The sequence below is a fragment of the Ornithorhynchus anatinus genome, chromosome X5 (genome assembly GCF_004115215.2).
Source record: "Ornithorhynchus anatinus isolate Pmale09 chromosome X5, mOrnAna1.pri.v4, whole genome shotgun sequence".
Taxonomy (NCBI): domain Eukaryota; kingdom Metazoa; phylum Chordata; class Mammalia; order Monotremata; family Ornithorhynchidae; genus Ornithorhynchus; species Ornithorhynchus anatinus.
The window spans coordinates 64,155,479-64,227,567 of record NC_041753.1 but is presented as its reverse complement, the minus strand read 5'-3'; the positions used below and the strand labels follow the sequence as shown (position 1 = coordinate 64,227,567).

Sequence of the window (72,089 nt, the reverse complement as noted above, 5' to 3'; positions counted from 1 at the left end):
ATACAGATTATTGATGGATTGATTGAATATGCTCTCTAACTTTCAAAGAAGCTCCTCACATGAAGCCTCTTCAGGGGACCCAGAGTGCAAATAAATGCACAACCTTAATTACCTGGCATTATTATTAATGACATTATTAATAATTATTAGTGGATGGTTCCTATCGGTTCATAAAGAACATATTTCAGCGGGGTTTGTCTCTTTGAATGGAATTATCATCCTAGTCCAAGCTATTTTGGGTAGTGGTACATGGTAGATTTTCAAGTAAAGCATACAGTGAAAATGACATCCCTTCATTTCACCACAAGTATCGTCCCACAAAAGCAAACAAATGTAACCTAAATCAGTGCTCCCAATGGTACCTGTTAGTAGAGAACCAAAATGGTACCTACAGCCATCATCTTAGTTATTCACGTAATAAGAACGGTTCTTACTGATGATTTTGATGGTATTCGTAGAGAAGCAGCGTAGAGAAGAGCCGTTCTAACCCCAGCTCTGCCACTTGACTGCTGGGTGACCTTGGGTAAGTTACTTAACTCCTCTGGGCCTCATTTTCCCTTCTGTATAATGGGGATTAAGACTGTGAGCCAGGGACTGTGTGCAACCCGACTATCTTGTATCTACCCCAGTGCTTAGAAAATACCACACTTATTGTTATTACATACCGCATACCAAGGATGGGGAAGATACAATATAATCAGATGAGACAGAGTTCCTGCCTAACACTGCTTGCCTTATGGTATTTGTTAAGTGCTTACTACATGCCAGGCACTGTATTAAGGGCTGGGGTAGATGCAGGGTATTAGGTTTGACCAAATCAGTCCCTGCCCCACAGGACGATCAGAGTCTTCATCCTCATTTTACAGATGAGGTCACTGAAACACAGAGAAGTTAAGTGCCTTGACCACACAGCAGGCAAGGGGCTCACAATCTAAGTAGTAGTAATAATAGTATTTTTAAGTTCCTACCATGTGTCCAGCACCGTGCTAAGCCATGGGAGGGAATACACAGGTGGGAAGGGGGAGGGAGAACAGGTATCATATCCCCATTTTACAGATGAGGGAACTGAGATGCAGAGGACCTAAGTGACTTGCCCAAGGTCCAGTCACTTTTCAGTAGGCCACTCTAGTTGTCTGCTGTTCTCTTTTCATTCTCTACTCATCTTCCTTTTCTCTCCCTACCCTCCACCCCAATAGCTCTGCAGCCCCCACCCCCTGCCCACCAATACAATTTTTTTGCCCCTACACTAAGCTGTCTGTGAGCTGTATTTCTAGGGCTTGGTTTGACATCACACAAGGGAAAAGGAAGAGGCAGAAACATCAGCTGCGATCAGATGACACATTTGCACGGCCTCGGCCTGAAGGGAAGCCCAGTGAGAGGTTTCATTGCACAATCAATAAAGTGATCATATTTACTGAGCACTTAATGGGGTTCAGATCACTGTACTAAGCACTTGGGAGAGTTGTCACATAATTCACTTTCTGAGGAGTCATGCGCTGTACACATCTCTGCTTTCAGGACTGATAAACACAATCTTTGGTGCAAACAGCTTCGGAAAGGACTGAGTGAAGCTGCTGACTGGACACATTCAAAGATTTTTTTCACCAACGATTGATCAATCACTGGTGTTTACTGAACGCTTACTGTGTTCAGAGCACTGTACTAAGCATTTGGAAGAGTATAATACAGCAGACTTGGTAGACACTTTCCCTGCCCACAACCAACTTAGCATCTAGAGGGAGCAACATGACACCCAGAATACATTTGATGAAAGTGGGACTGGAGTATGTGTTACATCTAGCAGCAGTGTGGTATAATGGATAGACCACAGGGTTGGGAGTCAGAAGGACCTAGGTTCTAATCCCGGCTCCTCTGCATGTCTTCTGTGTGACCTTGGGTAACTCACTTCACTTCTCTGTGACCCAGTTACCTCATCTGTAAAATGGGGATTAAGAGTGTGAACCCCATTGGGACAGAGACTGTGTTCAACCTGATTAACCTGTATCTACTCCAGTGCTTAGAACAGTGCTTGTGCTTAACAAGTACCATAATTATTATTGTCCAACTGGCTACATCCTTGGAAAACTTTGCTTTTTCCCTCTGTCTCACTGTAAGCAACTTTGCCCACCCTCAACTTTTACAGTAGGATTTGCTGCAGTTTAATTTCCTGATACCTAAATTGAGGTAAGAGTTCTAAAAATTGTATGAATAATGCATGCAGTAATTAATAGAAATTACTTTTCCAGCATGCATTATTAAAAGATGTGTTCTAGCATGCATTTTATGTATCCCAATTTACTTGCTTTTAAACATGTTCCTGTAACATCCCTTTCTATACAACTCAAGGGTATCTCTAACCTATAACTCTTTAAGCACAGTATTACAAGAAAAGGATCACAGGAGAGCACAACTTCAGACTAGGGCAGTGTTCTAGTCAACCACATTCGAAGTTTAGAAAACTGTAAGTGCCTGGAAGAAATAAGTGTGCTGAGCCAGATTTCCCAGTACCTGAATCATTTGGGGGTTTATCAGGTAAATACAGCTACAAGCACCTACACCGTACTTGATCAGTCATACTAATTATTTAGTGCTTAATGTGTGCAGCACACTCTACTAAGGGCTTTGGAGCGGATAGCCTCTCTCCACTGAAACTTTTCATTTTGCTGGGCAGGTGGGGGTGGGAGGGTGGTCAAGGGAGAAGAACGCTGAATAAGAATTCCCAAAGAGCGTTTCCATTGGAAGGTAGTAATTTAGTCCCTTTTTGTTTGGTTGGGGGGTTTTTAATGGTATGTGTTAGGTGCTTATTATGTTCCAGGCACTGTACTAAATGCTGGAGTAGATACAAGCAAATCAAGTTGGATACAGTCCATATCCCACATGGGGCTCACAGTTTTCATCCCTATTCTACAGATGAGGCAGCTCAAGCAGAGACAAGTTAAGTGATTTGCCCAAGGTGAAACAGTAGACAAGTCGCAGAGCTGGGATTAGAACACAGGTCCTTCTGACTCCCAGGCCTGTGCTCTAGCCACTAGGCCAGGCTGCTTCTCTACTCCTACCAGAAAGCCAAAGAACTGGGCAATCCTATCTGATTCCATGTACTTTTCATAGCAGGGATTGGGTCTGTTACTCTTACTGTATGCTCCCCAGAGCTTAGTACAGGGCTCTCTAATAATAATTGCGGTATTTGTTAAGCACTTACTATATGCCACGTACTGTAGTAAGTTCTGGGGTAGATACAAGATAATCAGGTCCCATACAGGGCTCACAGTCTAAGTAGGAGGGAAAATAGGTATTGAATCCCCATACAGATGAGGGGACTGAGAGACAGAGAAGTTAAGTGACTTTCCCAAGGTCACACAGCAGGTTCCCTTATAGACTGTGAGCTCCTTCTAGACTATGAGCTCGTTGTAGGCAGGAATGTGCCTGTTATATTGTACTCTCCCAAGCACTTAGTATAGTGCTTTACATGCAGTAAGTGCTCAAATACAATTGAAAGAATGAATGAATGAGTTTAAGAGGCAGAGCCTGGCTCCCAAACTCATGGTCTTTCCACTAAGCCATGCTGCTTCCTTACTGTACTCAGTAGGTGCTCAATAAATGTGATGAAGGAATAAATTAATGAAAGAAAGTATCCTAAATCTGGAAGATGGGAATCCCCACGATTCCATCGTACTTCTGGATAACCGCCAGGCAGGGGTATACTCCTTCCCTTCTCTGAAGAACCCTGTCCCATATCCCTCGCCTTTTGAGTCCAAGTGTGATTTATGTCCATCTCCTCACTGAGTATCAGTGCTGACCCTGGAGACCCCCATGATCTCTGGGCTAAAAGGAGCCCACCTAACAATGGTGGCCAGGCAGGGCAGGTCCTGTAGGTGAAGAGTTAAACCCCCTGCTCGACCCATGGAGAGATGTAGCTAACTTGACATTCAGAGGCACACACTGGTCCTCATCTAATCCTCCCTCTATCAGTTCTGTTCAGTCTGTCTCCAGCCCTGACAGTTCACTGGTGAATGCCTTGTTCACAGAGAATCTAATCTGAGATGCAGAATGACTGCCATAGTTTTATAGTATCAGGGTAGTAATTCAAGCCCCAAGTAATAAAGAAACGCCAGCAATGCTCTGCCTGCTTTGTTCTTCGACCTCCCAGCAGTTTAAGTTATGCGCAAGGAGTCTAAATACTTTCAGAGAAAATATAAAAATTATCTACCCTTCTTTTATATCTGAAATTGTTCATTTGTTTTCTTTCACTACATGGCTAACATAACCAGGAAACAATATATTACCCTAATTACATGTTATTTATTAGACAGGAAGGAAATAACTCATTCAAAGACAAATCCTTGTAGTTATTCATGAAACTGCTTTAGATGACAGAGATAGAGTAAACCAAGCGGGCTTTCATTATATTTATTACAAACTCTTTGTGCTAATGAACAATAACAGCCTCCGTTCAAATAGCGGCTCTGACTCCAAGTTGGACGGAAGGTTGTGGAGGCCATATTTATCAGGGCACGTCACAGCTTTGGATGGTTCTTTGTGTCTTTGCCTGCTATGGCTCAGAGCATCTTAATAAAGACCGGGAAAACTATTGGTCGGCTTTAGAGCCCACTTGTGTGAAATGCTCTGCTCTGGAAATGGGAAAGGAGGAATCTTCCCTGAGCCACTGAGAGGATAGATCTTTACAGAATGTTACTCTGTCACTAAATGGTGAGCGCTCAGATGCTCTAAATATTTCTCCCAGGTGTCTTTGCTTCTTTTTCTCTCATTGGATATTTGCCTGATCAACCAATTTGGGGACAGAGACCAGTAGTTGAATTTGAGGATTGAACCCCAGATGAGAAAAGAGCCTAGCAAATGCCTTGGAGGGAAGGAAGTTAAAAAAACTCAGCTGGCACCATTTTCTCTGGTGGATAGGAAGATTTCCCCTTCTGCTGCTTTTAATTCCAACATTTGTCTAGATGCTCTTCCAAACTGTCTCTTGAATGGCTCATGTCAAGGAATAGCCCACGGGCTTTGCTGAACCATATCAGGCCATTTGTACGTGGAGTGTTTTCAGAAATAAGATTGTAGTACAATGTCAGTAGCCCTGCACCGTGGAAGTCAATCAGTGATATTTATCGAGTGCTTACTGTCTGCAGAGCACTGGACTAAGCACTTGGGAGAGTCCAATTCAATAGAGTTTGTAGACATCTTCCCTGCCCACAATGAGGAAATGGATGTGCTTGTATGTGATGGGGAGGGGAGTTCTTCTGGAGAACCAAGTTTCCCATCCCAGATCTAAATCCTGTCTAAATGCTTACCGGAGGTCAAGCGAAGTTAGTTTGAAACAGCGTGACCTAGTGGAAAGAGCACAGGTCTGGGAGTCAGAAGACCCGTGTTTTAATCCCGGCTCCACCACATGCCTGCTGTGTGACCTTGGGCAAATCACTTCACTTCTCTGGGCCTCAGTTACTTCATCTGTAAAATGGAGATTAAGATTGTGGGTGCCACATGGGATATAGACTGTGTCCAACCTTGAATCTACCCCAGAACTTAGTACTGTGCCTGGCACATAGTAAGCACTTAAACACCAATAAAATACATCTAATATACACATAGAGTAGTAAAATCCTGTTTCTCACTTGAGAGCTAAGTGAGAAACGAGTGATCCTGAATCCACTTCTGTTAGAAGGATAAGCCCTATCAAATCTTCCCATCTTTCTTCTCAGTCTCCAGTTCCACAGCAATGTCTTTGCACTATCATGAGGTGGTGGAGGCCCTTTTTGGGTCTACATAAAGATGCCTACTCAGGAATTCTCCTTTGACATGACCCTTTGGGGGGTAAAAAAGCAAGGTAAAAAAGCCAATTTAGTTTTCTGGCATCAGGGAAAGAGCACTTGCCTGGGAGTCAGGGGCCTTGGGTTCTAATCCCAGATCAGCTTGCCATGTGACCTGGGGCAAGTTGCTTCATTTCTCTGGGACTCGGCTTCCTCATCTGTAAAATGGGGATTCAATAGGTGTTTCCCCTTAGACTGTGAGCCCTATGAGGGACAGGGATGCATCCACCCTGATTGATTTGCATCTACCCCAGTATGTAGCACAGTGCTTGGCAAGTAGTATGAACTTAAATTCCACGATCACTCTTATTATTACTAAAATTAGTTAAAGCAGGCCAGGCCCAGTGGTTTCATCAAATGATTAATGGCCTGGATGTTGTTCCAAGCAAACTGAATAGGCTCAACCCCTGCTCCTTTGGTACTTATGATCAAATTCAATTAATTAATTCATTAAGGGAATTGTTAAATGCTTACTATGTGCCAAGTACTGTTCTAAGCACTGGAGTAGATACAAGTTAATCAGGTTGGATACAGTCCCTGTCCCACATGGCAGAGGCCTTCCCTTTGTTTTCCATCACAGAGGAGTGGGTTTCTGGTTAGCTGAGCCCATGACCCTCCCCTTTCTGGAGTTTGCCCCAGAAGACAATGGAAGATGGAAGACAATCAGGTTTGACACGGTCCCTGTACCATGGGGCCTAAATCAAGTTTAAAAGACCAGAGCACTCCTTTTCTCGCTCCTCCCCATTCCCCTGCTTCCTCTCTCTGACCAATCTTTCCCATCTGTCGATCCTTTGATCGAGGCCACACTGCCGGGTACATCTCTCCCCACCCCCCACGCCTCCTCACCCCATACACGACCTGGTTTCTGAGTTGAACAGACAGGCTCGTTCCCCTCTAACCCTCTAAGTCAGGGCTGAGATCCTTGGCAGAGAAGGATACAAGCTCACAGGGTGATGGATAGTGTCCAGCCCTGCCAGTGATTTATATCTGCCGAATAGGAGTTACTGCCGAATCTAAAAATAAAACGGGGGACGGGGAAGAGGGGTTGAAATCCCAAGGCCCGGCAAGTGCCATTGGTTCCTGTTCACTCCGCTGAGCTAACCCCAACCATTTATGTCACAACATGACATAATAACAATGTTATTTGATAAGCTCATACTTGGTGCCCAGCAATGTAGCAAGGACTGGGGTAAATGCAAGATCATCATGGAAGACAAGAGTCCCTGTCCCATGTGGGGCTCACAGTCTGGTGGGGGAAGAGAACAGATCTTTCATCCTCATTTTACAGACAAGGAAACTAATTTGCACAAAGAAGCAAAGTGACTTGCCTAAGGTCACCTAGCAGGCAATTGGCAGAGGTGGAATGAGAACCCAAGTCTTTTTTTTTTTTAATGGTACTTGTTAAATGCTTACTCTATGCCAGGCACTGTACTAAGCACTGGGGTAGATTCAAAGTAATCAGTTTGGACCCAATCCCTGTCCCACATGGGGCTCACAGTCTAAGTAGGAAGGAGGAGGATTTCATCCCCATTTTAGATATGAAGTAACTGAGGTACAGAGAAATAAAGTGACTTGCCCAAGGTTACACAGGACACAGGTGATGGAGACAGTATTAGAAGCCAGGTTGTCTGAATCCCAGGCCCAGGCTCTTTCCAGGAGGCCATGCTGCTTCCCTGATGCTGATGATGCACTAACCCCATCACTTCCAAGGCGGAGCCTCAGGTTCCATATAGTTCCTTCCAGAGCTAGGCCTTAGAAGTCTGTTCTTATGGCTGTAGGCCCAGGGCAAATCCTGCAGATTCCCATCTCAGGGGAGCTAACTCATGAAGTGACGATCAATGTCAAGCTGTCCTCTGAATTTTTCTCTCTCTTTTTTCCACTTGGAGCCATCTTTTCAATCAATCGGTGGTATTTATTAAGCACTTGCCATGTGCAGGGTACTGTACTAAGCACTTGGGAGAGTACAATATTGCAGAATTAACAGACATGTTCCCTGCCCAGAACAAGCTTACAGTTACAGTTATTATTGTAGAGGCTGCTAAAGAAGGAAATGGAAGACACTGGATGCTGATCACTGGAGCTGAATGAAAACCTCCCGGCTCTAAAGGGCCTTTGACATTTATTTTATGTCTGACTTCGGCCGGGCAAGTGCAGGGGTCTAGCGAAGAATGAACCTTCCTCCTTAAGGAACCTTTGCTACTTAGCCTGGAAGATCCAGAAGAGCTTAAAAATCAGTCAGTCAGCAGTATTTATTGAGCACTTAATGTGGAACGAGCACCGTATTAAATTTTGGGGAGAGGACGAAGGAGTAGTTAGTTTCCATTTGACAACTAGTTAGTGGTCTTACAGTGTTATTTGGAAAGTCTGCTGTCACCTGAAGTGGATGGTGAGCTAAATGATTTCTGAGAGCTTATGACTCCTTGGGAAAGGGAGTCTAGACCTGTTGAAATCCTTTGTAGGATACCTAAGTGGGATGGGGGATATTTCCAAAGAAAAGGAGAATGTGGGGGAGGGGGGGCCATTGAAGAAAGGGGTTAGAAAGCTATGTTTGATGCAGGAAATGCAAGGTCAGGTACTTCATAAATGAAGCAGTGTAGGCTAGAAGCAGTATGGCATAATGGATAGAGTACAGGCCTGTGAGTCAGAAGGTCATGGGTTCTGTGTACAGAGCACTATACTAAGGGCTGAGCCCAACAGAAGCAAGGAGCTTACAATCTAGCCAGGGGACAGACACAAAATTATTTTCTACAAGGAGGAAAAGGAGAATAGAAAGATGGATCGGTGAATAAAGTGCTGAAATAGTATTCATTCATTCATTCAATAGTATTTATTGAGCGCTTACTATGTGCAGAGCACTGTACTAAGCGCTTGGAATGAACAAGTCGGCAACAGATAGAGACAGTCCCTGCCATTTGTCGGGCTTACAGTCTAATCGGGGGAGACAGACAGACAAGAACAGTAGCATCAGGTAAGTCGATACGTACAGAAATCAGGGCAGGTGACTGAGTGCATGAGTGCTGAGGTAGTATGGAGAGGAAATGACTTGGGGAGAAGGAAATTAATGGAAGAAAGCCTCCTGGAAAAGGTGAAATTTCAGGAGGGCTATGAAGAAGGGAAGAGCTGCAGCCTGGCAGTTTGAAGTGGGAGGGAGTTCTAGGCTGCAGGGAGGACAGTGAGACAGGGGCCAGAGGAAGTAGGATCAAAAACGTGGCATAATGAAAAGGTGAGCTTCACAGCAACTAAAAGTGATGGCTGGGTTGTGGCAATAATAATAATGTTGGTATTTTTGTTAAGCGCTTTCTATGTGCCAAGCACTGTTCTAAGCGCTGGGGTAGATACAGGTATTCAGGTTGTCCTACGTGGGGCTCACAGTCTTAATCCCCATTTTACAGATGAGGTAACTGAGGCCCAGAGAAGTTAATTTACCAGCTCAAAGTCACACAGCTGACAAGTGGCAGAGTGGGGATTAGAACCCACAAACTCTGATCCCAAGCCCAGGCTCTTTCCATAAGCCACACTGAAGATACAAGGTAATCAGTTGTCCCATGTGGAGCTCACAGTCTTAATCCCCATTTTACAAATGAGGTGACTGAGATCCAGAGAAGTGAAGTTTTGCCTACGGTCACACAGCAGACAAGTGGCGGAGCCAGGATTAGAACCCACAACCTCTGACTCCCAAGCCCGTGCTCTTTCCATTGAGCCAGGCTGCTGCTCAAGAAGAGGTGAGAGGAGTGAGGAGAAGTAGCAGGGAGGGAGCTCAGGAGTGTTTGCTTGTGGCTCTAGAATGTAAGCTCTTTGTGAGCGGGGAACATGTCTACCTACTCTCTCAAGGGCTTAGTACGGTGCTCTGCACAAAGTAAGCACTCAAAAAATACCAATGATTGACGATTGAGATGAAGAGGGATGGGCGATCATAGAAGGGTATGGTGGAGTGGGGAGGCGGTGCATCGAACAGTGTACTAGAAAAATGATCCGGGAGGTGGAGTGAAGTCTGAAGAGGCCGGAGTCAGGGAGACCGATAAAGTAGTCTTGCTGGAATATTAAGAGTAACTCAACCGGGGAGGTGGCCACCTAAGGACATAGAACAGAAGTGGAGGAGAATGCCATCTTGTGGCCTTGTGGAAAGAGCACAGGCCTGGGAGTCAGAGGACTTAATAATAATAATAATAATTGTAGTATTTGTTAAGCCCTTACTATGTGCCGAGCACTGTTCTAAGCGCTGGGGTAGATACAGGGTAATCAGATTGTCCCACGTGGGGCTCACATTTTTTAATCCCCATTTTTACAGATGAGGTAACTGAGGCAAAGAGAAGTTAATTAACCTGCCCAAGGTCACACAGCAGACAAGTGGCAGAGCTGGGACTTGGGTTCTGATCCCTGCTCCACCACTTGCCTGCCATGGGACCTTGGGCAAGACACTTCACTTCTTTGGGCCGCCGTTTCCTCATCTGTAAAATGGGGATTTAATATCTGTTCTCCCTACTCCTTAGACTCTGAGCCCCACCTAGAATAGGGACTGTGTCTGACCTGACGATTGCATTTCCCCCAGGGCATAGTACAGTGCTTGGCACATAGTGCTTCCCAAATACCACCATTATTATTCTTTTCTTTGTACCCAGACCCAGCCATACTAATCCAGCTCAACTGCAGGAAGTGTTTAGCTGAGCATGGGGGTTGGCTTAAACCTTAGATCTCCCAGTTTCTATCTCACTTCACTACCTAGACAGTATCCATCGGGCTATCTTTGGGGCAGGGTCCAGAGATGGCCACCTCCAAATCAGACCAATAAAGATTTACTGAGTGACCGATCAGAAATCCCTAGAGTCCTGATTGGGATAAGTACTGGGCTGAGGAGAGGGGGGGTGGGGGGGGAGGGTGTGTGTGTGTGTGCGTGTGTGCATGTAGGGGGCTGAGGGGGAAGGGGAGGGAGGCACATTCCAGCTCAACAATGGAATAGACTTTCACTTTCACCCCTGAAAGCCTGTCAATCAGCCCTATATTCAAACACAGGAACCCACTGCTGCACAAATATCCAGGTAATCATTTCCCTTTGAAAACCTAGAGAGCACACTGTTATTTCAGAAAGCATTAGTCCACTGGATTGATTAAAATCTGAATTATCAGGTGCACATGACTGTTCACTGAACAATTACTGGACATAACATGGCCGGAGCTTCCACTTCCCTAGGAGCTGTTTGGTTCCTGCTAGGTTGGTGTTGTGATGTGACAGGACACTCAAGCAGCTGCTGTATGCAATAAACTGGAGAGGGGTGGGGCACCCACAAGGCCAGAGGGCAGAAGAGAGAGTTTCAAGGTCTCCAACAGCATAGTGAAGCAGTGGACAGTTGGGAGAGCACTGTAGCACTGTACCAGAAGAGGGTTTGCTCTATGTCCTTTCCACCCTTAACTTTAGGGGAGCAGCACAGCCTAGTGGATAGAACACGGGCTTGGGAGTCAGAAGGATCTGGGTTCTAATCCCAGCTCTGCCACTTGTCTACTGTGTGACTTTGGGCAAGTCACTTAACTTCCCTATGCCTCAGTTACCTCATCTGTAAAATGGGGATTAAGACTGTAAGCCCCAGGTGGGACAACCTGATCACCGTGTATCTACCCCAGGGCTTAGAGCAGCACTTGACACATAGTGTTTAACAAATACCATCATCATTATTATTAGTTTGCACTTCCACAGTGTTTGACATGCAGTAAGCGCTCAACAAATACCATCAGTATTATTTAGCTTTTCTCTCACATTCCTCAAACCCCCAGTCACCTAAGTGGCCCCCCTTTCTCATCATGACTCCTCAATTCTCTAATTGTTCACCCCACAATCAGGCCAGGATACCCCATCATCCTTTGTCTCTCTCAAATGCCATCTGGACTCCCAACAGCCCCTTCCCCAGAGCTACTGGAAAATCTGTGGCTACATTTATTGCCATTGTTCTTGTCTGTCTGTCTTCCCTGATTAGACTGTAAGCCCGTCAAACGGCAGGGACTGTCTCTATCTGTTGCTGACTTGTTCATTCCAAGTGCTTAGTACAGTGCTCTGCACATAGTAAGCGCTCAATAAATACTATTGAATGAATGAATGAAAAGCAAGTGCAGCATGGCTTATGGGGGGAGGCCAGGGACTGAGTCACCTGAAGGGGGTTCTGAGGTAGGACACCCCAAAGCACAGCACTGGACGAAAGCTGAGCTGCTAGATTTATAACTCAGAACTGTTTACCAGGATAGATTGGGAATCTGTCACCTCAAACTTCATTCTTTCACTTGCCTCTATATTGTCTTGGCTGGTGATTTTACTGCTCATTGTTTGAAATCCCATAGTTATTGTTGCCCTTAACTGTTTACTCTCACCTAGGTTACTTGTCCCATTGGGGTGGTGGGGCAGGGACTATATCTGATTGGTTGGGTTTGCGGCTCCCCAGCACTCAGCACAGTGTTTGACACACATCACAAGCACTCAGCGCCATAACTAACTGACTCTGGGTGTTCTTCCAGCATCAATCATTGTTGAGGAAAATGCTTTCATCAGCTCTATGGGGCTGCTGAAATAACTGAACCCCAAACTGCCGTTTGCCGCATTCGCCATAAATGGGTGTGGGAATCTGGGGAAGGTGACAGGGAGAGAGAGAGACAAAAGAGGGGGAGAGGCACGGTGACCCTGTTGTCGTCGCTGCTGCCAAAGCTGCGACCGGTGACCGTTTCCATTCCGTGAGGAGATTTTAATAGATCATTTTTTATCTGTGATCAGTCAAGGGGAGAAGAGGCAGAGCCTTTGAATTTTATGCACAGCAGAAGAGAGAGAGAAAAAAAAACACTAGCCCCCTTTAAGTGCTTTCTTTCCTTGAAGACTGACTTTTCTTCTCTTCTTAACAAAGACCCAGACTTTCAAGAGGTTAAAACCCTTGGGTAAAATAGATTTAGATTTTATGAAATCGGGGGAGGAACGTGGGGAGGATTTGATCCTGAGCACTGGAGCAGACTGAAAACAGCCCATCTCTTAAATGGGTTTTGACAGGTATTTTCAGTCTACCACCATCCAGGGGTAAAATGACCAATGCTTTTCAGGACCCAAGGGGGGTAGTGAATGATTAGAGCAGAACTGGGAAAGCTTAACGGGACTCCTCCGCACTGCACGTGTGATCGATCTAGATATTAGGTTTTCGGTTTTCCAATATGTGGCTGCCCAATTCTGTCACGATTTATGGAGCTTTGGGGGATGGCAAGAGATGCCAAGGCCCTGGTTTTTAAGCTGTGAGCCAGGAGATGAGTTCACAGTGGCTCAAGATAGGAAACACCTTGTTGTTGTCATTGGCCTGTCTGAGTGGTCAGGGGACATAGAGGCTGTGAGCTCCTTGTGGGCACGGAATGTGTCTATCATCTCTGTTGTACTGGACCCTCCCAAGCACTGAGGACAATGCTCTGCACACAGTAAAGCACTCAATATCAGAGGAAGCAGAATGCTGGTAATTGTGTGGTACTCTCCCAAGTGCTTAGTACTGTGCACACAGTAAGCACTCAATGAGTATGTTTGACTGACTGACTAGTAGAAAGGCATCGAGAGGTTAAGTGACTTGTCTAAGGTCTCACACAGCAGACTAATGGTAGAGCTGAGACTGGAACTTGGGTCCCCTAACTCTGAGTCCTTTGTTCTTTCCACTAGTCCAAACTGCCAATGGTCCGTCTCTGATAGTAGCACAGGGATGCTTAAAGGAATCATGTGATGGTGACTCTCTTGGGCATCCATCATAATCGTTAGGGAAGGACCAAGTCTACATTGCTAACTTTCCCTACAGTAACTTATTATGGGCTCTCCTCCATTAGACTGTAAGCCTTTTGAAGGCAGGAATCATGTTTACCCACTCTTTCATATTATACTCCCCCCAGTGCTCAGCACATAGTTCTGCACACAGCTCTAAACACCACTGATTAATTGACTGACTCTTTGTCCATGAATTGATCCAAATCCCTCTTGAACCTACTGATCTTTCCTTCCTGTAAAATAACAATAATAATAATTGCAATTGTCACGTACCCGTGCTCAGCACTGAGGTAGATACAAGAGTGACAATATAATAAATTATTTATTTATATTAATGTCTGTCTCTGCCTCTAGGCTGAAAACTTATCAGCAGGGAACATGTCTACCAACACTGTTGTACTGTAACTCTCCCAAGCTCTTAGTACAGTGCTCTGCATACAGTAAGCACTAAATAAATACAGTGATTGACTGATTATCAGATGAGACACACTCACTGTCCCACAGGGGGCTGGCTCAAAGTCTAACTAGGGGGAAGAAACAAATATTGAATCCCCATTGTACAGATGAGGAATCTGAAGCACAGAAGTGAAGTCACTTACCCAAGATCACAGAGCAGGTAAGTGACAGAGCTGTGATTACAATGCAAGTCCCCTCACACCCAGGCACATGTGTTTTTTTTTTTGTTTTTTTTTTTAGGAGGCCATACTGCTTCTCAATAGCTTGCAGTAACACATTTCATGTTTATTCCCTGCTTGGTGAAGAAATGTTTCCTTTCTGTGGGGCTCAGGACCTTTTATTAGGTCATGTGAAGTTGAATTTCCCTGTGCTCCTCAAACAACATGGTGGACTATCCAAAATGCAGTCACATCTCACTCAAAATAAGACTCATCACAGGTTCGTATCTCAGATAATCAGGAAATAGGATAATAATGATGATAATAATAACAAAGGTACTTGTTTAGCACTTACTATGTGCCAAGCACTGTGGTAGGCACAAGTTATTCAGGTCACACATAGGTCCTGTCCACCTGGGGTTCACAGTTTTAGTAGGCGGGAACAAGGTATTGAACCCCCATTTTACAGGTGAGGTAACTGAGGCACTGAGAAATTAAATGATTTGACCAAAATCATACAGCAGACAGGTGGTGGAGCCAGGATTAGAACCCAGATCTTTCTAACTCCCAGGCCTGTTTTCTTTCTGCTAAGTGATACTGCTTCTCTTTGTTGCTCTGTTCCTGGCTATTGGTGGGCTGATAAGGAAGGCACTTGATCTCTCCTTCCATATAATGTTTCATCTTTGAAATGGGATGACCCAAGAGAAAGATTCCCCTCAGGAAATGTGATGTGGTATTCCATAGGACTTATTGAGCTCACTGGGAGACAATGCAGTACACTATAACAGAGTCGGTAGACACATTCCCTGCCCACAACGAACTCCCAATATAGAAGGGGAGACAGACATGGAAATAAATTACAGATAAGGGAAATAGTAGAGTTTAAGAGCATGTATATAAGTGCTGTGGGGCTGGGGTGAGTATCAAAGTGCTTAAGGGGTACACAGCTAACAGTCAGTCAGTCAATTGTAATTACTGAGTGCTAACTGTGTGCAGAACACTGTACTGTGTGCTTGGGAGAGTACAATATAACAATATAACAGACACAGCTTACAGTCTAAAGTTTACAGTCTAAGTGTGTAGTTGACACAAAGGGAAGGGTGGATAGGGGAGATGAGGGCTTAGGCAGGGAAGGCCTCTTGAAGGAGTTGTCATTTTATGAGAGTTTTGAAAGTGGAGAGAGCGATGGACTGTCATTTTCTCCAAATGGGAGGATTAATGAAATGATGGCCCCATTGTCTCCCTGAGAGCATGTTAAGCTCATAGATAGGCGTGGTATTTGTATTTGGTATTTGGTATTTAACTTCTCTGTGACTTGGTTTCCTCAACTGCAAAATGGGGATACCTGTTCTCCCTCCTACTTTGACTGTGAGCCCCAGGTGGCACAGGATCTGACCTAATTAACTTGTGCCTATCCCAGTGCTTAGAACAGTGTTTGACATATAGTAAGCACTCAACCCATACCATAAAGAAACAAGAAAAACTAGGTATCGAATCCCCATTTTACAGATGAAGAAACTGAGGCCCAGAGAACTGAAGTGATAAGCCCAATGTGATAACAGGCAACTGCTAGAGCTGGAATTAGAACCCTGGTCCTCTGATTCTCAGGCCTGGGTTCTTTCCACTAGGTCATGCTGCTTCTGTAGACAATTAATCAATCAGTCGATCAATGGGATGTATTGAGCATTTACCATGTTTCGAGCACTGAATTAAGCTCTTGGGAGAGAACAATCCAGTAGATTTGATAGAGCGCAGTAGCGGTAACATCAATAGCAGCAGAGGCAGGTGACAAAGAAAAGAGAAAAAGCAGTTCCTACAGAGAAGCAGCATGGCCTAGTGGAAAGATCTCGGATCCGAGAGTCAGAGGAGCTGGGTTCTAATCTCCACTCTGCCACTTGTCTGCTGTGTGACCTTGGGCAAGCCACTTAACTTTGCTGTGCCTGTGTTCCCTCATCTGCAGAGTGGGGATTCAATACTTGTCCTCCCTCCTTCTTAGACTGTGAGCCCCATGTAAGACCTAATTGTCTTGTACCTACCCCAGTGCTTAGAACAGTGCTTGACACATAATAAGTCCTTAAGTACCATAGTTATTGTAATTATCATCATTATTATTATTATTGTTTAGAGCCCATAGTCAGAGCCTGGAGAATTAAGTAAGGCATTTTCTCACCACTTCCCCTCCCCCGCCTCATATTGATGGATCACTCGAAGTATCATCTGTGCCTCCACTGCTGCCATAATGACATCTCCTACCATGCTGAAAGCCAGGAGTTAGGACACCTCCCCATTCTCCACCCCAACCCTCTGCCCCCATGATCCTCTAACTGCAGCCTGGATCCAGCTCACCCTTTCTAGCTGCCAGTAATCATTGTGTTGCTGCTCCTGGATGTGTTTCAAAAAATAAATTCCAGTAATTGCATTTTTACAATGTTAATTATTTTAAAAACATTTTCTCTGTGAACACTGTCAGTGCCCAATAAATAATCATAATAGCAATTATGATAACACATTTGACGCTTCTGGAAATGAGGGACCATTATCATGGCTTCCAGCCAGACAGGTTATAAACAGGGAGGCCTGCTGGAGGGGGTTTTCATCAGGCACTCTTTTCTCACAACTGGGCCTTCCCGACCTCTGCGACTCAGGGAGGGAGAAAGAAAGTGGCACTCCAAAGTATGTGCTGGCTTTGCGATGACAGTAGTAGCAGTAGAAATTGTATTGATTAAGCTCTTTTGCTGGGAAACAGTATACAGGTGGGCAAAGGACAGGATCCCTGTCCCTTGGGATGTGTGAATGGAGCTCACAGTTTTAAAAAGCGACATGCCATCAGGAGAGAGAGGCTGGAGCCATGAGTGAGCCCCGAATTAGGTTTGGAATCAAAGGCAGGAGTCCCTGATACCAGGCATTTCTTAACCAGAAACAGCAAGTAACCTGACAGGTGACTTTTTTGCTCCCCTTCCTCCTCTTCTCACTCCTCCTCTTCCTCCTTGGAGGAGGAAAGGAAAACGGAAAAGGGAAAAAAAAAGGCCCCTTCCTGGGCCCAAGCTCGCCCTTGTGTCTGTCTGATGGGAGCAATCCTCCCTGAGGACTTTGGACCCCAGGCTTGGATTAGTTCTGAAAGTATATAGGCAAATAAGGAGGATGGTACCTATTTAGCCCTTACCAGGTTCTGGTCTGGAACTCCCTCTTGCTTCACATCTGACAGTCCACCACTCTCCCCATCTTCAAAACCCAATTAAAATCATCTCCTCCAGGAAGCCTTCCCTGATTAATCTCTTGAGCAGAGAACACATCTACCAACTCAGTAGCATTGTACTATACCAAGCGTTTAGTACAGTGCCCTGCACAGAGTAGCACTCAATGAATATGACTGATTGATCGATTGAATCTCGCCTCCCCTGCTTAATGTCCCTCTTTTCTACATCCCCTTTGCACTTGGGTCTGTATCCCTTGAGCACTTTGCTACTCATCCCACCCCTAGCCCCACAGCACTTATTTATATATCCTTACACTTTGTTGCTTCCCCTATCTGTAATGTATTTATTTATGGTATTTGTTAAGCACTTACTATGTGCCAGGCACTATAGTAAGCACTGGGGTAGACACAAGATAATCAGGATGGACACAGTTCTCATCCCATATGGGGCTCCCTTTCTCTGGACCTCAGTTACCTCATCTGTAAAATGGAGATTAAGACTGTAAGTAAGGTACCCTGGTCGCACAAGAGACAGGTGGTGGAGCCTGAATTAGAACCCATGTCCCCTACTCCCAAGCCCCTGGTTCTTTCCACTCTGCTACGCTGCTTCCCACTAGGTCACACTGCTTCCTGTGTCTGTCTCCCCTAGTAGATGGAGGGAGCAGATTCATCCCTACCCCCCATGAGGGTAGGGATCATGTCTTCCATTTCTATTGTATTGAACTGTCCCAAGCATTTATTACAGAACTCTACAAAAAATAAGAATAGTGGTATTGGATAATAATAATTATGGTACTTGTTAAATGCTTACTGTGTCAAGCACTGTTCGAAACAATGGGGGTAGATAAGATAATCAGGCCAGACATAGTTCCTGTCCCACAGGGGTTTCACAGTCTAAGATGGAGGGAGAACAGATGGAGCGGAAACCGAGGCCCAGGGTGGTTAAGTGACTTGCCCAAGGTCACAAAGCAGACAAGTGACAGAGCTGAGATTAGAACCTGGGAAGCCAGACTCCCAGCCCTGTGGTCTATCTATTTAAACCACCAAGCGGTCCAAAAAATGCCACTCAGTTATTGATTGATCGATACTAGATGCCAAGCACTTCACTGAATGCTGGGGTAGACACGATCATATCAGCACCACAGTTAATGCACGACTTCTCGGGATTTCTCGTGGGGGAGGACTCAGGGTGAGTGGCTGCCACTGATTTACCCGGTCAGGAGTCAAGGAGTGAAAGGCAGTGAGCCAGCACCATGGGTTTGGGCTAGCCAACTGCCGCCCTAATTTTTATCCTCACTCTTCAAATGGCCTGGTCCTCAAATTAAGCTCGACTCCACTTAACGGCAGGCATCACCAAACTGGCAGAGAGTTTACTAAGGACTCCTCTCGCCTCCCCCAATTAAGCCAGACTCTTCCACTGAGAGGCTTTGCTCATTCTCACAGCTCGAAGTAGACCTGATTCTGAGGTCTGTGACAAATGCTTCCAAAGAAGAAAGTGTCACTGTAAGCCCTCCATATTTTGTTCCTCCTATCATGTCACCTTGAGTGTAGTTAGTCTCTGAACAGTTCTTAAAGGGCTTTGGGCTGTAGAATCCATGTTGGCAATTCCCAGGCAGCTTCACAGAGCTGGGGCCCGGGGTTACCTATGGGGCTTCGAGCACTTGTTCCAGTTTAGAGCCTATTAGAACAGTGCTCCGCATGCAACAGAAGATCAATAAGGACTAGTGATTGATCGATTGAATGATCGATTAATTGATTCTAGGTTCTCCTTGTTTTCTAAGGGATATGTTCATGCATTCATTCATTCGGTATTTACTGAGCGCTTACTATGTGCAGAACACTGCACTAAGTGCTTGGAATGTACAATTCAGCAACAGATAGAGACAATCCCTGCCAACTGACGGGCTTACAGTCTAATCGGGGGAGACAGACAAAAACAATAGCAATAAATAGAATCAAAGGGATGTACATCTCACTAAAACAATAGCAATAAATAGAATCAAGGGGATGTACATCTCATTAACAAAATAAATAGGGTAATAAAAATATACACAAATGAGCGGACGAGCACAATGCTGAGGGGAGGGGAAGGGGGGAAGGGAGAGGGGGAGGAGCAGATGGAAAGGGGGGGAAAAGGGGGCTTAGCTGAGGGGAGGTGAAGGGTGGGGCAGAGAGGCAGCAGAGGGAGCAGAGGGAAAAGGGGAAGCTCAGTCTGGGAAGGCCTCTTGGAGGAGGTGAGCTCTCAGTAGGGCTTTGAAGAGGGGAAGAGAATTAGTTTGGTGGAGGTAAGGAGGGAGGGCATTCCAGGACAGTGGGAGGACATGGGCCAGGAGTCGACGGCAGGATAGGCGAGAATGGGGGACGGTGAGGAGGTGGGCGGCAGAGGAGTGGAGCCTACGGGGTGGGCAGTAGAAAGAGAGAAGGGAGGAGAGGTAGGAGGGGGCAAGGTGATGGAGAGCCTTGAAGCCTAGAGTGAGGAGTTTTTGTTTTGTCCGGAGGTTGATAGGCAACCACTAGAGGTTTTTAAGAAGGGGAGTGACATGCCCAGAGCGTTTCTGCAGGAAGAGTTCGGCAGCGGAATGAAGAATAGACTGGACTGGGGTGAGACAGGAGGAAGGGAGATCAGAGAGAAGACTGACACAATAATCCAGCCGGAATATTATGAGAGCCTGTACCAGTAAGATAGCCATTTGGGTGGAGAGGAAAGAGCGGATCTTGGCAATATTATAAAGGTGAGACCAGCAGGTCTTGGTGACGGATTGGATGTGTGGGGTAAATGAGAGAGCCGAGTCAAAGATGACACCAAGTTTGCGGGCTTGAGAGACGGAAAGGATGGTCGTACCACCCACAGTGACAGGAAAGTCAGGAAGAGGACAGGGCTTGGGAGGGAAGATAAGGAGCTCAATTTTGGACATGTTGAGTTTTAGGTGGTGGGCAGACATCCAGGTAGAGACGTCCTGGAGGCAGGAGGAGATACGAGCCTGAAGGGAGGGGGAGAGGACGGGGGAGAGATATAGATCTGTGTGTCATCTGCGTAGAGATGATAGTTGAAGCCATGAGAGCGAATGAGTTACCAAGGGAGTGAGTGTAGATGGAGAACAGAAGAGGGCCAAGAACTGACCCTTGAGGAATTCCTACAGTTAGAGGATGGGAGGGGGAGGAGGAGCCCATGAAGGAGACTGAGAATGAATGGCCAGAAAGATAAGAGAACCAGGAGAGGACGGAGTCCGTGAAGCCAAGGTGAGATATGGTGTGGAGGAGAAGGGGATGGTCTACAGTGTCAAAGGCAGCTGAGAGGTCAAGGAGGATCAGGATAATAATAATAATAATAATGTTGGTATTTGTTAAGCGCTTACTATGTGCCGAGCACTGTTCTAAGCGCTGGGGTAGACACAGGGGAATCAGGTTGTCCCACGTGGGGCTCACAGTCTTCATCCCCATTTTACAGATGAGGGAACTGAGGCACAGAGAAGTTAAGTGACTTGCCCACAGTCACACAGCCGACAAGTGGCAGAGCTGGGATTTGAACTCATGAGCCCTGACTCCAAAGCCTGTACTCTTTCCACTGAGCCACAGGAGCCATTGGATTTGGCAAGAAGGAGGTTATGGGTGACCTTAGAGAGAGCAGTCTCGGTAGACTGGAGTGGAGGGGACGGAAGCCAGATTGGAGGGGGTCCAGGAGAGAATGGGAGTTAAGGAATTCTAGGCAGCGAGTGTAGACGACTCATTCTAGGAGCTTGGAAAGGAAGGATAGTAGGGAGATAGGGCGATAACTGGAAGGGGAGGTGGGGTCAAGAGAGGGTTTTATTAGGATGGGGAGACATGGGCATGTTTGAAGCCAGAGGGGAAGAAGCCATTGGAGAGTGAGCAGTTAAAGATAGAAGTTAAGGAGGGGAGGAAGGAAGGGGCGATGGTTTTTATAAGGTGAGCGGGAATGGAGCCCAAAGCACAGGTGGAGGGGGTGGCACTTGCGAGGAGGGAGGAGATCTCATCTGAAGATACTGCAGGGAAAGATGGGAAACTAGGGGAGATGGTTGGGGGGGCGGGGAGGCAGAAGGGGGAGGGGTGACTTTGGGGAGCTGAGACCTGATTGTGTTAATTTTCGTGATGAAGTAGGTGGCCAGATCGTTGGGGGTGAGGAATCGGGGAGGGGGAGGAACAGGGAGCCTGAGGAGAGAATTAAAGGTCCAGAAAAATTGGCAGGGGTGATGGGCATGGGTGTTGATGAGGGAAGAAAAGTAGTTGGCCTGGCGGAGGAGAGGGCAGAGTTAAGGCATGAAAGGATAAATTTGAAATGGATAAGAATGGCTGAGAATGCCAACTCAGGGCTGATTGAATCAATTAATAATAATAATAATAATAATGTTGGTATTTGTTAAGCGCTTACTATGTGCAGAGCACTGTTCTAAGCACTGGGGTAGACACAGGGGAATCAGGTTGTCCCACGTGGGGCTCACAGTCTTCATCCCCATTTTACAGATGAGGTAACTGAGGCACAGAGAAGTGAAGTGACTTGCCCAAGGTCACACAGCAGACAAGTGGCAGAGCTGGGATTCCAACTCATGACCTCTGACTCCAAAGCCCATGCTCTTTCCACTGAGCCACGCTGCTTCTCTAATTAATCAATGGTTATTATTGAGCACTCTCAGAAATCAAAGCACTATAGTAAGTGACCCCTTGCTCACATCCACCCTCGGCCTGGAACTCCCTCCCCCTTCATATCCAAGAGACCACCACTCTCCCCACCTTCAAAGCCTTACTAAAATCACTTCTCCTCCAAGAGGCCTTTCCTTACTAAAACCTCATTTCCCCTCCTCCATCACCAATGTACTTGGGTCTGTACCCCTTAAGTCATTTGATGCTCTACCTACTCCCTCTGCAGCCCTTGCATACATCTCCTTATACTTTGTTTCCCTCTTTGGTCACTGATTTTTAACGTCTGCTTACCAGACTAGATTGTAAACTCCTCAAGGACTGGTCTTGTTTCTACTAACTCTACTGTACTGTCCTCTCCAAGAGCTTAGTATAGTGCTCTGGACATGGTAAGTGCTCAATAAATACCATTGATTAATCGACTGTTTGATTAGTGCAACTTATGCAGGACACATGCTCTCTGTCCTCGAAGAGTGTATGATCCAATATGAACAAAAATTATATACAAATAGGAAGAGCAGGAGGAAGAACAAGGAGATGCCAAAATATGACAGGCAGAAATAGCTGGATAAAGAATTGACTACACATATGTCCACAGGTACTCAGTGGGGGACTACAGGTGCATAAATGCCAAGAATAACTGTTGGGTTCCCTGGACTTGGAATGTTGCAGGTTTATCAGGGAAGTCTTCTTGGAGGAGGTGGAGTTTTGTGAGGGCTTGGAAAATGGAGTGATCTGTGGTCTTGGGAATTTGGTTGGGGAGGAAATTCCAGACTGGGTAAACAGCATGGCCTAGTGGATAGAGCATGGGCCTGGGAGTCAGAAGGACCCAACCCTGTGCTCTTTCCTCTAGGCCACACTGCTCCTGCTCTGCTGTTTACTCTGCATCTCCATCCAAGGTGGAGAAGGGGAACTGAAGAGAAGGCCTCAAAAGACAAAAATCCAGCAGTGTCATCAACTGCTTGAGCTGTCAACCTCGAAGCTAAGGAAACGCAAAATTGCGCAGCTGTCTGCGACCGCCCCTCACCGCGGGCCAAGCAGAGCCAAGTTCTGACACTTTGGTCTCATGATTTTCCCTTGAATTTGGGTTTATGCCCAGTGTCAGAGAGACAGGGAAAATGCCCAAAGCAAGTTTAAGAAAGTTTCGTCAAACGGCTGCCCATATTATTTGGGATCGGTCCTCTTATTCAGCTGTGCTGGATTTTGGACAATTAGAACAGCTTTCTTGCCGGAGGCTTGCTATGAACAATAACAAAATAGCAACAACAACAACAAAAAAGCACACTCACCCCCTGCACTGAGGCAGCTCATATGGTTCAATGGAAGCCAGATGCATTTTTTCATCTAGCTGGGGCCTCAGAGATGCCAGTTCATCAGGAAAAATTCGTGTTCGGTTTGGCTGTAATCCATTGAATGGGTACTGACATTTCATATTTCCCCAGAAATAAAAAAATCCCATCAAAAATCTCCCCACCCCCGAGTTCCAGGGGCCTTCCAACTCAACAGTCCAATGCTTGCCACTCACTAAACATCCATGTCAGAAAGTTGGGTGGACTGAAATTGCATATCTGAGCTGCCTTCATTCACTAACACTTTACCATCAGTACTCTGTGCATATGGCAGGAGTTTTTTTTCCCAGGAGATCTTTCGTCTTCCTCTAGGTCTTCCACAGTATATCACCCAATCGCTCTGCTATGTCTATACCACAAGCCTATATTACACTCTTACTGCCTGTTCTCAAACATCATTCTGAACATCAATCACTCAATGGTATTTATTGAGCACTGTGTGCAGAGTGCTGTAGTAAGCTCTTGGGGAAGTACAACAGAGTTGGTAGACACGATTTCTGCCCAAAGTAGTCTGAACATCCACCTGTTCCTCAAAAACCTCCAATGACTACCCATCTCCTACTGCATCAAACAGAAGCTTCAAACCAACAGCTTTCAGGTTCTCAACTCTCTGCCCCCTTCTACATACTATCAAGACTCAGTTTGTCTAAAACTGTACTGACCCAGTTCTTCTCCTACTTCTGACCGCTCTCTGTTGGTTTTGTTCACTGGTTCCTCCTTGGTATCATCCTCTGACCAGGGGCATCCTTCAGGTTTCCACTCTGGGATCCCTGCTTGGTGTAATGCACTGGACTTGGCAAGTTCAAAACAAGTGACCCTGACTACAAGGAGCTTACGCTTTTAGTGACAGAAACAGATGCAGAAATATACAAAGAGTAGTGAAGATAAATGATCAAATGCACAATTGAATAAACGTATATACAAAAGTGCTGAGTAGGGTATGAATAGGTTCATTAGCTCATGAGATGGTTGATGGGATCATGTACTTTGGGATGCTGGGAATTAATCAGCTAAGACTTCTTCGAGGTGGTGGTATTTCAGGAGGGATTTGGATGTAGGAAAGACTTTAGGCTATCAGATTTGGGGAAAGAGAGAGTTCCAGGCTGGAGGAGCAGTGTTAAAGGGACTTCAGTCGCTAACTAGAGACACTGCTGAACTGAGGAGGAGACTTGGTTTAGCAGTGGGTGATGCAGAACATCAGTGAGTTGATAGCAGTGTTAAAGAGACTTCAGAGTCGCTAACTAGAGACACCGTTGAACTGGGGAGGAAACTTGGTTTAGCAGTGAATAATGGAGAACATCAGTGAGTTAACGGCATCACGCTCAGAGAAATCATTATCCAACAAGAACCTCATCGACCTCCAATAATCCAATGCAGGTACCACAGATGGAGACCAATTTATGGTTTCTCTACCACCAGCTAACTCTTGGGATTAAAAAAAGCCTTGCATCACTTTTCAGGAAAGCAGACTATGGAAGAAGGCTACTGTTCCACTGAAGTTGGTAAAACTCATTACTACAGCTTCTACTTCTGCAACCCCAGCAAACACTCATGTTACAACTCCTCATTTGATTGCTGCTCAGAAATTATGCTTTAAATTTTTCAGATAAAGATGAAACAGTAGTTTAATGAAATTTACCATTACAGGATGTAGGATGGAAAGGAATAACTCCATATTCCTTTTCCAGAAGTTTTGAAAAGAATAGTAACTTGTAACGTGTAAGTTAATGGGGAAAAAGACACCCACGGTATAACCATTCATGATGCAAACACATTTTCAGGGAACGTTACCTGGTTGTTTTGTGAAGAATGCCTGGATACAATTTATGTCTTCCTCTCTTCCCCATTTGTTTTTCACTCTGAGAGCAGGGACCATGCATGTGTACTTTTATATGTACCCTCTCAGATGCTTAGTGCAGTATTCTGTCACAGTAGTCATTCAATAAATACTATGGCTTTGAATTTAAGTATGTTTCCCACAAGAGCTAACTCGATATTTCTTCTGTGTAGACCGAGAGCCTCCTGAAGGACTATATCTGACCTAAATATCTTGTGTCTTCTCCAATACTTAGTACAGTGCTGGGCACACAGTGCTTCACAAATACCCCAATTATGATTAGTCATTATTAACTCATGATTTTTCAACATTTTCCCTCTCTTTCAAAGAAGAAGGATGTTCAAACTCCTCCTACATAGCTTACTCTTGAGGATAATCTGCAATGTCACTTTTGATTGGTCGATGCACTTTGTTACCCACATGAAGACTAACTAAATTCTGCCTTTTGCAGCCTGCCCACAGAATTCCAAAATGCTTCTGAGTTCCCCTCCTTCATGCTCGAACACCTTGGCATCACTGGACACTCAGAGAAGCCACCCATGCGGCTATACCCCAATCACAGTCCAACCCCGGAGCTGTAATTTGGATGGGGGTCAGTTTCTTTAGACCTGAACCAAACTTGGCAGATCGGGGAGGGAGGGAGTTGATGATGATGATGATGGTATTTGTTAAGTGCTTACTATGGGCCAAGCACTGTACTAAGCACCGTGGGAGATACAAGATAATCAGGTCATATGCAGTCTCCATCCCAGATGGGGCTCACAGTCTAAATGGGAGGGAGGACAAGTATTGAATCACCACTTTTCAGATAAGGAACCTGAGGCCCAGAGAAGGGATGTGACATGGTCACACAGCAGGCAAGTGGTGGAGCTGGGCTTAAAAACCAGCCCCTTTGACTTCCAGGCTGTGCTCAGTCCATTAGGCCATGCTGCTTCTCACCTGGAGGTTACACTACAGGGAGAGAGGTTCCATGAGAAGGAACATAGCAGACTCTAAGGGAACAGAGGGCAACCTTCCCAACCTGGACCCCAGGGAGAAGACAGTGCAGCTCACCAGTGCAGACTGGCACCTATGCTCCAGTTCTCTCCAACCTCAATTGAAAGCCACAGTCTCAAAAGAGTAGAGGTTCTTGCTCTTCTAGGAGTACAGTATAGTGACTGGGGAAAAAGCCGGGGAACAGAATATTGAGTCCGAGAAGAACTTAGCTTGCCTGGCACGTAAGCAAACATGCATATGAAACATGGTAGCAGTACAGGACTCCAATTTCTCCAAGGCCCCGAATCCGGTGAAGCGACGTCCCACCCCCCTCTTCCCCCGCCCCCCTCTCCCGACTCATTTCCAACTTCACTTCATGACCCATTCTGCGTGTCACATTAGCATTCATACCGGTATTACGCAATGAGATTTCATTTCCAGATCTCATGTAAAATTAATTTTCATAATTCTCTTAGTTCCTGTCTTGATCTACATATTTTTTCTCATTAACTACTTTATTACCATATCTGAATTGCCTCTGCTCCACAGCTCGGAGACCAAGATGAGAGAACCACATTTAACTACGAATCAATGAAATACCCTCTGGAGTCCTGAACTGTCTGTCTCAGGGTCTGACTTGGCGTGCCCTCTAAAAACGTTAGTGTAGCACTAAAATCAAAAGTATTAAATAGGGCTATGAATAATTAAATCAAATGAAGTCTTGGTGAAATTGTGAGTGAGGTGAGGCCAGTAGGTGACTTTAGGTAGTGAGAGGGCTCAGAGAATTCTTCCTGGAAGGGAAAAAGGGACAAACCCTATCCACATGACCACTCACTTCGGACAAGAGCCTGCCCAGTGCGTCATTCCACACTGTGTGTCAGTGGGATAATTCCCACCCTGCCTGCTCTGGCACTTTGAATACCACTAGACCATCAACTCCTTGAGGACAGGGATCAAGCCTACCAACCCTTTTGGACTGTACTTTCCCAAGCGCTTGAGTACACTGCCCTGCACACAGTCAGTGCTCAATAAATTGATCGACGATGGCTTGATTGAATCTGGCTAGCGCCAACCCGCTGAAGGGAATTTGGGGGTATATTCTTCTCGAAAACTAGGCCTTATAGGATTATGATCTTTGTGCTTCTTCTGGACTTTTCCAACTGCTTTGTATAATTTCTTGCCCTCAGTAAGTGCTCAATAAATACCATTATCACAAGTACTACCGATCATATTTCAGTAATTACCATGTGCAGAACACTGTACTAAGCACTTGAGAGAGTACATTATAACGATAGAACAGAGTTGGTAGACACACTCCCTGCCCACAACAAGCTTATAGTCTAGAGGGGGAGACAGACATTAATGTAAATCAATTACAGATATGGACATAAGATCTGTGTGGCTGAGAGGGGGGATGAATAAGAGGAGCAGAGGCATATCCATTCCATTCCTAGCTTGGGCAGTGGCTAGTGAGTGGATGGCAATCTGCTACAAGTCAAAACTCACCTGTGTTGGGCAGCAGTAGCGTGGGAGAGAGTTGAGGGTGGAAACTCATGATTACTGCACGGAAGGAGGCAATGGTAAACCACTTCCATATTTTTACCAAGAAAACTCTATGGATATTCTACCAGAGCGACTGCAAATAGAGATGGGGTGTTCTGGGAGAGATGTGTCCATGGCGTCGCTATGGGTCGGATACGACTCGACAGCTTAAGACAACAATAACTACTCCTATTACTCTACTAATACTGAGAAGCAGCATGGCCCTCAGCAAAGAGTATGGGAGGACCTGGGTCCTAATCCCAGCTCTGCCACTTACCTGCTGTGGGTCCTAGGGAAAGTGACTTTACTTCCCTGTGCTTCCCTCATCTGCAAAATGGAGATTCAATACCTGTTTGCCCTCCTACTTAGACTGTGAGCCCCATGTGAGGCCTGATTATCTTATATCTACCCCTGTGCTTACTACTACTTGGTAGTCTCCACAGTCATTCAAAACCTTGTTATCTTGGAAATTTCTTCTCGGGCCCTAGAGAGGCTACAGCTGCTACAGAATTTACCATGTGTTAGCAAACTGTCCCCAGTCAAGGAGGAAAAGCCTGAGTTTTCATAAGGCATTGAGTGAGGTGTCACTTCTCCACTGATATTCACTGCCCGTCAGCAATCAGAGCAGGCCATATTCAAGGGCAAAGGTCATGGGACACTGAAAAATCAGGAGAGGCATCAGGGTTTATTGAGCAGAACAGGGAACAGAATACTATTTTTTACTTTTTCTTTGGCTCTGGGTAGGAGCATTTAAGAGCCTACTATATGGTCTTAAACCGTGGACTGTACACAAATGAGAACTAGACACAGTCCCTAAGAATGAGCCCCTTAGCTTCTAAATGAATCAGTGGTACTTATTGAGCTTTTTCCTAGGTGCAGAGCACTACACTAAGCTCTTGGGAGAGTACAATACAAGAGTCGATAGAAACATTCCCTGCCCTCAAAGTGGTTACAGTTTAGAGCCCCAGTTATGCTCCTAAGAGTGAAAATAAAAATATATGATTCCTTGAGGCATTTAGGAGGGTTCATGTTACTTGGCAGGATTAAGTAAACCCTAAATCTACCTACTGTTTTCTTGCAAACAGGTAAATGAACAGCAAAACGGGGTTTAATGATACCGCTTCAGCGCTGACTTCTTGGAATAAAAACGCCAAACGATTGATTACAGTATTTGTTAAGCACTTACTATGTTCATTCATTCATCCAATCATATTATTGAGCGCTTACTGTGTGCAGAGCACTCTACTAAGTGCTTGGAATGTACAATTTGGCAACAGATAGAGACAATCCCCACCCAACAACGGGCCCACAGTCTAAAAGGGGGAGACCGACAACAAAACAATACTAGTCTGTTCTAAATAATAGGGTGATATAAGATAATCAGGTCCAACAGACTGTGAGCCCCACGTGGAACAGAGACTAAGTAGGAGGGAGTAAGACAAACTCCATTTTGCAGATGGGGAAACTGAGGCACGGAGAAATTAAGTGACTTGCTCAAGGTCACACAACATGCAAGTGGCGGAGCCAGGAATAGAACACTGGTCCTCTGGTTCCCAGGCCCATGCTCTTTTCACTAGGCCATGCTGCTTTCCAAATGACTTCAAGATATGAAACAGGTGTTTCCACATGGTCCATTGGACAGAATGAAGAAAAATGTCCTTCCAGATTACACCACATATGATGTTCCCAATGGTTTCTACTTTCCGATGAAAAATATGCTCAATCACATAGTCGACAGAATTCCATCTGGTCTGAACACAGTATCCTGAATTGAAACGGCGGGTCTTCCCTTTCCCAAACTCAGACAAGAGCTCAGCTTCATCATGTTTCATGAAGCAATTAAAACAGGTGTGCATCGTCCACGCTTGCTGCCTCTGCAAACAGTCATCACCCATGTTCACTGTCTGGAAAATTACTTTTCATCCCAATTTGGACCAGGGGGAATCAAAGGGTGTCTTCAAGGAGGCCAGTGACTAGAAAACTTCAAAGCTTTCGGAAGCTTGATGTTGTACTCACGAGTTTTGATCGCTATCTGAACCCTACCTTGAGTCTGAGGTCAAACTCTTTCATGCTCTTTCCCTGCTTCGTCTTCCAGCCGGAAGAGGTATAGACAGAACCCAGTGATGAAACGTGAAACAAGGGCGCTTGTAAACCTCCGGACAGGATGGCTCGACTCTGTTCTGAGCTCAAGCAACAATTTGGTTTTTCATTTTAGCCTCTCCGTTTCAGCAGAACCGGGTATCGACATCAAAGCCTGGCATCTCTCCCAGGACAACATTCAGCTTGGGGCCCTTGGCATCTTGGTCCCTGGAAGGCCCCAGTCATCCAAGATGGAGCATCAAAGGGCTGCCTTCTACTTCCTCTCGTACTCAGGCCAAACGTGACAGGGCCACCCAAGCCAGGAAGTGTTTCTATGCGTTCATCTTTTTTTACTCACCCCGCCATCCCATCTCTTCCTTCTCCCTGGTCCCCACTTGCCCTGCCTTTGGCAATCAACCAATAGTATTTATCGAGCACTTAATGTGGCACAGAGCACTGGATGATATGCTGGGGAAAGTCTAGTACAATAGAGGTTGGAGACATGATCCCTGCCCACAAAACATCACCCCACTTCTCAAAAAACTCCAGTGGTTGCCCATTCACCTCCACACCTAACAAAACCCCCTCACCATTGACTTTAAAGCACTCCACCACCTTGCCCCCTCCTACCTCAGTGGAAAGAGCACGGGCTTGGGAGTCAGAGGTCGTGGGTTCTAATCCCAGCTCTGCCACTTATTGGCTGTGTGACTTTGGGCAAGTCACTTAACTTCTCTGTGCCTCAGTTACCTCATCTGGAAAATGGGGATTAAAACTGTGAGCCCCACGTGGGCCAACCTGATTACATGTATATACCCGGCGCTTAGAACAGTGCTTAGCACATAGTAAGCGCCTAATACCAAATTATTATTATTATTGTTACCTCACTTCACTTCTCTCCTTCTACAGCCCAGCTCCTACTTTGCTCCTCTAGTGCTAACCTTCTCACTGTGCCTCGATCTCACCCGTCTCACTGCCGACCCCTAGCCCAAGTCCTGCCTCTGGCCTGGAATGCCCTTCCCCCTCAAATCTGACAAACAATTACTCTCCCTCCTTCAAAGCCTTATTGAAGGCACATCTCCTCCAAGAGGCCTTCCCAGGCTAAGTCCCACTTTTCCTCATTTCCCACTCCCTTCTGCATCACCCTGACTTGCTCTCTTTTCTCTTCCCCCCTCCAAGCCCCACATTACCTATGTGCATATATGTGTAATTTTATTTATTTATATTGATGTGTGTCTCCCCCACTCTAGACTGTAAGCTCATTGGGGCAGGAAATGTGACTGTTTACTGTTGTCTTGTACTCTGCCAAGTGTTCTGCACACAGGTGCTGAATAAATACGATTGAATGAAAAAGCTTATCATCTAGAGGGGGAGACAGACATTAATATAAAATACATATTGGGGAAATGGGAGAACATAGGGATATGTATGTAAGTGCTGTGGGGCTGGGGATGGGGGAGAGTGGGGTTAACTTTTTCATCTCCTCTCCTGCCATCCTGCAGCATCCAGCAGCCCGTTGCCAAGGAAGGCCTTCCCATCTGGGACGCCCCACCAAGACTTGGGGCAGTGGGGTGGAGGAAGTGATGGATGGCAGCCAGCCACCCCCATACAGGTCTCCTCTTTCCAGCTAATGCAATGCTTTGGGGATCCCGTGCTAAGGACAGCAAGGGACCCATATGGCAAGAAGGGACATGAAGGAAAAAAAGAAAATCCACCCGGGGCAGTTTCAGGATAGTGGTGGCACAGTGCCAGCCTGTCAGAAGTTATGGAGGTGTGGGATTTGTGTGCTTGGGAAGCAGCATGGCCTAGTTGATGGAACCCGGGCTTGTATGTGACAGGGGGAGGGGGAAGAGAGGGTCAGATGAACAGGGTTCTAATTCCAGCTTTGCCACTTCCCTACAGTATGACCCTGGGCAAGTCCATTTCTCTGAGCCTCAGCTTCCTCATCTGAATGATGGGCAGGCATTTCAATATCCATTCTCCTCCCCCCTTATTCATTCATTCAATAGTATTTATTGAGCACTTACTATGTGCACATCACTGTACTAAGTGCTTGGAATGTACAATTCAGCAACAGATAGAGACAATCCCTGCCCAGTGACGGGCTTCCCCTTAAACTGTGAGCCCCATGTGGGACAAGGCCTTAGTAAGTCCTGATACACTTACTAATATACCACAGCTGTTATTGCAGGGGGCGGGGGAAGAAGGAAGGGGAAGGAAAGCGAGAACAGGAAGAAGGAAGGGGAAGGCAAAGCGAGAACAAAAAGTAAAAAGGCTTACCTGGGAGATAGGTGAGAGGGTCCTGTTGAAGGGCAGGTGGGGTACATGTGCCAAAAGGTAAGCAGAATCTACTGTCTTGGCTTCCCTGTGCCCCAGAGCTTAGTACCATGCTTGGCATAGAGTAAGGGCTTTAAAAAATACCACCACCACCCAGCAACATGGTTTGGGTTTGTCAGCTACATTATCATACAGAGTCAATAAAAAAAAAATCAAGCAATTTGCACTAATTTGAGCCAAATGGTTGACTCCCCGCTGAAGGACACCGGAACCCCTAAAAAAGCTTCACTGTCCAAGATGGAACTGTCACTCGCAGCAATCAAATAGCAACCACCTGGCCTCCTCTTTCCCTATCACCTATTTTGCAATTGAAAGCGCGTAGCTACTTGTTTAACAATGCTGCAATTTAGAAGCTTAACATTTAAGCTTTACTCGTTGATTGGAGTACAGATATTGCAAAGAGAATCTTTGCACGCTGCATGTTCTCAGAAAATGAACTGCCCGGCTGGTTGTTTTGCTTCCCAACGTACTCCCTAGAGGTGGAAATGTTACCTCTCATGCCAAGACCCATTCCAACCCCACATCTCGAGCAGAATGTTAAAGGATGGTTTAGGGTTTTTTTTTTTTTTTGGTTTTCTTTCATGGTATTCGTTAAGCACTTACTATGCATCAAACACGGTTCTAAGTGCTGGGGTAGGAACAAGTTCATTAGGTTGGACACAGTCTCTGTCCCCCAGAGGTCTCACAGTCTAAGTAGGAAGGAGAACAGGTATCGAATTCCATTTTACAGTTGAGGAAACTGAGGCACTGAAAAGTTAAGTGACTTGACCAGGGTCACACAGCAAGCGATTGGCAGAGTCAGGATTAGAACCCAGGTCCTCTGACTCCCAGGCCCGTGCTCTTTCCACTAGGCCAAGCTGCATGCTGCGTTCCACCCCTTGCCTGCCTGCTGTGAACAGGTTCACACTGGGCTGTCGGTGAGGTGTTGCTTGATTTGACTTTTGTTCTTGCTGAGAAGCAGCGTGGCCTAATGGAAAGAGCACAGGCCCGGGAATCAGAGGACTTGGGTTCTGACCCCGCCTCTGCCGCTTGCCTGGTCTGTGACCTTGGGAGATTCCCTTAACTTCTCCGGGCCTTAATTTCATCATCTGTAAAATGGGGATGAAATACCTGATCTTCCTCCCCCTTAGACTGTGAGCTCCATGTGGGCCAGGGTCTGTGTCTGACCTGATTGCATTGTACCTACCCCAGTGCACAGAACAGAGCTTGGCACCTAGTAAAGGCCCAGCCAATACCACTGTTTTTATTGCTATTGTTATAATTCACAATAATAATGATGATTTTGAGCTTCCCAGCAACTGAGCACTTCCACGGTCCTAACACTGAAGAAGCAGTATGGTCTAGTGGAAAGAGCAAGGGCCTGAGAGTCAGAGGAGCTGGATTCTAATCCCTGCCAATTGGTTACTGGGTGACCTTGGTCAAGTCACTTCACTCTGCCTCCGTTTCCTCAACCATAAACTGGGAATTCGGTACCTGTTCTCCTTCCTACTGAGAATGTGGGCCCCACATGGGACAAGGACTGTGTCCAACCTGGTTAACTTGTATCTAACCCAGCACTTAAAACATTGCTTGACACATAGTAGGTGTTTAACAAATAGAATAAGGATAATGATAATAATAACTGGAAATCAGAGATCGATGTCTTCTCCAGAGAGTAGCTTGCTGTTCAAACTGGCTGTTGTCAAACTTTGGAAAGTCATCTATCCTGCATTTGAATCTGAGAGGAAATGGGGAGGAAGCAACTTATCGGACACAAATAATTCAGGACCCGAGTCCTTCAATTGCATTCCTTGAGAACCGTTCCCAACCCCAGAGAGGAAGCTAACCATCGACACCGACTTCACCTCACACTGCCGTGGCCGTGATGAGGGTGAGCGCAATCCACTCCTCGGTCCCTGGCCGCTTATTGGTCTCGTTCTGTCCACGTTCAGCTCAGCTACCGTTTGGCAGATGCAGGAAGAAATATATTATCATCGGAAGGAGCAGAGCCAAATATTTGATTTGGATGATTACGCTGCAGGTGTCTCATCATGGCTTTGGTGCCTGGATTACTAATTATTTCCCTCAACTTATGTGCATCTTACAGGGAAAACACACACAGTCTGGTAGGAATCATTAAGTATGGGAGGTGCTGGGCAGCAAATATCTGCTGTGAAGATGGCAGGGCCCCGGAGAGACAGGCAGATGGTGGGACGCAGAGGAAGGAAGAGGGGCTGTTGGGTTCCAACTGTGATGCGGTGCCTGGCATTTTGCGTCCAGTCCAAGCCTTTGAATTCATTCATTCAATCGCATTTATTGAGTGCTTCCTGTGTGCAGAGCACTGTACTAAGCACTTGGGAGAGAATAACAATAAGCAGACACATTCCCTGCCCACAACTTTGAAACCAGGACTCTCCCAGTATAGGAAGGTCTATGGCTCCTAGAGGTCTAGCCATAGTATTTACTGAACATGTACTATGTGCAAAACACTGTAATAAGCACTTAATGACTCCATTTAACTGGCTCTACCAGGCACACAACTCTCCTCCATGGGTCTGTCCACAAGCCACTGGTTTGAGGAAGTATTGTATTCTCCCAAGTGCTTGGTACAGTGCTCTGCACACATTAAGCACTCAAATACCACTGACTGACAGGTCTGTTGTCTAAACTTTGTCCTAGCCATCCTGAATGCCCACCTCCCTCCCCAGCTTCTGGGGAGAAAGAGAGAGAGAGAGAGAAAGAGGAGAGAGAAAGAGGAGAGAGAAAGAGGAGAGAGAAAGAGGAGAGAGAAAGAGAGCACGCAGAGCTGGTGCTGCTGCAAACAGGATGGGGTCTAGGATTGCAAAATGCCTAGTAGGGGAAGTAGGTGCCCCCTGGTTTCCTCTCAGCAGTCTTTGACACTGTGTTTCCCTTCTCCTGGAAACATTATCCAACACTGATTTCTAATAACCACTGTGGCATTTGGGAAGGGCTAATGATGTGCCAAGAACTGTGCTAAACATTAGGGTAAATTCAGTCCCTGTTCCATGTGGGGCTCACAGTCAAAGGGGGAGGCAGGACAGATATTGAATCTCCATTATACAGTTGAGGAAACTGAGGCCTGGAGAAGTTAAGCCTAAGATCACACACAGCAGATGAGTGGCAGAGCTGGGATTAGATCCCCAGGCCCTCTGGTTTCCAGACCTGAGCTCTTTCCACCAAGCCACACTGCTTCATTTATTCAAACTGACCCTATATTTTCTGCAAAGAGCTTTCTTTACAGACTCCCTTATTCTATATTTTTTGGAAATAAGCTCCTTGGGGGCAGGTATGTTGTCTATTAACTGTACTGTACTCTCTCAAGTCCCAAGTCCAGTGCTCTGCATACAGTAAGCATTGAATAAATACCATGACTGATGGACTGATTAACTGAAATATCCCACTTCCAGTCTCCAGAATCTCTTCTCAGTGTTCCCCTCTGCACAACCCTTTTCTCTTAAAATGATGGTAAGGGGAGCAATGTGGCTCAGTGGAAAGAGCATGGGCTTGGGAGTCAGAGTTTATGGGTTCTAATCCCCGCTCCACCACTTGTCAGCTGTGTGACTTTGGGCAAGTCACTTAACTTCTCTGTGCCCTCAGTTACCTCATCTGTAAAATGGGGATTAAGGCTGTAAACCTCTCGTGGGACAACCTGATTACCTTGTATCTACCCCAGCGCTTAGAACAGTGCATGGCACATAGTAAGCACTTAAAAAATACCATAATATTATTATTTATTAAGCATTTGCTCTGGGCCAACTGGTGTGCTAAATGCTGGGGTAGATCCAGTGCAATCAGATCAGAAATGGTCATCATCCCACCCAAGGATCACCAGCTAAGAGGGAGGGAAAGCTAGGGGCTTATCCCCATTTTACAGATGTGGGACCTGAGGCCCAGAGAGGTGAAGTAAGTTGCCCAAGGTCACCCAGCAGGCAAGCAGGAGAGCCGGGATTAGCTCCCAGGTCTCCTGCCTCCCAGGCCTGGGCTTCTTCCACTAAGCCACATTGTTTCTGTCCACTTCTCCTTGAGTAAAATCACCCTGCATGGACAGTAAGCCCAAGCAGACCTTATACTCTCCTCTGACAATGGCAGGCAGCGGGCTACTGAGAATAATCAAATCAGTTGGTATTTATTGAGCACTTCCCATGTGCAGAGCACAATATCAAGTGCTTGGGAGAGTGCAATATAACAGAGTTGGTACACCTGCTCCCTGTCCACAAGGAAGTCAGTCTAGAGGGGGAGACAGACAGGAAATTACACTACAGATATGTGCACAGAGCTGGGGGGTGACTATCAAGTGCTTGAAAGCAAAAATCCAAGTGCCAGGGCAATGCAGAAAGTGGGAATAGCCGATTTCCCCTTCTCTTGGTCTGGATAGGAGATGACAGCATCAGGGTCAGGTCCCTATCAATACCATTTATTGAGCGTTTACAGTGTGTAGAGCACTGTACTCTCCCAGGTTCTCAGTACAACAGAATTAATAGGCACATTCCCTGCCAACGAGAAGCTTGCAGTCTGGATGGGGAGACAGACATTAATACGAATAAGTAAATTACAGATATGGACAGGAGTGCTGTGGAACTGAAGGAGGGGAAAATACCAAGACCTCAAAATGTACAGATCCAAGGGTACAGATCCAAATGCCCTATTCAGGCAATTTCCTTCCAGGATGAAACCAGGATGAGGCATTATCTGGAAGCCAGGGGAGGGGGCAGGGGGTGGGTCTCAATAGCCTTTCCCCAAAGCACCCAATAAACCCACCTCGTGGACTTCTTCAAAGGAATTTGGATCTGGACTTGTTCTGATTGGATGCATGGCAGAAAGGGAATGAATATTCCTGGGGAGACCAAGAAGTTTGTTCTTCATGTTACTCCACTGTTCTGGTGATTGCAGTACAAATTCTCAGGGTGGGGAAAAAAAAGTGGTATAATGGCAGATTGTGTGATTATACCCATACTTATAATTAAGCTGTTACAATACAGACAAGCTACCGCTCTCTAATGTCACCTAAAGAAACCTCTTTGCTGGGAATGGAAAGTGACTCACTGACAATTAGGACTGTGTTTTCCAACCCCTGTGAGTGCTCCAGGGGATGAAAGGAGCCTCAGTTGATATCTGCACCCCATACGTGTGACTTGGATCATATCATAAATGGGGAGCAGGGTGGCAGGAGGGAATGGAATTGGAAACTGCTTGTCACATCGGTCTAGTTTTTTTGCCCTTATTCTTTTTTGGTGACCAGGGGAAGCAGAGGGGTATGGAGAGCCCCACTTTGCAGCTGATGAAAGAAAAGCACAGCCTTACTCAGACTCATGTGGCAAGACATGGTGGGGTTCTGGCCAGTTATGGTAGAGTGTCCCGGAGAGCTGAGCCATTGATTGAGGAATTCATGCAACACAGACAGGTCAATGGGCAATTCAACCAATCAATCATCGTTATTGAGCACTTACTGGGTGTGGAGCACCGTGCTAATCGCTTGGGAGAGTACAATACAACAGAGTTGGTAGACATGCTTCCTGCCCACAACTTGTTTACAGTCTAGAGAGGGAGACGCATATTAAAATAAATTACAGATATGTATGCAAGTGCCGTGGAGATGAGGGCGGGATGAATAAATGTTACAAATCCAAGTGCAAGGGAGATGCAGAAGGAACAGGGAGTATGAGAATGAGGGCTCTGTTGGGGAAGGACTCTTGGAGGAGATGAGATTTTAATCAGGCTTTGAAGGTGATTCGGGCCCCAGATCGACTTCTCAATCAGGAGCAGTTTTGGGGTTTTTTTCCTGTTGGAATTATTTAGTTAATTGCCTCTGCTCTCCATCTGACCTTGCCTGTGCGGACACGTCACACTTCCCTTCCCAGTTCATGGATCCTGCCTGTCACTTAGAAGCACTAATGGGCCCTGGGCTCATTAGCCAGCTATCGAAAAGAGGGCTTCTGGTCGTGCTTCAGCCCAGCTGGGCTGTCAAATGCTCAGTTGTGCTCACATAGGCTGGACTAGCATGCTGGGATGTTGTTAGCCTTGGGCCAGCCTCCTGATTGGTCCATACCCCTGCATGATAGCCAGCTGCTCCTCCTGGACAAACTCTGGAGTTATCCCCATAAAATCACATGGGTGTGCTGACACCTGAGTTTCCAGGGTGGACTCAAGAGGTGGGAACAGTGGTACTTTGTATGTAGACAGAGGTGACCATTTTAGAGCAATCACCACTGGTTCTATCACCATCTCATTGGAAAGGGAGTAGTATGAGGCTTAAATGAGCAGATTTGTAATGATGATGATGATGATAATAATAATAATAATAAGCATTTGACTCCCCAAAATGATCTCAGGCAACTCCACTTGCCCCACCCAGACATGTCCCCAACTAGCCTTTCTAAATGGGTGGCCTTTCCAGTATCTTTTTTCTGCATCTTGTCTATGAGGTTGATGAGGACTTGTTGGAATTTGTATAGTTTAACTGGCTCCTTAAAGGAAGGGGTCATGTCTACCATCTTTAGAGAAGCAGTATGGCCTAGTGAATAGAGCAGGGGTCTGGGAGTCAGCAGGACCTGGGTTTTAATCCTTCCTCTTCCATTTGTCTGCTATGTGCTTAGAACAGTGCTCAGTGTTTAGAACAGTGCTTGGCACCTAGTAATTGCTTAACAAATACCATTATTATTATTATGTGACCTTAGGCAAGTCAGTTCACTTCTCTGTGCCTCAATTATTTAATATGTAAAATGGAGATTAAGACTCTGAACCCTATGTGGGTTAGGGACTGCATCCAACCTGATTAACTTGTATTTATCCCAGTGCTTAGTACAGTGCCTGGCATATAGTAAGCATTTAAATACAGTAAGTATTATTATTATTAATGTATTGGACTCTCCCAAGCACCCAGTATAGCACTTTGCCCACAGTCAACTGTAAGACTCTTGAGGGCAGGGATTGTATCTACCAACTCTCTATATAGCACTCTTCCTAGTGCTTAGGTCAGTAGTCTGTACACAATAGACTGTAAACTCCTTGAGGGCAGGGGCCATGTCTACTAAGCCTCTTGAACTTTCCCATGTGCTTCGTTCAGTGGTCTGCACACAGTAGACTGTAAGGCTCCTTGAGGGCTGGGATTATGTCTACTACTACTATTGAGAAGCAGCCTGGTCTAGTGAAAAGAGGACCTGGGTTCTAGTTCCGGCTCTACTAGTCTTCTGTGTGACCTAGGGTAAGTTATTCAACTTCTCTGTGCCTTGGTTTGCTCATTTGTGCAATGAGAATTAAATACATTTTCTCCTTCCCCCTTAGAAATGTAAACCCAATGTGGGTCAGGGACTGCATCCAATCTAATGATTTTATATCTACCCCAGCTCTTAGTACAGTGCTTGGCACAGAATAAGTACTTAAATATCATTATTATTATTCAAGTGCTCAGTACAGTGTTCTGCACAAGTAGACTGTCAGCTCTTCGAGGGCAGGGAGCATGTTTACTAACTCTTTTGTCCTCTCCCAAACACTGAGTACAATGCTATGCACACAGTAATCGCTCAAGAAAAGCCCTTGATGGATCAATTGAAAATGCAGAGGCCTGAACCTAGAAACGGTCAAGTGAGAGGGGTGAGCAGGGTGGGGGTCTCTAGTGGAATGACTCTACAAAAATCAACTTTTCAACCCCTGGCTCTCCCACTGCCTCTCTGCCTGACACACAGAGGTGTTGGGAAGACTAATTAGTTAATAATGTTTGTGAAGTGCTTTCAAGATGAGAAGCATGACAGAAGTGCTAAGAATTAATATTATCCATATCACATCACAATCCTTTTCTGGAGCCAAACCACAAGGGACCTCGATGGAGTTCTTCCCACTCACCTGACACATGTCTAACTTAAGTATTTATGAATTTCAGGAGGGAAAAATCTGACTGATAACTGATTCAAAAATCAAAACAAAACAACAAATTACATGAACTGAAATCTCAAATTCTAAAACAAGCCTGCCTGGGCTGCCATTTCAAGACTATCATTGCAGGAACCTTCCACTTCTACATTTTTCTCTGGATGATATGTGCGTTTCTAACCTCCATTTCCACTTGGAAGCTCACCTCGCTTTCTTAAAGGCAAGGTAAACTCGTTGTGGGCAGGGAATGTATCTTTTTGTTGCTATATTGTACTCTCCCAAGCGCTTAGTACAGTGCTCTGCACTCAAATACTATCAAATGGATTGTGTCTACCAACTCAGTCATATTGGATTCTCCAAAGCATTTAGTAGTGCTCTGTTCACAGATATCAAAGGTATTTATGGAGCATTTACCATGTGAGAGAACTGTACTAAGTGCTTGGGGGAGTACAAACCCAGTTTGTAGACACATTTCCTGCCCTCAATCTACAGATTTGGGAGTCCAATACAAATAGCAATTTCCTCATGTTTCCTGCCCTCTTACAGTCTAGAGGGGGAATAGACATTAACATCAACAAATGAACATCCCTGATTGATCAATTCATTGACTGCTGTGCCCGGCCTGCTTCAAGGGCATAATAACAATGTCAGATAATGGGGATGTGGCAGTGGTGGTGGGGGTGGGGGGGTGAAGAGATGGGGGAAGCCAGAGCTGGAGCAGTAGCAGCCCTGGTGGTCGTGGTGTGAGCAGCCAGGGAAGCAATAGTGAAACTGGCAAAGAGGAGCTAAGAATCAGTCAATGGTATTTGTATACTGAGCACTTGGGAGAGTCCAAATCAACAGAGTTGAAAGACATGTTAGTAACGTGCTCCCCGCAAACAATGACCATACAATAAATACCACTGATTGATTCCAAGTGTGAAGAATAGTGTCCTACACCCAGTTGGTGCTTCCCACCAGGTAAATACTACCCAAGGAATGAATGAATGTATGAATGTACCAGCACAACATTGCTAAAACCTGCCCTTTCCTCTCCTTCCAAACCGCTACAACACTGATCCAAGCATTTATCCTATCCCTCCTTGACTTCTGCATCAACCTCCTTGATGTCCTCCCTGCTTCTCTCCCCTCTCCTGTCCACACTTCATTCTGCTAAAAAAAAAAAAAAAAAAAGAAAAAGATTCAGTCCAAGTTTCCCCACTCCTTAAGAGCCTCCAGTGGGTTGCCCATCCACTGCCACATCAAACAGAAACTCCTTACCATCAGCTTTAAAGCACTCAATCAGCTTGCCCTATCTTACCTCACTGATTCCTACTACAAAACAGCTCACACTTAAAATGGATGAATTTAACCATTCCTCTCCCTGTCCTTGCCCTCCTCGGGTCAAAAGTGAGAAAGGAGATAGAGAACCTGGATGATTGGAAAGTAGAAGAGCTGAGAATTGGTGAACTGCCCAACCAACTGCCACGTGTCCCTTGAGTCGGTTCCATCTAGAGGAGGATTGTGATCTGGACTCCCTACTTCTCTGCTAAATTGTCAGCTCCCTGAGGGACTGGGTCTGCTAACTTTGTTGTATTGGACTCTTCCAAGCACCCAGTACAGTATTCTGCACACAATAAACACTCAAATACCAATGATCGATTGAAGGATTGATTGAAGGGGTTCGCATGGGGCAGCTCTCCTTCCTTCCCTAAACCAGCGACAATCTAGCCTACGATAAACAAAAGGAAGTTTGATGATGATAATAATAATAATAATTATGGTATTTAAGCTCTTACTATGTGCCAGACACTGTATTAAGCACTGGACACAGTCCCGGTCCCATGTGGGGTTCACAGTCAACCCCCATTTTACAGATGAGGTAACGGAGGCCCAGAGAAATGAAGTGACTTGCCCAAGGCCACACAGTAGACAAGTGGTGGAGCGGAATTAGAACTCATGACTTTCAGACAGCTTGATCTGTTTTCTTCTCTCTCTTCCCTCCTGGGTGACTTTCACAGCCGACAAGTGGACCCGGTAAAATCTCGGGCTGCTTTTGTTGCAGTGTGCCACCCTTTCTTCCCCTTCTCCCCTTGCCCTCTGGAGGGGATTGCCGCTGGACTTGGCAAAAGCTGAGGTCTCGTTTCCATCGGCCCTCTGGCTCATGCAGCCGGTACAGCGCATCTGATGTCTGGGATGTCGAGCAAAAGCTTGTGCTCACAGTGCAGAAATAATCCCAGACAAAAGAAGGTGGTGGCTGTGTGGGGAATGAGAAGGGACAGAGGGTCTGGGAATTCTTCCTAAAAGCCACGCGAGAACCTGGTTTATAAATCCAATTCATTCGTGCGAGAGGCCGAGGCTAAGGTTGTTAAGATTTTTTCCTCTCGCAATACCTGCACTGGATCTGCTTTGGAGAATGGGAAGAAGGAAGGCAATTTATCCTCCTCGCCTTCCCGACACAGCTTGGGAGAGCCTCTTAAGCGGCACTAAATGTGGACAGCACCATTTAAGACCCCAAATGATGAAAACCGCCACCCACAGACACCCAGATGGGCACATGCACAGACACACAAAGCGAGCTGAATTTAATTATAGTTTTCTAATATAGAAAGTCGGCTTAGGATCAGGTCATTGAGCGCTGGGAGAATTAAAATGCAAAGGTTCAGCGGCTGTCAGCATCCCCCCCAACCCCCCAAATCTGATTATTTTAACTGGGCTTAAAGAATTGGTCAGATTTCCAGTGCCGTGAATGACTCTACCCTCTGGTCTCTTTCTGCTTGGCCGAGGGCTCAATGGTGTTGCAAGAGTTAAGGGGGGAGGTTGGGGATTAAATAGGGGGAGGGAATGGACAGGAGACAGCACAAATCACAGGCCCTTGTAGCACCAGAGGAGCCTGGTGGGACCCAGTCAACTTCACCTTGGTTGGGACAATAGGGAGATTAGGGGAGAAGACATGGAGTGGGGGTGGGGAAGCAAAGAGAAAAAGAGAAAGAGAGAGAGAGAGAAAGAAAAGGGGAGAGGAGAAGTGGAAGAGAGGAAAAGAGAGAAGCAAAGGGAGGGAGAAAAAAAATGAGTGCAAATCCAAATGTCGATTTGTAGACATAGTGAGGAGAGCCTGCTGGCTGACAGGCTGATTTATTGGATTCTTCCAGTTAATCACTGCCAGCCTGTGGCCAAACGGATCTCTCCAGCAAAGCTGAAAGGCAGCCGAGGGAAACAGGCTTATAAGCATAAAGCCGCATAATGGTGTTCAATGAAGTGTGAGGCTTTTAGTTCAGTCTCAGTGAGCCGGCCGCACCGCCGGAATGTCAAAGAGGGATTGTGGGTGGAAAAATTATGGATTTAAACTGCTAGCTGTAAATGAGGTCAATATGTCTGGTTCATAAACAGTCCGAGCCTATTCCAAGAATGCAGTGAGGGGGAAAATTAGCGTGAAGCCAACACTGTAGACAAACCTCATTGAGATATAATTGCAGCTATAAATACAAGCGAAAAGCTTACCGAGTGCAATAAAATACAGACACGCTTTTTTATTCCCCCTTATTCTCCCTTCTTTGAATCTATGCATTTGTTAAGTGCTGTGCATCTCTAATGCTCTCCCTCCTCATCTCTCCCTCCCTCTCCAAGCGACAATTAATTGAGTGTTCTTGATCTCCCGTTCCATATTATTCAGGCGAGATTGGAAAAAATCAGAAGAGCACATCTAAGGCATTTTCTTCCCTTTTGCTTTGCTATTTGAATCAGGTTGAAATGGGTGAAAAAAAGCATGGCTTATTTTTTATTTTTTTTTCGGAAAAAAAAAAGCCGAGTCAAAAGCCTTTTTAAACTAATACATCTGTTAGATCATTTGAATCTCGATTTAATGAGGTGACATCAAAAGCCCACGCAGGATCCGATGGAGATTTTCTTTTTTGCACTACCTGAGCTTTGCTCGTGAAACATTGACTTCAGATTAATATGATAGTTCTTTTCTTTTCCTTCCTTTAACCACCCCCAACTTTTATTACTGTATTTAGCGCTGGAACTCAAAAGGCCAGGGACAGACGTTCGCATCGCATTTCCCCCAATTTAAAAGGTGAAACGGTAATAAATTGAAGTCTAATAGCTATGGTCAGGCTGTCTTTCCCCCTAAACCAATTGATTTAAATGGCAGTAATTTGGCTAGCGAGGCTAGTCCTGTTTAAATTAAACCCATTAATATAATAGCACAAGTCTTGAATGAAATCCATCTGTAGCAAAGCCTTCACCGGTCAGTGGTTTAATAACTGTCCGGGGATGTCCCGAAACACCCACATCCGTACAAACAGGAATTACAGATTACAGCCAGGATCCTGAAATCTTCTTGCAATAGAGAGGTGTGGCAGAGGCAGGGGGGCTTAAAGGGGAGGGAGAGAGAGAGAAAGCACACACAGTCACATATTCAAAGAAAGAGCAGCGCTAATGGCTTCAAGGTTAATAGTAATAATAATAAGCAACAATACAGAGGGAAAAAAAGCATTCAACAACCTTCGCCCATCCCAATTACAACCCCCGCCCCTTTCCAATTATGCGATATACATTTTTCCCCCTCATACCATCTCCCGCCAGGTTCATTCAGATATTAGTAGAAATTAACTTTCTTCAAGCAAGATTTTTTCTTAAATGAGGATTTGATTTAGGGTTAAAAGTCAAAGCAATTTGTACTATTATGGCTTCAAGGAAATGACTCTGCTACTTCTGTTCTTGTGGAGTTGCGCCTTGTCCCCAAGGTGGTCTAGTGGGGCAGCAAAAAGCCCAGTTTCCTTTTCCATCAGCAGGCCTGGCTCATGGGAATAAGAGAGGTGATATTATTTCCAAGAGGGCTCTGGAAGCTTTTCTAATGCAAGGAACTGGGTTAATTCATTCATTCATTCATTCAATAGTATTTATTGAGCGCTTACTATGTGCAGAGCACTGTACTAAGCGCTTGGGATGAACAAGTCGGCAACAGATAGAGACAGTCCCTGCCGTTTGACGGGCTTACAGTCTAATCGGGGGAGACGGACAGACAAGAACAATGGCACTAAACAGCGTCAAGGGGAAGAACATCTCGTAAAAACAATGGCAACTAAATAGAATCAAGGCGATGTACAATTCATTAACAAAATAAATAGGGTAACGAAAATATATACAGTTGAGCGGACGAGTACAGTGCTGTGGGGATGGGAAGGGAGAGGTGGAGGAGCAGAGGGAAAAGGGGAAAATGAGGCTTTAGCTGCGGAGAGGTAAAGGGGGGATGGCAGAGGGAGTAGAGGGGGAAGAGGAGCTCAGTCTGGGAACGCCTCTTGGAGGAGGTGATTTTTAAGTAAGGTTTTGAAGAGGGAAAGAGAATCAGTTTGGCGGAGGTGAGGAGGGAGGGCGTTCCAGGACCGCGGGAGGACGTGACCCAGGGGTCGACGGCGGGATAGGCGAGACCGAGGGATGGCGAGGAGGTGGGCGGCAGAGGAGCGGAGCGTGCGGGGTGGGCGGTAGAAAGAGAGAAGGGAGGAGAGGTAGGAAGGGGCAAGGTGATGGAGAGCCTTGAAGCCTAGAGTGAGGAGTTTTTGTTTGGAGCGGAGGTCGATAGGCAACCACTGGAGTTGTTTAAGAAGGGGAGTGACATGCCCAGATCGTTTCTGCAGGAAGATGAGCCGGGCAGCGGAGTGAAGAATAGACCGGAGCGGGGCGAGAGAGGAGGAAGGGAGGTCAGAGAGAAGGCTGACACAGTAGTCTAGCCGGGATATAACGAGAGCCCGTAATAGTAAGGTAGCCGTTTGGGTGAAGAGGAAAGGGCGGATCTTGGCGATATTGTAGAGGTGAAACCGGCAGGTCTTGGTAACGGATAGGATGTGTGGGGTGAACGAGAGGGACGAGTCAAGGATGACACCGAGATTGCGGGCCTGCGGGACGGGAAGGATGGTCGTGCCATTCACGGTGACGGAGAAGTCTGGGAGCGGACCGGGCTTGGGAGGGAAGATGAGGAGCTCAGTCTTGCTCATGTTGAGTTTTAGGTGGCGGGCCGACATCCAGGTGGAGACGTCCCGGAGGCAGGAGGAGATGCGAGCCTGAAGGGAGGGGGAGAGGACAGGGGCGGAGATGTAGATCTGTGTGTCATCTGTGTAGAGATGGTAGTCAAAGCCGTGAGAGCGGATGAGTTCACCAAGGGAGTGAGTGTAAATGGAGAACAGAAGAGGGCCAAGAACTGACCCTTGAGGAACTCCAACAGTTAAAGGATGGGAGGGGGAGGAGGCTCCAGCGTAGGAGACCGAGAATGATCGGCCAGAGAGGTAAGAGGAGAACCAGGAGAGGACAGAGTCCGTGAAGCCAAGGTGAGATAAGGTATGGAGGAGGAGGGGATGGTCGACAGTGTCAAAGGCAGCAGAGAGGTCAAGGAGGATCAGAATGGAGTAGGAGCCATTGGATTTGGCAAGAAGGAGGTCATGGGTGACCTTAGAGAGAGCAGTCTCGGTAGAGTGGAGGGGACGGAAGCCAGATTGGAGGGGGTCTAGGAGAGAATGGGAGTTAAGGAATTCTAGGCATCGATTGTAGACGACTTGTTCTAAGATTTTGGAAAGGAAGGGTAGTAGGGAGATAGGACGATAACTGGAGGGGGAAATGGGGTCAAGAGCGGGTTTTTTTAGGATGGGGGAGACGTGGGCATGTTTGAAGGCAGAGGGGAAGGAGCCCTTGGAGATTGAGTGGTTAAAAATAGAAGTTAAGGAAGGGAGGAGGGCAGGGGCGATGGTTTTAAGAAGGTGAGAGGGAATGGGGTCCGAGGCGCAGGTGGAGGGGGTGGCACTTGCGAGGAGGGAGGAGATCTCCTCTGAGGATACTGCAGGGAAGGATGGGAAAGTAGGGGAGGGGGTTGTTGGGGGGGAGGGGAGAGGCGGAGGGGTGACTTTGGGGAGCTCAGACCTGATCGTGTTGATTTTCGTGAGGAAATAGGTGGCCAGATCATTAGGGGTGAGAGATGGGGGAGGGGGAGGAACAGGGGGCCTAAGGAGAGAGTTAAAGGTCCGGAACAATCGGCGGGGGTGACGGGCATGGGTGTCGATGAGGGAGGAGAAGAAGCTTTGCCTGGCGGAGGAGAGGGCAGAGTACATTCATTCTCTTTTTTTTTTTTGAAAAAAAGGTATTTATTATGCGCTTTCTGTGAGTCAGATGCTGTACCAAGCACTGGGGTAGATAGAAGATGATCAGGTTGGACACAGTCCCTGTCCCACATGGGGCTCACAGTCTAAGAGGGAGGGAGAACAGGCACTGAATCTCCATTTTGCCAATGAGGAAACAGACCCAGAGAAGTGAAGTAACTTGCCTAAGGACACAAGGACTGTATTCTTAAGATCTGTCAAAATCTACTCAGAAGAGGCTTTAGGAATTTCAGTCAGTCAGTTGTATTTATTGAGCACTTACAGTGTGCAGAGCACCATATTAAGCACTTGGAAGAGTACAATATAACAATAGGACATATCCCCTGACCACAATGAGTTTGCAGTCTAGAGAGAGGGAGACAAGCATTAATATAAAGAAATACAATTACAGATATGTATGTAAGTGCTGTGGGGCTGGGAAGGGGGATGAACAAAGGGAGCAAGTCAGGGTGATACAGCACGGATTGGAAGAAAAGGATAAGAGGGCTGAGTCAGGGAAGGCCTCTTGGAGTAGATGTGCCTTCAATAAAGCTTTGTATTGGGGGAGAGTCATTGTCTGTGAGAAGCAGTGTGGCTTTGTGTAAAGAGCCCGGGCTTGGGAGTCAAAGGTTGTGGGTTCTAATTCCTGCTCTGCCACTTGTCAGCTGTGCGACCTTGGGCAAGTCACTTCACTTCTCGGTGCCTCAGTTACCTCATCTGTAAAATGGGGATGAAGACTGTAAGCCCCACTTGGGACAACCTGATTACCTTGGATCTACCCCAGTGCTTAGAACAGTGCTTGGCACATAGTAAGTGCTTAAATACCAACATTATTATTAATATATGAAGAGGCAGGACCGGATGAGAGGTCTCATTCTCAACCCTCTAACCACCAACTCCTCACTTCTGGCCTCCCTCCAGCCTGGAACTCTGAGCCCTTTCCTCATTTTCAAGACCTTCTGCAACCTTTCCAAATCATATCCATCCAATGGCTAGAAGCAATGTGGACACCACATAATTGTTTACAGTAAGAACAGCAAGCTGCAGAGGAGGAGGGGAACAGTGAGGAGGAGGAAGAGTAAGAATCAGGAGGAAGAAGTAGGAGGAGCAAGAGAAAGAGGGTGAGATCATGACACAGTAGGGGGAGGTGCTTCTTCATTGAATTGCATTTGCTATGTGAGTAGGATGAGAAGGGTGAAAATGTGACAACAGTAGGGAGATGGGGTTAATTCACTGAGTTTCTACTGTATCTATTCCTTGCAGCCAAGCACTTAGTAGAGTGCTCTGCACACAATAAGTGCTCAATAAATAACACTGATTGATTGCTATAGAAGTTAATTGCAGTCTCAAATGTTCCCTTACCTTTCTCTTCCTCTCCCATCCTTTCCCCCTCCTTTTTTGTATTCTCCATTTTTCTCCTCCCATTATTTCTGGACCTCATTTTCATATGATCCTCATACATTAACCCATAGGTGGGGAAATTAACAGAAATTTCATAAAAACAGGGGCACTTAATATGAGTAAATATGGTACCAAGCATTTACTCTGTGTTAACTACTGGGGTAGATACCGAACCATCAACTCAGACACTGTCCCTGTCCCACAATAATAATAATAATAATTATGGTATTTGTTAAGCACTTACTATGTGCTAAGCACTGTTCTAAGCACTGGGGTAGGTACATGGTAATCAGGTTGTCCCACGTGGGGCTCACAGACTTAATCCCCATTTTACAGATGAGGTAACTGAGACACAGAGAAGTTAAGTGACTTTCCCAAAGTCACACAGCTAAGTAGCAGAGTCAGGATTAGAACCCATGACCTCCGACTCCCAAGCTTGTGCTTTTTCCACTAAGCCACGATGAGCTTACCATCTAAGCAGTTTTATACTTTGAATTTTATATATCATTTTTTATATTCCAAGGTGGCTTTCACATTACTTATCCCATTTTTTTCCTCATAACATCACCGCCAAGTAGGGAAAGCAGGCATTTTAATCTCCACTTTACAGCTGAGGAGAGTCAGATGTAGGAAAGTTAAGTGACTTACCCAAGGTCACGCAGCCAGCTGGGCAGAAGTGGGACTGGAAGTCACCTGACTCCCAGTTTCCTGCTCTTTGCACTAGCACTTGCAACCTCTCTAGAAACAGGAAACTGAAGTAGGAAAGGAGTCAGAGAGAGGGGCTGGCACATATATACATATATGCATGTGAATATACATCTCATCTTAAAAAATCTCTATATATTCATGTACATGTTCAATTATTCTATCTGATTTATTCTATTTCATCCTGGTATAGACACTCTATTCCCTATATGATCCTCACTCTTCCTACTTCTCCAATTAATTTGTAAATATTTTGTATACCTGTCTTTCCCCATACAATTGAAGCCTCCTCATTGATTTCTCTTCCTCCTGACCATAATAATAATAATAATAATAATAGTATTTCTTAAGCACTATGTGCCAAGCACTGTTCTAAATGCTAGGGTAGATACGAGGTAATCAGTTGTCCTACATGGGGCTCAATCTTAATCCCCAACATACAGATGAGGTAACTGAGGCACAGAGAAGTTAAGTGACTTTCCCTAAGTCACAGAGCTTACAAGTGGAAGAGTCAGGATTAGAAGCCACGACCTCTGACTCCCAAGCCCATACTTTTTCCACTAAGCCACTGTCTTTCCCCACTCCAGTCCTTACTGCATACTGCTGCCCGGATAATTTTTGGAAAACATTTTGTGTACACATCTCCCCACTCCTCAAAAATCTCCAGTGGTTGCCCAAGAAGTTCCCTCAAAGTGGTGGATTGATTATTTGATGGAAAGCGAGCCTATATTCTTTTGTTATTTATACTACTTCTAATTATAATAATAGTGGTAACTGCTGTTAAGTTCTTACTATGTTCCAAGCACTGGGCTAATGGCTGAGTATGATACAAGATTATCAGGATAGACACAGTCCCTGTCCCAGATGGGGCTCACCTAAGTAGGAGGGAGAAGCAGTGTGGCTTAGTGGAAAGAGCACGGGCTTAGGAGTGAGAGATCATGGGTTCTAGTCCCAGCTCTGCCACTTAGCTGTGTGGCTTTGGGCAAGTCACTTCACTTCTCTGTGCCTCAGTTACCTCATCCGTAAAATGGGGATTAAGACTATGAACCTCATGTGGGACAAGCTGATTACCTTGTATCTACCCCAGTGCTTAGAACAGTGCTTGGCACATAGTAAACACTTAACAAAAACCATCATTAATTAACAGGTATCAAATCCCCATTTGACAGATGAAAAACCTGAGGCAAAGTGACTTGCCCAGGGTCACAAAACAAACAGGTGGCAGCTCCAGGATTAGAACCCAGGTCCCTTAACTCCCAGGCCTGTGTTTTTTCCCTGGGCTACATTGCTGATTTCCCAAGCACATAGTTCACTGTGTTGTACTATGCTATTCTATGTCTATGATGACTTCTACTGCTATTGTTTAGGAAGAAATGCATGAAGGAAAGAAGGTTTGGAAGGGCACAAGCTATGGGAATGTCACCCCTGTTCCTCCCTGCTCCCCAGCTTGGATCAGATCCAGAAGTCAGCTAACCATTCTGGGAACATTTTTTGAGGAAAGAATCATGGGAGACCTGAGGACATCAAAGCATAGAATGACTAGGAAGTAGTAACGGTATTGGAAGTGGAGAAAAATCAGAAGTGGCCAGATGAGGAACAGTGGAGAGAACAGAGGGGGGTATCCCTAATGTCAAATGAGGAGAAGTAGGAGGAAGACAGAGAAGACAGCAGAGACAGAGTAGCAGCATGATCTAGTGGATAGAGCATGGGCCTGGGAGTCAGAAGGACCTGGGTTTTAATCCCATCTCCATCGCTCGCTTGACTGCTGTGTGACTTTGGGTGAGTGACTTCACTTCTCTCGGGGATGAAGACTGGAGCCCCATGTGAGACAGGGACTGTGTCCAACCTGATTAGACTCCAGCATCTAGTACAGTGCCTGGCATATAATAAGCACTTAATTACCTTATTAAAGAAAGGAGGGGGACAGGGAGAAGAAGAGATTTGCAGAAGTTCCTTCCTCTGAGCATTGGTTCTTCAGGGAGGTCACCACGAGAGCAAGATCTGGAAGACAAATTCTCGGGGCTGCAGCTGTCAACCAGTCAGACTGCTGGGCCAATCAGAAAGCTCTCACAAGGGCACACTCCAGGAAAAAAAAAAAAGCCCTATCTTAAATGACCTCAACCATAAGTTTATCAGCACTCACATTCACAAATGGAAATCCATTGTTTTTTAAATGGTATGTTAAGCACTTACGTGCCAGGCACCATAGTAAGTGCTGGGATTGGATATAAACTAATCAGGTTGAACACACTCCACATCCCACATGGGGCTCACAGTCTTAACCCCCATTTTACAGATGAGGTAATTGAGGCATATAGCAGTGAATTCAAATGGACAACGTCACACAGCAGACAAGTAGCATACCCAGAATGAGAACCCAGTTCCTCTTATTTCCAGACCCGTGCTCTGTACACTCTAAGCTGCTTTTCATTTCCCCACTCTAGTCACCCTTGGGTTTGTACCACCTAAGCACTTTGATACCCACCCCTCCCCCAGGTTTATAGCCTTTATGTACACATCCTTATACTCTGCCACTTCTCCAGTTGTCATTTATTTTACTGTCTGCCTTCCCCCATAGAATGTAAGGTCCTTGAGGGCAGGGATCGTGTCTACCAACTCTACCATGTTGTACTCTCCCAAGTGCTTAGTACAGTGCTCTGCATACAATAGCATTCAATAAATGTCATTGATTGATTGACAGTAATAAAAAACCCTTTATTGCTAGCTGACTCAAAAGGTGCATTCTGTTAGAGCTGTAGGAAACAACACCAGATTCTGCCTCAACACTTACCTCCCCACATCCACCACCACCCCAGCCCTGATCACAGAAGGTCCGACTAACAGAATCCTTCAGGGAAGAAAACTCATGCTGGGGTGAAAAACAAGAAATGATGTCCAGGAAGTTAATTTGCTCACCTCCTCCTCCTCCCTCTACCTCCTTGGCTGGGCAGCAGTCGCTGGAAGATTTTTTTTTGGAACTGCCTTGGGCTTTTCCTGTGGGAAGGTTGGTCCACCATGGAGCCAGCACCTGAGGCATGATGGGATCTTTATGGTAAGGAAAACCACAGATATCTTACAGGAATAAAACTAAAACCAGGCAACACAGTGATTTGCATCCGGCCTCGTTAGTAAATGTGCCTTGCTATGCCAAATACATCTCAGTGGAAAGACAAGAGTGGCTCAATCATTTTGGGTGAATTCTCAGAATACTGGTTGAGCCTTTGTTTTCCCCTCCCAGGGTGCTTGATGCTTACAAAGGTTACCAAACCAAGAGCCCAGGAAAAAGAGAGCCTTGATTTACCCAGAGCAAACATAGAGAAGGGCAGAGATGCAGCCACATCTTTCCGTGTTGGCTTTTATTGGCTTTCATGGACCACGCTGCTCTTTCTGTTTCAAATTAGCAAAACTTTCATCCACAATGGGGAACTAGAGGACCCAACAACATAATGAGTGTAGTGGGCTAACCTTCTCACCAATTTTGCTTATGACTGCCTTCTGGAAACAAATGCCATCATCTCTCTAATACATGTCCCTACTTACACATGTTTGTGCATATACACACAGATGAATAATGATTTGGGATATTAAGCCTCATTTGTCCTTTTGGGAATTCCGTGTTCGAGTCAGAAATTTCATGTGAACTAAAAGTGTCTTTCACAGAAGCTCAGATTTCCTTTTGTCCCTCTGACTGAAAGGACCTATTGGTTTAAAATGCTCCCCCTCGTTACCTTGATCAGGCCTTGCTTTATAGATTCTATAATTGTTGTTGCTGCTGTTATTTCATTGGGCCTAAACTGTCTCTTTCATGGATATGGATATTTGTGTACAGAGAATGGAAAGCTGAATAACAAAATTTTCAAGAGAAAGGAAAAAAAACTGAATAAAATAAGCTTTGGCTATTTGGGATAGGTTGTTCAGTTACTAGAACTTCACATCACTGAGCTGAATGAATTTCAGTTCAGGTAACCCATGTCTTGTTAATCAGCTTTCGGCCAAGCATGCCTCCCTGCCTCAGGCAAGTCAATTAGCTTCTCCGTGCTTCAGTTACCTCATCTGTAAAATGGGGATTAAGACTGGGAGCCCCATGTGGGACATGGACTGTGTCCAACCTGATTATCTTGTGTCTACCTCAGCGCTTAGAACAGTGCCTGGCATATAGTTGTGCTGAACAAATACCATTAAAAATACACATGCATATATTCAATCAATGGTATTTACTGAGCTCTTACTGTGTGCAAAGCATTGTAGTAAACACTTGGGAGAGTACAATAGATTTAATACACATGATCCCTAACCTCAAAGAGACTGCAGTCTAGTAAGGGAGACAGACACTAAAATAAATTACAGATAAGGAAAGCAACTGAGTTTAAGGATATGTATGTAAATGCTATGGGGGTGGAGATAGGGAGATTTTCAAAGAATTTAGGGGATACAGATTTAAGTGCACAGGTGCACTTAAGTGCATAGAGGAGAGTGGCAGTCTGCCAGGTGTGAAGGGGGAAGGAGTTCCAGGCCAGAGGGAAGCCTGGAGCGGGGGTCAGTGGTGAGAGGAATGAGATCGAGGTTGAGCGAGTAGGCTGGTGTTAGAGGAATAAAGTGTGACGGCTGGGTCTTAGTAGGAAATCAGCATAGTAAGGTAGAAAGGGGCAAGGTGATGGAGTGCTTTACAGCCAATGGTGAGGAGGAGTTTTTGTTAGATGTGGAGGTGGATGGGCAACTATTGGTGGTATTTGAGAATTGGGGAAAACATGGTCTGAATGATTTTGTAGAAAAATGATCCAGGAAGCAGAATGAAGTATGGATTGGAGTGGGAGGAGACAGGAAGGTCAGCGAGGAGGCTGTTGTGTTAGTCTAGGATGGGAAATGGTAAGTGCTTGCCTGGACAGGATTTAGGACCATGAGGCAGATCCAGTCACATCAGAGACAATCCTGAAGTGATAATAATAACAATAGCATTTGTTAAACATTTTCTGTGTGTTAAGCACTGTTCTAAGCGCTAGGGAAGACACAAAATAAGTCAGGCACAGTCCCTGTCCCACACAGGGCTCACAATCTAGAAGTGAAATGAAGTGATTTGTCCATGGTCATCCAGGTTCTCTCATCCCCAGGCCTGTGCTCTTCTAGAAAACCTTCCAATATTATAAGACACAGCACTTGTCCCAAGGATGGGGGAAGTCACTGCAGTGGTGATAGAAAACCCAATCCGATTTTAGGTCCAGAGAGCCTTGTGTTTGGTGAATTCCCCAAAGACTGGCTCTTTTAAGGGCAGTTTTGCAGTGACTATTCCTTTTGTCAAAATTATTAAGGTTCAGGTTTGGCATTACTAGCAAAGAGGGGGTAAGGGAAGGAAGTAGGATGGATGAGGGTCCTGTACAGGTTTTTCATGGAAATTTGCAGGAAAGAAAAATAATTTTTTGCTTTCCCTCACATTTGTTTGCACTTTATCAGCTCTCCTCTCCCTATCTTCTCCTGGCCACGGTTCCAACAAAGAAAAACACTGTTTTTTTTCCCAGAGAAGCAGGAAAAAAGGTGTAGGAGAAAAGGATATGTACTTCTTTCCCTCTTTCTTGTTTTCAATTTAGTGTTGGACTTTATAAGATATTGAAACTCTACCAGACTTGTAAAGGGAGAAAAACACCTCTCTTGCTTCCATCTCATACTCCAATGATGATATACTAACTCCCTTGGGCTTAGTCCCCATGGATTACATCATTGGCACAGGGGACACAACAGGTAGATTTTCCTACCCATCAGATCAGGGAGAACAGATTTGCCCACCAATCAGGTCCCATCTGATGAACTATTGGTTCTATCTTTGTGACATCACTAAAATCCACCCTTTCCTCTCCAACTAAAATGCTGTAATGCTGGCTCAAGCACTTATATCCCACCTTGACCACTCCATCAACCTCGTCCTTGACCTCCCTGCCCCTCTCCAGGCCAAAGTTCTCTGCTGCCTAGATCATTTATATTTGGAAAAAAAAAAATCAGCTCACATTTCCTCACTCTTCAAGAACTTCCAGTGGTTGCCCATCCACCTCCACATCAAACCGAGATTTCTCACCATCAACTTTAAAACATTCAATCAGTTCTGCCCCTCCTACCTTACCCCACCGCTTTTCTATTACAATCCAGCCCACTCACTTTGCTCCTCTAATGCCAACCTATTCACTGTACCTCGATCTCATCTATCTCACCATTGACCGCTTGCTTAAGTCCTCCCTCTGGTCTGGAACTTCCTCCCCCTTCATATCCAACAAACCACCCCTCTCCCCACCTCCAAATCCTCACTGAAAGCACATCTCCTCCAAGAGTCTTTCCCCAATTAAGCCCTCATTTCTCCTATTTCCATTTCCTTCTCTGTTGCCTATGCACTTGGATCTGAACCCTTGAAGCACCTGTTTTCCTCCCACCCTCGGCCCCACAGCACATACATATTTCCATAATTTATTTTAATTTTCTGTCTCTCCCTCTAGACTGTAAGCTCCTTGTGGGAAGGGAACATGTCTACCACCTCTATTGTACCATACTTTCTCAAGCATAGTATAGTCAGCTGCACACAGTAAATGCACAATCCTGGCTCTGCCACTTGTCTGCTGCATGGCCTTGAGCAAGTCACTTCACTGTGCCTCATTACCTTATCTGTAAAATGGAGATTAAGACTGTGATGAGCCCCATGCAGGACAGGGACTGGGTGCAACCCCATTTGTTTGTATCCACCCAGTGCTTAGAATAGTGCCTGGCACATAGTAAATGCTTAATACAGACCACTGATGGATTGTTTCCTGGAAGTCTTACATTTGTCATAGAAGCTGTAGATTAGCAAACCACAGACTTATCACATACCTGGCAAACCAAGAGCTGCAAGGATGGAGAGGTACAGGGATTCGGTGCATAAAATTCTCATTAGGTAGGGGTGGCAGGCACATTGGAAGTGTCAAAAAGAGGTCCACTCACTAACGAATTGCATAGCATCACCCTTGTTGAGTGAAAATAGAAAGTCAAAGAGAGGTCCACTGACTAATGAATTGCATAGCATCACCCTGAGTGAAAATAAAAAGCTTATTGCACAGCTCACCATTAGGTATGATATTTATGCTAGAGTGGAGTAAATGCATTTGCAGTTTTACAGAGCTGCTTTGTTATTCCGATTAAAGAAATACAAGGAATTATTACTTAATTTTCTTCAATCTCACATGGTCAAAAGTATATTCACTGAAGAAGAGGCAACAATTTTTAGAGAAGGCAAATCTTAGTTAAAATGGGGAGTCTATTCTATAAAGAGTTTTGTTAGTTGATTAATATGTTTTGTTGGCATATTTTAATATTCATTCATTCATTCAATAGTATTTATTGAGCGCTTACTATGTGCAGAGCACTGTACTAAGCGCTTGGGATGAACAAGTCGGCAACAGATAGAGACAGTCCCTGTCATTTGATGGGCTTACAGTCTAATCGGGGGAGACGGATAGACAAGAACAATGGCAATAAACAGCGTCAAGGGGAAGAACATCTCGTAAAAACAATGGCAACTAAATAGAATCAAGGCGATGTACAATTCATTAACAAAATAAATAGGGTAACGAAAATATATACAGTTGAGTGGACGAGTACAGTGCTGTGGGGATGGAAAGGGAGAGGTGGAGGAGCAGAGGGAAAAGGGGAAAATGAGGCTTTAGCTGCGGAGAGGTAAAGGGGGGATGGCAGAGGGAGTAGAGGGGGAAGAGGAGCTCAGTCTGGGAACGCCTCTTGGAGGAGGTGATTTTTAAGTAGGGTTTTGAAGAGGGAAAGAGAATCAGTTTGGCGGAGGTGAGGAGGGAGGGCGTTCCAGGACCGCGGGAGGACGTGACCCAGGGGTCGACGGCGGGATAGGCGAGACCGAGGGACGGTGAGGAGGTGGGTGGCAGAGGAGCGGAGCGTGCGGGGTGGGCGGTAGAAAGAGAGAAGGGAGGAGAGGTAGGAAGGGGCAAGGTGATGGAGAGCCTCGAAGCCTAGAGTGAGGAGTTTTTGTTTGGAGCGGAGGTCAATAGGCAACCACTGGAGTTGTTTAAGAAGGGGAGTGACATGCCCAGATCGCTTCTGCAGGAAGATGAGCCGGGCAGCGGAGTGAAGAATAGACCGGAGCGGGGCGAGAGAGGAGGAAGGGAGGTCAGAGAGAAGGCTGACACAGTAGTCTAGCCGGGATATAACGAGAGCCCGTAATAGTAAGGTAGCCGTTTGGGTGAAGAGGAAAGGGCGGATCTTGGCGATATTGTAGAGGTGAAACCGGCAGGTCTTGGTAACGGATAGGATGTGTGGGGTGAACGAGAGGGACGAGTCAAGGATGACACCGAGATTGCGGGCCTGAGAGACGGGAAGGATGGTCGTGCCATCCACGGTGATAGAGAAGTCTGGGAGAGGACCGGGTTTGGGAGGGAAGATGAGGAGCTCAGTCTTGCTCATGTTGAGTTTTAGGTGGCGGGCCGACATCCAGGTGGAGACGTCCTGGAGGCAGGAGGAGATGCGAGCCTGAAGGGAGGGGGAGAGGACAGGGGCGGAGATGTAGATCTGCGTGTCATCTGCGTAGAGATGGTAGTCAAAGCCGTGAGAGCAAATGAGTTCACCGAGGGAGTAAGTGTAAATGGAGAACAGAAGAGGGCCAAGAACTGACCCTTGAGGAACTCCAACAGTTAAAGGATGGGAGGGGGAGGAGGCTCCAGCGTAGGAGACCGAGAATGATCGGCCAGAGAGGTAAGAGGAGAACCAGGAGAGGACAGAGTCCGTGAAGCCAAGGTGAGATAAGGTATGGAGGAGGAGGGGATGGTCGACAGTGTCAAAGGCAGCAGAGAGGTCAAGGAGGATTAGAATGGAGTAGGAGCCATTGGATTTGGCAAGAAGGAGGTCATGGGTGACCTTAGAGAGAGCAGTCTCGGTAGAGTGGAGGGGACGGAAGCCAGATTGGAGGGGGTCTAGGAGAGAATGGGAGTTGAGGAATATGGGTCCATGCATCTTTGATCTTCTGAAGTAAAGTCTCACATGCATTTGGAATTCACATGTCAAACCACATGAGGAATTAAAAAACTCAAAGCCACCAATGGATACTTAGAAAAATTACATCACCCTAGCAACTGAAATAATTTATATTTTGAAGGCCAGATTGTTTTTTTGTCATGTACTAAAGTCACTCCTCCTTGTTCATCTGTGTGCTTTCAAGGGCAAAATCCCCTCTTCTCATTTAGACGTTGCCTCTGTTCAAGTCTGTGTTGTGACAATCAAGGATGATTGTCTTGGATTAGTTATACTATTGAGCTTAATTTTCCTTTTGAGCCGTTAACCATTCCAAATGCGCTTGAGACTGATTGGTTTTCCTAAGGAGATTCTTTTTGTTTGGGAACGTGGATAGCTTTCAGCCTTGCTTCTCTGTCATCATTCCATGGAATTTAACAAGGAGTGATCAGAATTTGGGGAGTCAAAGGCCCCCCACTTCCATTCAGGAAAGCTAAGCTAATAATTGTTATAATAATTATTGTACTTGTCAAGAGCTTAATTGTGCCAAGCACCATATTAAGTGCTGGGATAGATACAAGGTAATCAGGTTGGGCACAGTCCCTGTCCCACAAGGGGCTCACAGCTTTAAGTAGGTGGGAGTAGGATTTAATCCCCATTTTACTGATGAGGAAACTGAGGCCCAGAGAAGTGAGGTGACTTGCCCAAGAGCACATAATGCACCTTAGTGGACAGAGCCCAGGCCTGTGAGTCAGAAGGACCTGGGTTCTATTCCAGACTCTGCCACTTATCTGTTGTGTGACCTTGGGCAAAAGCATTTCACTTCGCTGGCTATGAGTTTCCTCATCTGTAAAATGGTCTTTGGGAGAAGATGTGCCTTCAATGTGCCTCCAAACTGGGCCTTTTTTGATTGGAAAAAAAGCTCCTTTAATATCCACTTTTGAGCACCAAACTTGGATTTTATTAGTGTTCGCTTGTCCTTTATAATCTATGAAGCAGCTGCTCTTCTCCTTACAGAAGATTCTTTGAAAGATGGGGAAGGTATGAACAGAATGCAGCTCTCTACTCAAATTACTAGAATGCTAGCTACATCTAATGAGTTTGTTGATGAGAACGACTAGATTCTCTTTTGCCTCACTGCACTCTGGTTCCCTGAGCAAGTAGAAGAGTTTGTGGGGCTGTGGCTCCTCCCTCTCGGCTGGAAGTTCCTTGGGGGCAGGGATCGTGTCTACCAAGTCTATCATACTGTACTCTCCCAAGCGCTTATGTATTTATACATGTTCTTCCTCCACCTTTGGAACACTGAAGAGTTGCCAGAGGATTTCAAAGATGGCACCACCATCATTACTTTCAAGAAAGGTGGAAGGTCAAAATAGCAACTACCCAAGTATCTCTTACTGCTCTTCATGGTTGCCAAGATCCCACCACTTGGTAGAATCAGGACTGCTCTCGATCACCTCATCCTCTCCTATCTTACATCACTGCTCTCCTACTACAACCCAGCTCGCACACTGCACTCTGCTAAGGCCAACTTATTCACTCTACACTCCATCTCGTCTACCTTCCAGCCAGCCGACCTCTCACCCAAATCCTGCATCTGGCCTGGAACTTCCTCCCTCTTCATAGCCGACAGATTACTCTCCCCACATTCAAAGCCTTATTGAAGGCACAACTCCTCAAAGAAGCCTTCCTTGACTAAGCCATCATTTTTCTCTTCCCCAACTCCCTTCTGCATCACCCTTGCACTTGGATTTGCTCCCTCTATTCACCTCTCCCTCAGCACTTACGTACATAACTGTAATTTATTTTTATTAATAATCTGTCTCCCCCTCTAAACTGTAGGCTCCTTTTATGTAGGGAACATGTCAACTTTGTTAAACTCCCAAGTGCTTAGTACAGTGCTCTGCACAACAGCAAGCACTCAATAAATACAACTGATGGATTGACTGACGGGAAGTATGAAAGGATGTAATTTAATCAGCCAGCCTACACCAACCAAATCCTGAACCTAAAACAAAGATCTTCATTGGCAACACAGAATTAAGTTCTATCACAGAATTCTTGGAGAAGCAGCATGCCTACTGGATAGACCACGGGCCTGGGAGTCAGAAGGTCATGGGTTCTATTCCCAGGTCTGCCACTTGTCTGCTGTGTGACCTTGGGCAAGTCACTTCACTTCTCTGGGCCTCAGTTCATGCATCTGTAAAATGGGGATTAAGACTGTGAATCCTGTAAGGGACAGGGACTGTGTTCAATCCAATTATCTTGTATCTACTCCAGCGCTTAGAATAGTGCCTGGTACATAGTAAGCCCTTAACAAAAACCATAATTATTATTACTTTGCTTAAGCAGGACCTTGTTGATAATAATCATAACTGTGGCATTTAAGTGTTTATTATGTCACAAGACCTGGGATAGATATAATTTATGCTGATTAGCACAGTCCCTGTCCCACTTGGGGTTCACAGTTTAAGGGAAAGGGAGGAGGGTATCTTGTCCCCATTTTGAGACATAGGGAAGTTAGGTGTCTTGTCCAAGCCCCCAGCAGGCAAGTGGTGGAGCTGAGACTAGATAGAACCCAGGTGTCCTGCCTACCAGTCCCATGTTCTTTCCACTAATCCATGTTGACAATGGCCAGTGATACAACAAGGAAGGAGAAAAATCCAATCCAGCTATTAGAGTGCAATTTCAATGCAGCAACAGGCATCAGATGTAACTAAAGTCCAACATCCTATATGGTTTTGAGATCTCAATCCACCACAAACAAGACCTTAGACTATTTTATAGGCTAGAGGCAATATCAAGTGGCATGAGAAGATCACAAACAACCAACTTTCCCGCTGGGTATCAAGCAATGTAGCATAATGGAAAGAGCACAGAACTTGGAGTCGGGAAGGAGACTTGGGCTCTAAACCCAGTTCCACCACTTGCCGGCTGTGTGAAACATGGGCAAGTCATTTGACTTCTCGAGGCCTCAGTACCCTCTCCACCTTACTCTCCCTCCTTCCTAAATCACCTAAGCACTTAAGTCCATATCCACTGAGCATTTGGTACTCACCCCACCCAAACAGACATCATGTACCTAACCTTCTACTCTGTGGCTTCCCTTATTTGTAATTTATTTTATTATCTTCCTTCCCCATTCAACTGTATGTTCCTTGAGGGCAGGAATCATATTTCCCAACTCTGTTTTACACTCTCCCAAGTGCTTAGTAATAATAATGTTGGTATTTGTTAAGCGCTTACTATGTGCCGAGCACTGTTCTAAGCGCTGGGGTAGACATAGGGGAATCAGGTTGTCCCACGTGGGGCTCACAGTCTTAGTCCCCATTTTACAGATGAGGGAACTGAGGCACAGAGAAGTTAAGTGACTTGCCCACAGTCACACAGCTGACAAGTGGCAGAGCTGGGATTCGAACTCATGAGCACTGACTCCAAAGCCCATGCTCTTTCCACTGAGCCACGCTGCTTAGTACATTGTTTGCAGTAAGCACTCAATAAATACCATCAACTCCCCCCTTAGATTGTGAGCCCAAGATGGAACAGGGACCATATCCGACCTAGACCTAGATGCTCTAGACTGAAAATTCATTGAGGGCACAGGAGAAAAGGAAGGCATCTTTTCAAGTAGAAGTTCCAGAAAAGCCAGGATCTTAAAAAAGCAAAATTCAAAAATACCCCCAAGCTCTGTCTTTAGCAAAGGGTGATCTTTATATTTGCAGGGAAAGGAAAGATCCTTCTGTCACACCTCAATCTAGTCAACCACACCCACACAAATGAATAAAACTCAGTAGCATTATCTCTACATATGAAAGGTATACCCCATATACTAATATCCCATTCCTCTGAGCCTATTTTGCACATAAACTACTAATCTTTGCCACATTTATAATACATTTTGAATCTATATTATATAGCTATATTATAGAGAGATCCCCAACTGAGATAGCCTGCTGGAAGAAATACACAAATATGATAGAGAGTATAGTATATTTCAATTAGAGTGAAAGAATATCTACCTCACAGAGCAAGAGGAATACAGGCAGCAAGACTGTGATCTAAGCTCTAACACACACACACACACACACACACACACAGGTGGTTGGATATCAATTCTGAGCTTTATTCTACTGATGCTGTTATTTCACAGAACCAAGATTTGTCTTTTTGAAGATTCATAACTTGCAAGATTTGGGGGTAATGTCTTGAAATGGACAATTTCCATTTACATGGAATTGCCTCGATCTTAATCCTTCCCTTCCTTTACTGTGAAAAAGGAACCAAAAAGGTGCCAAATAACAAAAGTGGATTTGAACTGGTCAGAAGAGCTGCAAAGATGTGGAATTAGGAATGTTGGAAGTATTGCTTTTTTTTTTTTTAATTTTCAGAGCAATTTCTGTGTCAGTCTTTCTCCCCTTCCCCCCCCCCACCCCCCCGACAAGAAACTATTTGGTTTGCAGGAATAGACTGGTTTAATAAAATTGGCCTTTTTCCTTCTACTAAAAGTTTACCTGCGAGAGCCCCGAACATAATAAAATCAGATTATGAAGGCAATCATATTTACTTGTAATAAATCAAATCTTGCAGACATCAGTTAAGTCTCCCTTACTGCACTGGGACAATATCATGCTTGCATACATCAATACCTGAGGTGTCAGAAATATATTTCATAAGTTCAGAGAAATTGCACATACACTTGCAGTACCATTATGAGCAGTGAATTTGTAATGTGAACATTATGATGTATAAAGTGGCTTTGTTCCTACATTTAATAAGCACCGCATGTCAAACCCACAAACATAATGGAATTTGCTGGTGATTTCTTACCATTAAATGGAGGTTATTGTTTTCAGAAAAAGAACTTTTCCATGCTTTGCCAACATTATCCATTTTTAAGCATCCAACCTCCTTCAACAGAACAGACTCTTTAAATAAGTTAAAAAAAAAAAAAGTCCCACCACTGTGACATTAAATTGGGTTGGACTGGAATAACCTTGAGACTTGCTTTTCATCTGGACTTAGCTCATTCTACAAGAAAAAGTCCACCCAATCATTGTTCTGTATAGTTCTGGTCCAAAGCCAGCAATAGAAAATGTTGTGGCTGAAGTCTGTGCCTTTCTCACTATATTTCCCCTCAGTGTCTAGTCCAGGCATGCAAATATGATTGGCCCATATGCTAAGGGCCTGAGGAATCTGGGCAAGATGAAATGAAATCAGACTATTGGGCCTTAAGAAAATTAGAAGGCAGGCCAACAAGAATGGTAACCACTTAACTCTATATCCTTGAATAATCATTTTTGAAAACTATTTTTAAGGCTGTAATATAAATTAATCAAGAGCATATAGCAAATGAATTATCAGATGTTCAGTCATCAACCAAGGCACTAATTGATGCATCTCCCTTATTCTAACACCTAACTTGATATGCATTAAAATAAAAAAGACAAACCTATTTATAAGATCATTATTATTTTAATAATTTTTTTTAATAGGTTATTTTTAAGGTTGTGAGCCTCATGTGGGACAGGGACTGTGTCCAACCTGATTATCTTGTATCTATTCCAGTGCTTAGAACAGTGCTTGGCACATAGTAAGTGCTTAACAAATACCATAATTATTATTATTATTATTTCTAGACCCAGCCCTAACACACCTAATCCTCTTGAAAGTTTTTCATTATTTAGATTGGCGATGAGGCGTTTCTGAGTTTCATTCATTCAATAGCATTTATTGAGCGCTTACTATGTGCAGAGCACTGTACTAAGTGCTTGGAATGTACAGTTTGGCAACAGATAGAGACAATCCCTGCCCAATAATGGGCTCACAGTCTAAATGGGGGAGACAGCAAAGCAAAACAGAATAAAACAAAAACAAGACAACATCATCAAGATAAATAGAATCAAGGAGATATATGCCTTATTAACAAAATAAATAGGGTAATAAATAATATATACAAATGAGCACAGTGCTGAGGGGAGGGAAAGAGGGAAGAGCAGAGGGTGGGGGGGGTGGAAGGAGAGCAGAGGGAAAGGAGGGGCTCAGGCTGGGAAGGCCTCCTGGAGGAGGTGAGCTCTCAATAGGGCTTTGAAGAGGGGAAGAGAGTTAGTTTGGCAGATGTGAGGAGAGAGGGCATTCCAGGACAGTGGTAGGACATGGGCCAGGGTTCGATGGCAGGATAGGCGTGAATGGAGGACAGTGAGGAGGTGAGTGGCAGAGGAGCAGAGTGTATGGAGTGGGCAGTAGAAAGAGAGAAGGGAGGTGAGGTAGGAGGGGGCAAGGGGATGGAGAGCTTTGAAGCCAAGAGTGAGGAGTTTTTGTTTCATGCGAAGGTTGCTGGCAACCACTGGAGGTTTTTGAGGAGGGGAGCGACATGCCTAGAACGTTTCTGTAGGAAGATGATCCAGGCAGCAGAATGAAGAATAAACTGGAGAGAGGAGAGACAGGAGGAAGGGAGAACCGAGAGGAGACTGACACAATAATCCAGTCAGGATATTATGAGAACTTGTACCAGCACAATAGTTTGGATGGAGAGGAAAGGGTGGACCTTGGTGATATTGTGAAGGTGAGACCACCAGGTGTTGGTGACGGATTGGATGTGTGGGGTGAATGAGAGAGCCAAGAATTGGAATTCATAGATTGAATTTTAGATGATCATTTTGGCAATTTGCTAATCTTCAGTCAGTGATGTCTAAATGAGTTGATTTCTTTGTGTTTCTATCTTCCACAGAGAATTGGAGAAGATGCAAGATTTGGAAAAGCCCCCCTCAGCTGGCCTAATGAAGAGGAGGCAAAAAACCCTCTGATTTTGGCCATTCAAGCCAAAGATCTATAAAGAGAGATATTGCACCAAGCTATAAATGGAATGTATTTATGAAGGTTCCTCACAGTGGCAGATTATTCATTTTTAAATAGCGGTGATAGATTTTCACCCTTTGTCCAGTACAAGGAATGAAATTCTCGTTCATGGCTTCTATCCAAGATGCTACAAATCCCACTGGACTGTAAGCTTCTGGAGGGCAGGGATTGTGTTGACCAACTCTATTCAATGGTATTCTCTCAAGTGCTTAGTACTTGTGCCCTGCACAGAATAGGTACTCAATTGATTGATGTTACTCCAAAAATATTTCACACTGAGGAAAACATATTTAAAAGAAAATCATTAGGCTTTATTGGGCTTAAGTTCTAGAATCATAATAGTAGGGTTTTCAAGGGGTCATGCCATTCTTCCCTCCATATTTGTTTACTTCAGTAGCCAGTGGGTAATTTTCACTAGAGAACCTCATTGTCGATAACTAATATTGAGTTTTAGAGAATCAAGATACATGATTCTTCTAAGTAGAAGGTAACCCTGGCTTCGTCCTTTAGATGACAAAACCAAGACACCAGGGAGTTAAATGGCATGGGATCTTGTCAAAGCTGAATATTAAAAACATTTTTCTAATTTTCCTTAACATACCCCTGCATGTACCCACCTATTGAATCTTAAGGCCCAGTGGAACAGAGACTGTCTCCAATGTTATATTTCATCTAACCAGAAGTTAGATTGTAAGCTTCTTGAAGGCAGGGATCATGTCTTCTACTATGCTCTCCCAAGCATTTAGTACGTTGCTCAGCACAAAATAGACTATAAGCTTCTTGAGGGCAGGGATCGTATCCACTAAATCTATTTTGCTCTTTCAAATGCTCATTACAGTGTTCTGCACACAATAATTGTGCAATAAATACTATTGAATGATTAATCTATTGTTTAGCACATAGGAAGCATGTACCAAGTACCATAATTATTGTCATAGACAGACAATTTAGCTCCTATAAGGACAAAAGTCATGGGTATCAAGTCTTACAGCTTTTTAATGAAGTCCCTCTCCTACTCCACCACTCCTGTAAATGAACCCAATATGATTACCACCAACTTAGATCGTTTATCTGGATGGATCCTCTATACTTCCTTGTACATTTCTTCACATGGATCTCTGACAATTTGTTTGCTTCTATCTAGGCTGGAGGCTTCTTGTGGGCAGAAATCATGTCTACCCTATTATATTGTACTCTCCCAAGTGCCTAGTTCAGTGCTCTGCACACAGTAAGCACTCACTAAATACCACTGATTGACTATCCCCCAAAATTAGTCATCACCAAGCCCCTTTCATTTGCAGTCCCAGTTATGGTTTACAAACTCCTCTAGGGCAGGGGCCCCTGTCTTTTTTTATGGTATGTCCTCAAGTGTATAGTATTTCTGTAGTAGGAGTTCAATAAATACTGCTGATTAAAGTGATAATGACATTGATGAAGAAGAAGAAAAAAGAAATTTCCTTCAACTCAGGAATTATTTTTCCTGTTTTTATTTTTATTTTTAAATGTCATATGTTGTGTTTATTTGTTTTAAGGAGCAACATGGCCTAGTGGAATGAGCAGGGGCCTGCGAATCAAGGACCTGGGTTCTAATTCTGGACCTGCCAGTTGCCTGCTTTGTGACCCTGGACAAGTCACTTCTCTGTACCTCAGTTTTCTCAACTATATAATGGGGATTCAATGTCTGTTGTCTCTTCTACTTAAACTGTGAGTTCCATGTAGGACAGGGACTGTGTTCAACCTGATTAACTTGTATCTACCCCAGCATTTAGAACAGTTTTTGATACATAGTAAGCATTTAATGCTATAAGGATCTTGAAGCATTTCACACCTGCCTAGTTGAAATCCTCCCAACATTCCTTTGATGTCACTGTGGGGGCAAAAATTGTGGGATTTTTGTCCCGGAGATTTCAAGATCTTCCGATCCTGAAATAAAGAGAAGAGAAGAGATTGTGCCAGGGATGATTGTGAAGTTGGTGTTCTCCTGGAGCAAGTAGATTTAGGGTGGCTCAAGAATTCGTAGTTGAATATCAAGCCAAGACTACAGATTGCTAGCCGAGTACCCGTCTCTGGCCTTGATAGTTTATTCACTTTTAGGTCTTTTAAAAAAATGCTTTATCAGGCAATCAGAAAATTCCTAACACCCAGGAGATTTTCCAAGATGCTTTATACCGTAAATGGGTTTGATAAAGCAAATATAATGGCCACTCCCAAAACAGCTGCTTGATATTCCCTTTATCAGGTCATCGGTTTGGCTGTAAACTTATTCCCAAGTTGGGCTGAGATATAATGTGTTTTCCAGCAGAGTTCAGAAGATCAAATCTAATCAGTAAAAGTTCACAGTATCCATTGACTTCTAGTTTGTTCTAGCTTTTCTGCCTGAAACCTTCCTGTTTATTTCTCTTGTGGGTGTGGATCTTCACTGCGTATGAATCATTTCGCTCTGTTATTTCTTTCCCGGTGTGTCGGACTTCTCCCCGCTTCCTATACTGTGAGCCCCTTGTGGGCTAGGGATATTGTCTAAATAATATCCTTGTACCTTTCCCCAGTACTTAGTGTGGATGTTGTCTCCCTCAATCTAGTCTCAAAGACATCAGAAACTTGAGCTTTTGAGAAGCAATTGCTTAGAGTTTTAGCTGGGAGTAGATTAAAGCCAGTGCTCAAGGTGGAAGCTGAAAGGCCTTGGTCAAGGAGGGGTTCCCCAGACACTCCACAAGGTGGTTTGCTGGACTCCCCACCCCTGTTAAAAAACTGACAAAAGACTCCGTCATTATGGAAATGTTTGCCATTCAAGTACCCTATCTGTGCTGGAGGCGCTAGTCTGTGCGGTTGTAGTAGGCAGGGATTGTCTCTCTCTATTGCTGTACTGTAATAATTATGGTATTTGTTAAGCGCTTACTATGTGCAGAGCACTGTTCTAAGCCCTGGGGTAGATACAGGGTCATCAGATTGTCCCACGTGGGGCTCACATTTTTTAATCCCCATTTTTACAGATGAGGTAACTGAGGTGCAGAGAAGTTAAGTGACTTGCCCAAGGTCACACAGCAGACAAGTGGTGGAGCCGAGATTAGAACCCACCACCTCTGACTCCTAAGCCCGTGCTCTTGCCACTAAGCCACGCTGCTTCTGTACTATCCAAGCATTTAGTACAGTGCTCTGCACACACTAAACGCTCAGTAAATACAATTGAATGATTGAATGAATTTTATCTTCCCTTTAGAGTGCAAATTCCTTGAAGGGAAGTACTTACTTTTTGAAAACTTAATTGAAGTGAGTACAGTGACAAACACACTGTGGATGCTCAATGAAGATTTGGTAACGATGCGGAGGATGATGAGAGATTGATTTATATGGATTGAGCTTTAGGTCTACTCTTCTAAATAACACTTTACATGGAATCAGTCTTATTTGTTGGAAATATAGCCTGATATGGACAAAAAAAAAATCCACCAAATATAATTCTCAAGTGCTTCCACTTACTGCTTTGAGCTCACTAGGCTTTTGATATTTAAAAAAGATTAAACCAAGCAGAGCACAAATTCCAGTTTATCCTACATGTTCATATAAATAAATCCGGATTTCCTAAAAAGACTCAAGAATCATGACCTCCAAAAAAGTAAGCCATTAAAGACCTCCTCTTTCACTGGAGAGATTCCCTTTATTTGATTGCGGGATGAGGAAGGAAAAAGAAAATGATGGGAGGGAAAACTGTGTGTGGGAATCTGACTATAAGCTCCTTGTGGGCAGGGATCATGCCTACCAACTCTGTTGTAGTGTCCTCTCCCAAACACATAATGCAGTATTCTGCACAGAGTAAGTGCTCAATCAAGACACAGCATGGCCTAATAATAATGTTGGTATTTGTTAAGCGCTTACTATGTGCCGAGCACTGTTCTAAGCGCTGGGGTAGACACGGGGGAATCAGGTTGTCCCACGTGGGGCTCACAGTCTTAATCCCCATTTTACAGATGAGGTAACTGAGGCACCGAGAGGTTAAGTGACTTGCCCACAGTCACACAGCTGACAAGTGGCCGAGCCGGGATTCAAACCCATGACCTCTGACTCCAAAGCCCGTGCTCTTTCCACTGAGCCACGCTGCAGTGATAATGGATAGAGCCCAGGCCTGGGAGTCAGAAGGACTAGATTCTAATCCCGGCTCTGCCACATGACTGCTGCGTGACCTTGGGCAAGTCACTTCACTTCTCTGTGCCTCAGTTACCTCATCTGTAAAATGGGGATTCAGATTGTGACCCTCACCCCAATCTGGGAGAGGGACTGTGTCCAACTTGATTTGCTTGTCTCCACCCCAGAGCTTAGTACAGTGCCTGGCACATAGTAAGCATTTAACAAATACCATCACTATTATTATTATTATTAATATCATTGTTGATTGATGAGATGAAGGCAGTTTCATCCTCTCAGTCTGATGTTGAAGTTGGTCCCCACAGCCCCCAGGGCTTAGATCATGCAGAATCTTTATCATCAAGCCTCCAAGAACCCCCAACTTAATTAAGACTATTTGGTTCAACCTAAGGGTGACCATTTCAGAAGAGCTTCTTTGAAGAGAAGAGAAAGTCAGTGCACTAGAGGGAGCAAAATACTTGGGTCCCAGAAGCTCAAAAACAAAATGTGCCATAAGCATGGGAAAGAAATCAATTCACCCAAATTTGTTATTTTTAAGACCCATATTTGGGTTTTCTTCCAGGGAAGTTAAAAATGTCATTGTTGTATTTTTCCAATTTATCATGTGGATTAAGGCAGCAGCAGAAGATTCATCCTGGATTGACCTTCTGATAAAAGAATGTTCGGCAGTTTCTCATCTTCATAGGGCTAGCCCTAGGTTGGTCCCACTTAGGCATGAGTCTGACAGATAGGATGATTTTTCTGAAGAAGCCAGATGCCCATGGTTTAACGGGCGGGCACGCTCACCACAACCTAAACCAACAAAATCAATCAATGGTATTTATCGGGTGCTTACTATGTACAGAGCACTGTACTAAGTGGTTGGGAGAGTACAATATGACAGAATTAGCAGACATGTTCCCTGCTCAGAATGAGCTTACATTCTGGAGGGGGAGACAGACATTAATATAAATAATTTATAGTATAAAATTTAAAGATATGTACGTGAGTGCTGTGGGGTTGGGGATGGAGTTTTCTGCAATAGAACCAGTGAGAAAATGTCTGTTGATTCCCGTAATCCTGACCTAAAGTCACCACTCACCAAACTCTCCCCCAGAAGTGTCCTTGCCCTTTCCTGTAACTCTCTGTGACAGAGATTCCTGGGGAGAAGTCAAGGGAAGTGGAAAAACTTGTTTTGTGCTGCAAAAAGAGCACAGGAAAGCAAATCAGCAGCCCTGGGTCCTAATCCTGGCTCCACCACTTAGCTGTGTGGGACCTTGGAGGAAGGATTTTAGTAGATTTTGAAGGTCGGTGGCATGCTGGTCTGATGTTGTTAATGATGATAACGATAGTGTCACTCAGTCATATTGAGGGTTTACTGTGTGCAGAGCACTGTACTAACAATATAACAATAGAACAGACATTCCCTGCACCCAGTGAGCAGGCTAGAAAAAAATAAAAGATAAAAATGAATTCAGCAGGCATCTAGGCTCGGAGATTTCAGGCTTAGCTCAGAGTAGGTGTTGTGTTGTGGAAGCAGATTCCAGGATCTGGCTAGGGCCCAACTTGTACTGATCATTCCTATCTCCCGTCTCCACGTTATTAGCCATTTACCTCAGAACTAGATGGAATAAGACAGATGAAGGCACTGAAATTGTATCTACTCCAGGAAGCCTTCTTGACTAAACTATCTTCCCCCTACTTTATTTTCCTTAACTATTATCTCACCCATCCACTTAGGAAGTGAGACTAAGTACTTAGGTACTACCCCTTCACAACATCACTAAAATCCACCCTTTCCTCTCCATCCAAACTGCTACCACGGTAATACAATCACTCAGACTATCCCTCCTAGATTACTGCATCAGCCTCCTTGCTGACCTCCCAACCTCCTGCTTCTCCCCACTCCAGTCCATACTTGACTCTGCTGCCCAGATCATCTTCCGACAGAAACGTTTAGGACTTGTCACCCCCCTCCTCAAAAATCTCCAATGGTTGCCTATCCACTTCCGTATCAAACAAAAACTCACCATTGGCTTTAAAGCACTTCATCACCTTGCCCCCTCTTATCTCATCTCGCTTCTCTCTACAGTCCAACCTGCACGCTTCACTCCTCTGGTGCTAACCTCACTATGCCTCCATTTCACCTGTCCCACCGCCGGCCCCTGACCCACATCCTGGAATGCCCTCCCTCCTCAAATCCACCAATTACTCTCCCTCCATCTCACCCCTTCAAAGCCTTAATGAAGGCACATCTCCTCCATGAGGCCTTCCGAGACTAAGCCCCACTTTTCATCTCCTACTCACTTTTGCGTCACCCTGACTTGCTCCCTTCGCCTCCCAGACCCACAGCACTTATGTATATATCTGTAATTGTATTTATTTGTATTGATGTCAGTCTGCCCCCACCACCCTGCCCCACCCCCGACACTGTGAGCTCATTGTGAGCAGGCACTGTCACTCTATTGTTGTACTGCACTTTCCCAAGTGCTTAGTACAGTGCTCTGCACACATTAAGAGCTTAAAAAATGATTGAATGAATGACTTCCCCCAGCACTTTAGTACAGATCCTTATATTCTATTGCTTACCCATGTTTAATTTATTTTAGTGTTTTTCTCTCCCATTAGACTGTAAGCTCCTTGAGAGAAGGGATCATGCCTACTGGCTCTATTGTACTCTCCCAGGAGCTTAGCACAGTATTCTGTAATTTGTTGCTATCCATGAGTTATTTCTTTATAAAAGTGTCTGTTCCCCTCTCTAGACTGTAAGCTCGCTGTGGACAGGGAAAATGTTTACCAACTCTTTTATATTGTACTCTCCCACGCGCTTAGTATAATACTCTGCAAACAGTAAGCACTCAATATGATTGATTCTGCACACAGCAAAGCACTCAA

General features: G+C 45.1%; 1 long non-coding RNA gene across 2 annotated transcripts; it reads right to left on the bottom strand.

Moving 5' to 3' along the window:
- Positions 1-44,221: 44,221 nt before the first annotated feature.
- Positions 44,222-52,271, bottom strand: LOC114808178. Of its 2 annotated transcripts, none has more exons than XR_003756034.2 (3): positions 52,152-52,271; positions 49,179-49,282; positions 44,222-44,800 (listed from the first exon to the last, which is right to left on the bottom strand). It is a non-coding gene; the product is annotated as an uncharacterized LOC114808178 (long non-coding RNA). The 2 variants fall into 2 exon arrangements; XR_005659671.1 differs by lacking the exon at positions 52,152-52,271 and adding an exon at positions 51,138-51,227.
- Between the last annotated feature and the right edge of the window lie 19,818 nt (positions 52,272-72,089).